General features: G+C 41.5%; 5 protein-coding genes across 8 annotated transcripts in view; 1 reads left to right on the top strand and 4 right to left on the bottom strand.

Annotated features, from left to right (window-relative positions):
• Positions 1–3,613: 3,613 nt before the first annotated feature.
• WBP11 (WW domain binding protein 11) lies at positions 3,614–21,801 on the bottom strand. 2 transcript variants are annotated; one of them, XM_089523811.1, is made up of 12 exons: positions 21,565–21,801; positions 20,010–20,111; positions 18,097–18,128; positions 16,317–16,410; positions 15,145–15,341; positions 13,730–13,863; positions 11,272–11,471; positions 10,977–11,171; positions 8,967–9,068; positions 6,036–6,344; positions 5,388–5,570; positions 3,614–4,615 (listed from the first exon to the last, which is right to left on the bottom strand). In XM_089523811.1, exons 2-12 carry the CDS (start codon positions 20,071–20,073, stop codon positions 4,197–4,199), a joined length of 1,929 nt encoding a protein of 642 aa, XP_089379937.1. In that variant the 5' UTR covers positions 20,074–20,111; positions 21,565–21,801; the 3' UTR covers positions 3,614–4,196. The 2 variants fall into 2 exon arrangements, with proteins under 2 accessions (XP_089379937.1, XP_089379938.1); XM_089523812.1 differs by lacking the exons at positions 18,097–18,128; positions 21,565–21,801 and having other exon boundaries at positions 20,010–20,097.
• Positions 21,802–21,929: 128 nt separating this feature from the next.
• Positions 21,930–37,262, top strand: CUNH12orf60 (chromosome unknown C12orf60 homolog). Of its 3 annotated transcripts, none has more exons than XM_089523814.1 (3): positions 21,930–21,976; positions 27,645–27,695; positions 36,033–37,262. In XM_089523814.1, the coding sequence occupies exon 3, from the start codon at positions 36,170–36,172 to the stop codon at positions 36,956–36,958; it is 789 nt and encodes a 262-aa protein (XP_089379940.1). In that variant the 5' UTR covers positions 21,930–21,976; positions 27,645–27,695; positions 36,033–36,169; the 3' UTR covers positions 36,959–37,262. The 3 variants fall into 3 exon arrangements, with proteins under 3 accessions (XP_089379940.1, XP_089379939.1, XP_089379941.1); XM_089523813.1 differs by lacking the exon at positions 21,930–21,976 and adding an exon at positions 22,378–22,466; XM_089523815.1 differs by lacking the exon at positions 21,930–21,976 and adding an exon at positions 22,378–22,466 and having other exon boundaries at positions 36,293–37,262.
• Positions 29,886–30,569, bottom strand: SMCO3 (single-pass membrane protein with coiled-coil domains 3). Its single transcript, XM_089526776.1, has one exon. The coding sequence runs from the start codon at positions 30,567–30,569 to the stop codon at positions 29,886–29,888; it is 684 nt and encodes a 227-aa protein (XP_089382902.1).
• A 5,064-nt stretch (positions 37,263–42,326) lies between the features above and the next one.
• Positions 42,327–50,746, bottom strand: LOC149312036 (osteocalcin-like). The gene is made up of 4 exons (XM_089523817.1): positions 50,494–50,746; positions 48,281–48,304; positions 45,748–45,820; positions 42,327–44,512 (listed from the first exon to the last, which is right to left on the bottom strand). Exons 1-4 carry the CDS (start codon positions 50,561–50,563, stop codon positions 44,383–44,385), a joined length of 297 nt encoding a protein of 98 aa, XP_089379943.1. The 5' UTR covers positions 50,564–50,746; the 3' UTR covers positions 42,327–44,382.
• Positions 50,747–62,814: 12,068 nt separating this feature from the next.
• Positions 62,815–71,161, bottom strand: part of MGP (matrix Gla protein) — a 12,319-nt gene continuing 3,972 nt past the window's right edge. Inside the window, exons 2-5 of the mRNA XM_089526778.1 lie at positions 69,049–69,183; positions 67,393–67,428; positions 64,240–64,321; positions 62,815–63,188 (exon numbers count right to left, since the gene is read on the bottom strand). Coding sequence (XP_089382904.1) covers positions 63,050–63,188; positions 64,240–64,321; positions 67,393–67,428; positions 69,049–69,109 — 318 coding nt within the window. The 5' untranslated portion in view covers positions 69,110–69,183 and the 3' untranslated portion in view covers positions 62,815–63,049. The remainder of the gene's footprint in view (positions 63,189–64,239; positions 64,322–67,392; positions 67,429–69,048; positions 69,184–71,161) is intronic.

Consider the following 71,161-nt stretch of genomic DNA (forward strand, 5'->3'; position numbering starts at 1 on the left):
GCTGCAACAAACTAACTTGGCTTCCTCTGTGGAAACAAGCCTTTCTGGTCATTCATAAAACACTGTCTTTGTTTCCCACTTTCATTTTGTGGAACAAACAACACTTCCCAGAATTCCATAGCATGGAGCCATGGCAGTTAAAGTGGTGTCAAACTGGATTATTTCTGCAGTGCAGATGCAGCCTGAGCAGGTAGTGTGGTTTGAGCATTGGACTAGGGTCCTAAACAGAAATATTCCTGTTTGAGTCTGCCCTGGCTCAGTGCTAGGGAATCCTGGGAATTGTAGTTTATTGTGGCACATAGGATAAATGTCTCGCCAAACTACAGTTCCCAAACTTCCCTAGCACTGAGCCAGGGCAGTTAAAGCAGTCTCAAACTGGATTATTTCTGCAGTGTATTTTGGACCCAGGACACTAGGGCTGCATCCACACTGTAATAATCAGTTTGACCCGCTTTAACTTCCATGGCTCAGTGCTATGGAGTTCTGGGAACTGGCTTGGTGAGACATTTTGCCTTCTCTGCCAGAGAGCTCTGGTGTCGCAACAAACTACAGTTCCCAGATTTCCACAGCACTCAGTTATGGCAGTTCAAGTAAGGTGAGACTGGCTTATTTCTGCAGTGCAGATGCAGCCTTGGAGACCAGGGTTCAAAGTCACACACTCTGTCAGGGGATGGCAATGGCAAATCTCTTATGAAACTTGCCAAGAAAATCCTATAGTAAGTTTACCTTAGGGTCTCCATGAATTGGAAATGACTTGAAAGCACACAATAGTGTCGGAAACATCCACACTGCCTCTGACTTCATGCCAGGCAGCCTTTGCTGATCCTATAATGGGGCTGTTGTAGTGGTTTGAGTGTTGGACTATGACTCTGGAGACCAGGGTTCGATTCCCACCCTACCATGAAACCCACTGGGTGATCTTGGGCAAGTCACACTCTCTCAGCCTCAGGGAGGCAATGGCAAACCTCTGAACAAATCTTGACAAGAAATCCTCATGACAGTCAGTTGCCATAAGCTGGAAATAATTGAAGGCACACAACAATAATAGTAGCCTCTTCAGTCACACTTAAAGGCCAGGGTAAAAAATGTGTGTTTGACTGCAGCTCTCATCATCTGTCACACTCATGGGAGTTACAATCCAATAACAGCTAGAGTCCAACAACACTAATTACCATCCTACTTTAGAAGCAAACATTTTGCTATGTGTGCCAACAAAACATGACAATTTCATCAGTCCCTTCCCTTGGGCTTATAGGAGTTGCAGTCCAGATTCTTGAGGGCCAAGTTTCTCACTCACTTCACTCAGTTGTCAGATATTGGAGCTGTTTTGCACACATTATCTGATCCCTTGAATATGCGAATGAACCATGACAGAGAAACCAACTTGTCACCTTTTATCTTAAATACAGGTGTCTCTGAAAGAAGAATCACTATACCTAACACAGGGATAATACCACAGCAAAGTAATGAGCTGATAGTACAGTCAGGCCTCCACATTTGCGACTTCGATTTTTGTGGATTTGATATGTTCACTTTAGAAATTGCTAGGTCCTCCAGAGAAATTCTGTGAGAAGTTGACCACAGAGTTGTGCTGGAGGACCTAGAGAGGTGCTATCTCATGTTTAAAAAGTAGTTTTGGGTTTTTTTTCAGGCTATGAGGCCCACAACCCTCCCCCCCAAAAAAACTATGGATGCCAGCCATGAAAGCCTTCGACTTCACATTTAAAAAGTAGTGTTTGCTTATTTGTGGTTTTCCTGCTTTCATGGGGGTCCTTTGCCCCTAATTCCAGCAAATGTGGAAGACCTGTATTTTAACCTTGACTTTGGCATCTAGCTGGATAAAATCTGACCTGTTTCAGCAATTTTCAGCTAATTTACCAATAAAACTGCTAAAGGACCTTCTCTGTGGTACACATTTTCTTGCCAACACTGGGCAGTAAAAGAAATATTGATGCCATTGATGGAGAACTATAGCTGGAGCCATCACTCTTTGCTAAATGTAGTCTGCTCCCTCCTCTTTGCAATGCAAACCCAAGGGACTCTGCCTGTTCCCTGGTTTTGTTCCCAAACCTTTGTGACTCAGAATTATGCAGGGGGCTGCTGATTTTAGTTCCTTACAGGGCAGCTATAGCATTGATCACCAGCTTTCTGTAACCAAGAACTTACTCTCCAGCCCTTTCCACCTGCAGAAATATTTAAAACAGTGGAAATAACATTTCCCTAAATATTTGTGCCAGACCAAGTGCATTACATCACACATCCAGGCAACATTCTTGTACCTTCATTTCCCCCACCATCTTGGGCAGCATTTAGAGTTGCTTCTGAACTGCCAGACTGACCAGAGACCTTCAACATGTGTGACCCTCGCACATAATATATAAAAGGTGTCATGGATTACTAATACTTGGCATGGTGGCTTGAATGTTGGAGATCAGGGTTCAATTCCAAGCTCAGCCATGAAAATTATGTTGAATCTAAATCCTTTAGAACAACAGGAAACTGTAAACACACATTCTGGATAGCAATTAAAATTTTGCAGGCTTTAATTCATCCACCACGTTTGGTTTGAGAATTGGACAACTCTGGAGAGCAGGTTTGAATCCCTGCTTGGCCATGATAACCCTCTGGGTGATCTTGGGCAAGTTGCACTCTCTCAGCCCTAGAGGATGGAAATAGCAAACCTCCTCTGAAGAAACTTGCCAACAGATATTAACACTCCCATTTAAATATATGTGGTCAATTAAATTCCAAATTAGGGGTGGGTTTGTGTGTGCATATTGCCCTCAGAAGACTGACAGCTACTCCTTTTGTGCAAAAATATAGACACAGGAGGACAGAGAAGCAAGGACAAAGTGTTGTGAATGCTTCTATTTAGCACTTTCATTCTGTCATGAAATCTTGCTACAGACAAGACCACCTTCTATGGCCATCATCATCTTCCCCAGCAGCTCACAGGCTATTTCCAAATGTAGTCAAAAACGGATGTTGAATTTGTCTGTATATCTAGTCCATGTCTGTGATATGATGTGCATGGATAGAATTCAGATTCCTTGCAATGCAAATTCATTTTATAAAAATGGTGGTCACAGGGAACGATTAAAAGTTACATGGGCTATATCAGATGTAGAAAAGTGGGACTGAAAAGAATTATCTAAGCAGGTGAATATTTAGATTCAATCAATTCCACAGTTACAATTGTCCCAATAATATTCCTCTGATTGAAATTATGTTTTCCTACAGTAAACAAAGTATCTTTGCATGGCTTGTTCTTCCCACTTGATCTGATAGGCAGCCCATATAAATTAAAACTTCTACCCATCCAGAGAGTAAAAAATGATTTCATTGTCACTAATACAATGCTATTTTGATTTGTTTCTTTCCTTCACAAATGGCAACTCTTTGAAGAATTACAGATTCACAAGCAGAAATTAAAGGAGAGGCATGACCAAATACAAACTTGTACCTGTCTCCCAAATGCAATCAAAGGCAATGCTCTCTTTTATAGATTTCTTCACATTGGGGATCTCAAATCAAAATGAATTGGTTGTTTGTCCCCCTGGCTACCTCTCCCACAACCCAAAATATTGATACAGATATTCAGTCACACAGATGATTGTAATACATCAAATATTTATTCTCATTCATAAGTCAATTATATTTCTCCTGTCAACAAAAAGCCACCAAAGTGACTGCAGGATATATATGTAGGGTGCAAAATGTTTGCATGCCACATATGCAAACACTAGCCTACTCAGCTCTATGACAGTGTGTAAACCAGTTCTCACCCCCAACTAAAAATCAGCATTACAAAATATTTACAGAAAGCCACAAAAACAGAACAGAACAACCGGATGATCAGCCATAAGTTCAGGAAACAGTTTACCAGTGTGTTCAGGTTCCTCAAATTTATTCTTTGCATCAACTAAAAAAGTACTCTAGGAGACAACAGCTTTTCCAGGAAACACAGATGCAACTGAGTCTTTCATAAAAGGGAGGGTAGGTGACTGTGTCTCTTTCCACTCCCTATAATGTTTCCCCTTTCTCCAACTTCCATCTCAAGTTAAATGGGATGGGAGACTACTCCTTGTCATGATATAAGGAGCTCTTCAACCGGATGCCACTATAACATGGAACCCCTAACACAGTATAGTTTGATCTCATCACAGAGGATACAAATGTTAATTGGGAATGGGTTGTCACAGTAACCCCTCCATTTCCTTCATGAAGGCTTCATACACATCATCCTTGGTCTGCACAGAAACAGGGGCAGAAGAGCCAACCTTAGGTGTTGTCTTGGTTATCTGAACAGAAGGTTCATCATCAGGTTTCCTTTGGGTGGAAGCAGCAGTCCCCTTGTTTTCTCGGCGGACCCGCAAAGCCGTGGGCACAAAGCGAGTGATCTCAGCCTTGGGGTTGGTGATCTGGGGCTTGGCACTGATCGTTGCAGTGGCTTTCTTCTCAATGGTAGCTGCGCTGGTGTCATCCGCCTTGGGGCGCTGGATCAAGCTGGGGGGAGCACTCAGTACCCCAGGGTTCGGAATGGGGGCTGGAGGGAATAATCCAGGTGGAGGCACCAGGGGAGGGCGTAACATGCCTGGACGTGGAGGGGGGATACCTGTGTGAAGAGAAAGCAGTTATCCCTCTGATCTTGGCTGAAGAACAATTTTTTGATTTTAAAAACTAAGTGTGATAGGGTCTTAAAGGTGTGTTGATTTGTTGAATTTTTTTTAATACTCTGTCTTTTAATGCAAGATATAAATTAATAAAATAGTAACAACAAGCCAGCCTTTAGTAGTTTGAGTGAAGGACTAGGATGCTGAGGCAATGGAGTTCAAATCCCTGCTTAGCCATGGAAACTGGATGACCTTGGGCAATTCACACTTGGAGGCTAAAAAAAATAAGACAATGGCAAGCCTGCTCTGAACAAATCTTGCACAGAAAATCCTGTGACAGATTTGCCTTAGGATTGTCCTAAAATGGAATAACATGAAAGCACATAACACCAGAAAATGAAGCAAATGATTACAGGTTAAAGGAAGGCAAAATATTATCTAAAATTATCCAAAGACCTTCTTTAGCTCATTTTCTGAGTAAATGCACATACAGACACACAAAATTTGTATGAAATTCCAGCAGATGGACTTAATAGTTCATAAAAAAATACTCCAACTATGTGACCCATTAAGTTTTCAATTTTGAGGTCAGTACTGAAGTCATAAGAAACAATAAAAGTACTGCCTCATGCTCTTGCAATTTAATGCAAAACGCGGTGGAGCATTTATTCTGCCTGACTAGACTAGTTCAAGTCCTCTGCTCTGCATTTTGTCCTCTACCTGGACCATCACTGGAAGGAGAAAAGACACCACACTGTTCAATCATAACATTACCTGGAGGAGCTGGAGGTGGCAGACGAGGTGGTGGGCCCCTTGGAGGAGGGCCAGGTGGGAGACCTGGTGGTGGACCAGGTGGAGGACCAGGTGGGCGTCCAGGGGGAGGTCCGGGTGGCAAGAGTCGTGGTAAAGGCCCACGCAGTCCAGGCAATCCTGGTGGCCTCAGGAATGGAGGAGCTCCTGAAAACATTAACAACACATTAGCTTACTTTTGAAAATAATGCTTTTTTGTGTGCCAGCTGCCAGCTATTATGCTTAGTTTAAAGCTGAAACAATGTTTTAAATATACTTTGCTCTCAGGCAAATGCTCAATGAAAGCAGTGATTAAATCGTACATCAATTTCACTTCTAGCCTCTCAACCAACTTTCACTGAACAAGTGCCTAAAGATAGACAAGACAGCATCCATCAGGTAGCATCCCTTATTTTGATGGCCACCCTAGTAGTGGCTTGATAACGAAATGGAATTTCAACCTTATGAGGAAGATAGCATTAGTTACCTTGCTACCATTCCAGTGAAGCTGGAGGAAAGCAATTACATTAGTCTTATTATTAAACTAATAATAGTTTAGTTTATAAACTATTATAAACCGATTATAAAAGCAAGACAACACTGGTGGTGTTTTAGGCTTGATTATGCACTCACCTGGAGGTGGACCAGGAGGAAGACCAGTAGGTGGCCCTGGAGGCCTCAGTGGTGGTGCAGGTGGTGGTCCAAGAGGAGGTGGCCCAGGCATGGGAGGTGCCTGTATCTGAGTTGGAGGAACAGGCTGAGGTGGAGGCTGCTGCTGTGGCTGGGCTGTCTGAGAGGGTGTCGATGATGAAGTCTCTGCATGGGACTCTTCTGTGCTTTGTTGCTGTGATGTATCTTCAGCATCAGAGTCCTCTTCATCATCATCATCCTCTTCTTCAGAATATTCTTCTATCTCTTTGCCTCCCTCAGGAATTTCCTGACCTGTAGGGAATGAATGCAGGCTCTGCCTTTATGATAGTGAGGGGCTTAAAGGGATACACATTAGACAGCAATCTAAGCAGACTTGAACGAGCTGAAGCTTCAGGGGGGGAAAGGAGGTATCTGCTCAAAGTTTGCAACAATGATTTCTTTGCTGTGCTTGAGATAATTAGATGCATGTAACATTTTTCTCCAAGTATGAGTTTATTAAAAAAAATCAAAGCACATGCTCTTTTAAAGCGGAAGTGGAAACTTTCAGGCCCTTTAGTTGTTGCTGACCTATGACTCCCATCACCCCTGCCCATTCTGCCCATACTGTCTGAGGCTAATGGGAATCAGAATTCAACACCACACAGAAGGCAGCAAGTTCTCCACTACAGCTTTAGACATTTTCTCCCCCTTATAAAAGATTACAATACTGCATTCAAGATCAAACATGGTTGTCGTTATGTAACAGCAACCAGGGAAATCCTAGCAGTATCAAAATTATTGGTGAGACTTGTAGGACAGGAAGGTATCATACTGCCATCCTGGAGATAAATATCCTCATCCCACCCCAAATCACATATTTGCATTTCAAGCCAAAGGCACAAGTGGAGGCTTCCCTGAAAAGCACACAAGTCTGCTCATTTACAGTATCTCTTTACAAACAACAACAACAAACCAAAACCCCATACATGTTAACTGTACTCACCCAACTAATGTGGTCTGTTCTTTGGCTTAGCCTTCCATAGGAATGCTGTCCTATTAACACCAACTTGGACAAATAATTGGTCACATTTTCAAAAAAGTCATCATGTCCTTGAATGGTGACTTAAAAGAAAATTCCAATACCCTATACAGTGTAAATGCTATTGACTAATAAGAGTCAGTGTGGTGTAGTGCAACACTACTCAAAGTGGTAGTCCATGGAATGATCTTGATCCACAAGCCACCAGCTACCAGTCCTTGGTGAGTTTTTGAAAAGAAAGGAATCAACTGTAGCCCTTGGGCACAAATACTGAAACAGTTCCTTGCACACTAGGGAGAAAAGGCAGGAACTACCATTCTGTTCTAAGGGTCAACAAAGCCAAATCAAAATAATTGTTTCATATGATAAATGCAGTGACATTTAGCCATTCCCTTATAAATTCTTTATTTGGGATGCTTATGATGGGATGCATCATGGACATGTGGTGAGCATAGTAACATGGATGGCAGACATGTGCTGTCCTTCTGGAAATGCAATGGGTTGTCTTATTAAAAGGATCTTCTAACCCAGAAAGCTTACTTCCACAAAAGACAAGAGGTCACACTCCCAAACCAAACTGATACTCAGAAAAAATGAAGACTTGCCACAGTTTTTTTTTCCTTCAAGGTCTGGTTTAACCATTCTATAAAGCAGTTCTAATATTTTCAAACTTAATTCCACAATGACAATGTATGTATTTTAAAAGAAAAGCTAGGATGTTCATGAGTCTTATCACATCTACAGTGCCAAAAACAACCTAAGATGTGAAAAAGATTTGTAACTGGTGCTTGAAAAACTAGCTAGAGCTGCCTTATGGACTGAACAGATGGCGTACCTGCGATGCTTGGATTTGTTTAATCATCTACTGCAATGATCCTCAAGATCACTATTCTGTAGGCAGCAACGGCCTATGGGCGTTTGTCAACTCATAGCTCCCACCAGCATCCCCATAACAAGGCAGAGAAAAACATGAGGGCATTCTTTAACCTGAATTGTTTTTTATATTCAAACTAGTAATCTGAGGAACGGCCACTACTACATGAAAACACCAGTTAGAAGTCACTGCTTTAATACAAACATGCAATATACAAACAAACCAATCATGTTCATTTTCTTTTATAAGCACATACTGAATACTCAATGCAAAGGATTATTTAATAATGGCCCAAGACAGACAAGCCAAAAGGACCTCCTGAACTAGGCCTGAGGAGGAGTGGATTCTTCCTGCTCCTTTTTGGCCTGGTTATTTTGGAAAGACATGTACATCAGCAGAGTTTCCCGCCAGGTTCATCAAGCATCATAGAATCATAGAGTTGGAAAAGACCACAAGGGCCAACCAGTCCAACCCCCTGTCATGCAGGAACTCGCAGTCAAAGCATACCCGACAGATGGCCATCCAGCCTCTGCTTAAAGACCTCCAAGGAAGGAGACTCCACTACACACTGAGGGAGTGTGTTCCACTGTCAAACAGCCCTGTCAGGAAGTGCCTCCTAATGTTGAGGTGGAATCTGTTTTCCTGTAGCTTGCATCCATTGTTCCAGGTCCTGTTCTCTAGAACAGCAGAAATTACGCTTGCTCCCTCCTCAATATGACATCCCTTCAAATATTTAAACAGGGCTATCATATCACCTCTTAACCTTCTCTTCTCCGGGCTATACATCCCCATCTCCCTAAGTCGTTCCTCATAAGGCATGGTTTCCAGACATCAAAACACTACGCCCCGAATGCAGTGGGAAACTGTGTCATTTGGCTCATCTGTTTCAGGCCAATGAGAGTTTCTTCCTCCATGCAAGCATACGTTAATAGCATGCATCAAATAAATGAATTTAAATGAAATGTAAAATAAATAAAACAGGGAGTGTGAGAAGACCTAAGAAAAATCAATGTTTCTTTACCAGCCATCCGTAACATCATGGCTTGAAGTGGAGTAAGCTCCTTCATGTTCTTTTTCTTCTTCCGTGATTTTCCAGGAATGTCAGCAAACCGTACACTATGACCTGCAGATATGTGACCAAGGATTAGCATTTGATTAGATTTTAGAATGTTCCAACATTAACTAACATTCCCAGAGACAGGCAGTTAGATTTTTGCATATCCACTGTGAAAGCTAAACACTTTTGCTAGAACAATGTACACCAATTCATAGCAATTAAGACAACCAGTAGAATATAGGTGGGCAACGTGTTGACCATGGACAGGACGAAGTCCAACACAGCTCACAATCACAAGCCTCCCAATCTGGGAGAATTTCACCATGGGGGAGAATATCACTATGTCCCCCCCCCCCTGTGCTTTTTAGGTGAGGTTATGTTTGGGGGGGGGGTTCAAAAAACAAAGTGATTTCTTGTACTTTCAGTTTCAAAAGAAAGCTCCTATTTGGCCTAAAAATATATTATGGAGCAAAAATGTCTTTGACAGTATTTCTAAAAATGAATGTTAAAAACTAGAAAAGCCCCTCACGCCCTTTAGAGGCGTTTTTTCAGTTTTAAAAGAACAGATTTGGTTTTTGTTTGTTTTTTAAATGGGATCTAAGGCATATGCCCCTGCAAGGTCCAGCAGAAGGCATGTATAGCTCCTGACCTTGGGAAGTCGCCCACCTCTGCAGTAGAAAGAGTAGTGTATTTTTCAAAAATTTGAAAGGCATTAGTAAAATCACTAAAGAGTTGGGCTGCCATTAGGCACATGGGCCACCTTTTGTTAATATATAAAGCACTAAACAACCACACAATTATGACAGTCTACCAAAGTAGCAAGATGACGATGACAATGAAAATATTTATTTATATCCTTTTCCCCAAAAATTGGGATACAAAGTGGCTTACAAATAAAAAAACAATATAGTTAAAACATACAAAATGGGCATTAAAATAGAATTAAACTAATTTAGTATTAAAGCACATCACTAATTAAAACTGTTTAAAAACAGTGCATATTAAAACAGTTAAAAATCCTAAAACATTAAAACAATAAAAATGAAACTATATATACAGATTTTTAAAATCTTCAAATCTAGCACCACAGAGGATTAAATGCCCAACCTCAACCATCAGTAAAGACTTGGCAGCACAAAAGTATTTTAACTTGCTGCCAAAAGGATAGCAAGGACAGGGCCATTTTGTCCTTTCTGGGGTTGGCGTTCCAAAGTCAGGGAGCAGCAACCAAGAAGAGGGCCTCCCCAGATGATCTTAAAACACTGATGAGCTCACACAGGAAGAGATGGTTCCTCAAATAGCCTGGACCTAAGCCACTCTGAACTGTGTCTGGAAAAGGACCGACAGCCAGTGGAGCTGTTGCAACAAGCAAGTTGTATGCTCAGTAGCCAGCCCTATTAACAACCTGGTTGCAACTCCTTGGGGCAGCTGATGTTTCTGAGCACTTTTCAAAGGGAGCCCCTTTTAACATATTATTAAAAGATTCCTAAAATATTATAGGAATTACACATGTTCACACACAGTGTAAGGCCTTACCAGAAAGCTTATAATGGCATAAAACAAAAAGGTTATGATAGGAAAAGAGCAGATTCCAATACTATTCTTACTTAAAATTACATAACTGCTCTACTGACCAGGTGCAATGGCCACCAGGGAGAAGAGGAGCCAAATCACTATTGATCCCAGGGAGGCCAGCAAGGTGGACTTCACTGTCCTACCGCTTCTTTTGATGCAACCAGGTGGAATACATACTCCACTTACATGCCATCAGAGAGGTCAAGGGCAACTAAGTACTTTGTTTTTCAAAACAAAATCTTCACTATTATACCTGCAGTACAGGACTGAAAGGCAACCAATGAAGACTTTCATAGCAATTCAGATGTAGAGGGAGCCTGGGCAGTCTCCAACAGAGGGCTTTTAGCTGTAACTTCAGCTGTGGGGGTATAGCAGAGTCCACTCTCCAAAGCAACGTACCTGATTTCTTGTCTTCACCGCCCTCCCTTTCAGCATTGTCATCATGATGCATGAACTCCTCCCCTTCGCTGTCTGCATCACTTCTGTCACTATCGCTATCATCAGTAGTGTCATCATGCTTGTCCTGATCCATGTCTTCAGGGTACCCTTCATCTTCACTGGTACTGGAAGCCTCTTCATCATGCCCTCGTGGCCCTGAGGAGTTCAGATACAAGGCCATCCGGAAAAATCAGTAATATAGTATGTTCAGTTTCCCTTTTCCTGTAGTAACTTTTAGGCAAGGGAAGTCACTTACCTGTTTCTGGACTATAAGATATCTCCTCATCTCTCCTCCGAGGGGCCATCTCTATGGTGAATCCTGCTTTGCGACCATACATCTGCAAGACCTGAGGAGGTGGCGGCCCTGGTGGAGGTCCAGGAGGCTTTCTACCTGGAGGTAAACGAGGAACACCATGCCCAGGGGGTGGGAGGATGGTAACAGGCCGGACAGGAGGTCTAGGAGTAAAGGTTTGGGGGGAAAACACCGAGTTAAGGATTTTTTAACCTTTAAGTCTGTACTGCTCCATGTCTTTCACAAAATCTGATATATCAGAGCTAAATATGAATAAGCCAATTTGCACAGGATTTATGCATCTCAGCTCCTTGCAACACATCCATGAGAAGGACAAAATCATTCACTTGTTTTCAATCAACTATAGATTGTTATTAATTTCAAATCAGAAACTCTGGCTATGTCAACTAAACTCTATTGAATCAAGCCAGTCTGAAACTAAAGGTTACACAACCAGTTTGCCTGAACTGAACTGAAAACAGGAGACATCCCTCTAATCTCCTTAGAGTTACAATAAAAGAGAAGAGGTGGACCATATGACCTTGAACTGGACACAAATGCAATCCCAATCAGTAAGCTGTGATCACTCTGAAAATGGACAACAGATACAGACAACCAGGTATTCTGATCCTGCCCTTAAAATCTACACAATTAAAAATGCATCCAACATACAGTCAGCCCACACTATACGTGGGCTTCCCTTACACAGCTTTCAGCTTATGCAGAAGTCGCGGTACAATTCAATGAATGGTGCATGTGCCACATGCACATGCCCCATTGTTCTCAATGGGACGCTAGCATATGCGGTCCGGAATGGATCCCCCATGTAAGGGAAGGGCTGAATGTATCTAAAAATATTTTATAGCCAACAAATACGAAACTGGGAGGATTGTGTTAATCATACACATTCATATATTAAGATGCTTAGTCTGTTCAAAATGTTTACAGCTAAATTTAAACATAGACAAATATAAAATCAACAATAAGAAAGAAAATTATCTGTAAATGCTTTATAGAAGCAAATGCTCAAATGACACTTTAAAACAGAGGTTTGCAATAGTGGAAAGCTAGGGAGCTGCATTAGCCTTGGATGGCTGCACCATCTTATCACACCCCCTCACATAAACAATTTAAAATTCTTTTTGCCCCAAGTGGCCTTCAAGGGGTGGAAGCATTCTACCATGTTTTCAGCACCCCAGGCCACGGTAGGCACAAGAGGCCTTTTTAAACAGGAAATGAGCAGAAGTAGTCCTACTCATTTCCTGTTTTTAAAAAGGGGTCCTCCTAAACCTAAAATAGCCCAGGGGTAGAACACTGCAAAAATGCCCACCCAGAAGGCTTTCTGGAGCAACATTTTTGGAAGAAAAAATATATATTTATTTTCTACCCCTGGGGTGCCTTGGGAAGGTGACACTTTCCCCACCACTGCTTTCAAGAAGCAGCAAAGATGAACTGGGAACTAAAAAAAAACCCAATAAAACCACACTACAGAGCCACTTCATGCTTTGTACACCTTCCACTAGGAAGCCACACACAAAAATGTTCATGTATAATCATGTCAATAGGGGCAAGGGGAGTATTTGTAAACCCCTTTCTGTGCGTGCTAATCCACATGCACAGAGAGCTTCCTCCATGGACAAAAACCTCAGAAAATAGCAAGTACTGTAGGAGACTACGACCAATTTATTTTATCTCATCTCTTATCCCCACAGCACAGAGTGGGCAAGGCAAGTGGCAATAAGGAAAAGGACCTCCAGGATTTGGGCAGAGAGGTGTTCACTATACTGGGATCATGTTTTATTGCCAGTCAGCTGAAGAGAGCTGGATGCAAAACCAAAACTGGCTGAGCCTCTGCCCCAGTTTTTGGCTGCTTGTTTAATGGCCACTGACAATAATTCCAGCTAGCCTGCAGTTTGCATTTTTCTCCACTGGCAAGAGAACTGTTCACAGCAAGGACAAAAAGCTAAACACAAGTATAATTCAATTTATATTCCTCTAATGTCTCTGCTTCTGCCCTAGATTTGATCTGCAGGCATGAGTTTCCTGCACAAGCAGGCATCCTGAAAGATGCTGCAGTGCATTTCTTGTGCTTTAAACCACAGCAGCCTTCACTAACCTGATACATTCCAGATGTCTTGGACTACAATCTCTACCATCTCCATCCAGCACAGCCACTAACCATGCTGGTTGGAAATGCTGAAGGTTTTATTCCAATACATGTGAAGGGCACTGGGTTGGAGGAATGCTGATCTACATGTTCAGTACCACCATTCCACTACATGGACAAAAATTCAGCTGGCAAATACACAAGTTATATGATTAAAATACCTCTTGAAGCACAAAAGCATATGAGAGCACAACTGCAATGCAGAGTTCTAAACCATTCAGCACTTCTGTCCTCTATTATGTCCTTCCTTCTTACCCATAGGCTGATGTCTTTTTAAGAATAGAGGGAGGCTGGGCTCCTGGTAGAGGGATGTCCTGAATGAGGATATTGGAAGGGGCATGAGGCATATCTGGCAGAGGGATACTCTCCACTTCAACATGCTGAGCATTCTGTAAGAGATTAAAATGCCCCTTTGGTTAACCTTCAGGAGATGGCAGGCAACAGTCTTCTTACTGATATAAGATACTATGAGAGATCTGTAAATCACTTTAAGTCACTTTAAATTTAATGTAAATCACGTTAAATACTATATTTCTATTACTTTTGGGGAAATGAATACAGAAAGTATTAACAGCAGCCATCAAAAGTGAAAAACAACAAGCACCTTCAAAACCTTCTTTTCTATACAGATTTCACCCAGAGGAAAAGAGATGATAGCTGGTCTAAACAAAAACAGTAATAGTTTTGTTTTCCATGAAAAGACCTCATTTCAGTATCAAAACAGAATGGACAACACATTAATCCATCTCACCACCCATAAGAATTGGAACCAATAAAAAAGATGATACAAGTGACTGTAACAAAACTGGGGTAACTAGAAAACGTCAAGTAACAAGTACTATTAAGCACTAAGATACATGCAAACTTAAGAAAGTGTGGCAATCCAAGAGCAAAGGCAGCATGGTTGTTTTGACAGAGGTTTAACTCTCTTCAGTCAGTCACAGGATGGTCTCAACAAGGCTAAAAAGCAAGAATAATAATCCTGGTTTACCTTATCAGATGATAAGAGACATTCTAGTGCTACTTTAAATAAATTATAGCAGTATACATCAGAAAGAGGAAATAGGAAGCAACCATCTATTGGATCAAATAGGACAGACCACTACCAGGATCAAAACCATTTCCTGGTGTGGCTTATCACTACAGATCTTCATTATGCAGCAGCATAAAATTCTTAGTATCTAATTATGCTCTGCTTTCAGTTTATGGAATGCTTTTTTTAAAAAAAAATCTCTCTACACTGTTTATTAAGTTATTGACGTTTTATAAGTGACAACTGCAACAGCCTTCATAATATTAATTTTCTCTACTGAGGCCTAGTTCATACATGCAAACAGCAAGGCAACTGCCTGCAACACAAGTGGATAGAATAAGGAATGAAATGATCTCAGTCTTGCCAATAAATCCTGGGACTGGAAAAGGAGTGAGAACTCTGTTGGAGGCTAGGTTACAATACTATATGGGAAGCTGCTTCAGAACAACATTTATGCAGCTTCACGTAAAAGGCTAATGACATGATCTGTACACTCTGCAAGAAGATAGGTATATATTCTTACCACGCTAGGGCTGAGAAGCACCTAAGGAACTGGTCTTGCCATATGCATACACAATCAGAAAGCAAAAAAGCTAAATTACAACCAGTGCTGTTCGAAACTAATAAGGGTACCTACCTTCACAGCATCAAAGTACTGGCTGAGTTGAGATCTCTTTTGCTCATATTCCACTTCTAGCTTGCGCAATTCCTTATAGATGTCTGGATTCTCCTTTTCATAAAGTCGCAGGATACGCTCGAAGGTCTCACGCAGTTTTTTGCGCTTGTCCTTCAACACCTTCTCATTGAGCTGTGGTTGCTGTACTGGGTTAAACTCTGATCCAGTATTATCAGGATTTGAACAGCCACACAGAGAAAAAGAGAATTTTACAAGTGAAACCTGAGTAAGCAATCATTCTTACTTTCCCTTCTTCTTACTGCACCAACTTCTTAAGAAAAGGGCATATACATAAACTGTGAAATTCTTCCAAGGTTCTGACTAAGAACAAGTAAGTACAAAAGTAAGGATGTTAGTGCCACATGCCTTTACAACAAGAATCTGCAGGTAACCCAGTCCATTTCTTATGCAGTCTTCTATTTCAGAAAACAGTTTAGCAACTTTTTATTTATTAAAAAAATACAGTGAAAAAATACTAACTGGGACCAGTTATTAGGAACACATTGTGCTAATGCTTAAAGAACTTAACTGATTCCCACATCTTTTTTGAGCACAATTTAAAATGCTGGTGATTTCAAAAGCATTACATGACTTGGTATGCAAGCAGTGGAAGGAACCCGTCTCCACATCAGTCAGCTCATAAGAAGATAAATTCTGATAATGCAGGTGTTCCCCACCATATAAGGCTTTAAAAACGTAACTATTGATAAGAGAAAGTATTTTCAGTTGTGGCACCTCATTTGTAGAACACTTTTCCCAGGAAGACTCAGCTAACCCCTACCGTGATGTCAGGCTAAGACCAAGAGGGGAACCTGAATTTGACTACAATTTCCCTTTAAAATGTTTCTAAATTGTTTTAACTACCACTCTACTGGCTATCTTAAGAACTGCTGACGAATTTTACAAAACTATAGAGGCTCTTTTTTATGTAGTTTTTAAAAAAACTTTACAATCTTTGAAGAGTAGCATGTCAGTCCTTTAGGGGAAAATGCTACATTCTTGTTTAAAATAATTAGCCATGTATTATCTGATATCATCTGTGAAATTTGTTATCCTAATTCCTCATTCCTGAAAATCTATCTTCCCATTTTCCTTCTTAACTCAGGTTGCAAAAAGAATAGTATCACACTGACCCATTTCATCAAGTTTTTCCATGTCCCGAATTATTTGTTTGGGATCTTTCATCTTTAGGACTGCTGCTCGCACCATCATGCGTTGCTTCTTGTTCTGAACTCACCAGAATATAAAAAACAGTGAAAAGCATGGCTTAATCTTTATTAATCAATATAATAATTGAAACAGATATGATTTCCTAATTTTGACTCTGATATCTTCTAAACTGGAAAAACAAAAGGACTTAACATTTAGTGAGAATCTCATTTACTTCTTTGTAAGTGCACCACATGTATACATCAAGGGTAGGTTTGATGGCTAAAATTGGAGATTTTTATATGGCCCATGGATAAGTCAAGAGTAAAACTTAGAGGAATGAAACAGAGTAAAAAAGTAAAAAGAGAATGGGGTTAAAATCCAATTTGCCCAACAAAATAAAATCTTAGAGCATGAGTGGAAAGACAGCTCTACTGTTGCCATGGTGTCCCTCCTCACCAGAGGATATCAAAGCTGTCTCCATCATAGGCAATGCAGAGCTGTGTCACAAAAGCAAGAGAAAAGAGTGCACTCGAGGAAGGTGTGAACCCAATACAGATGTGTTTGAGGTGTGGACCAGATGTAAATACACCCCATTTCACAGACGTAGGAACCAACCATGTCCCCAAGGCTCAGGCCTTGAACAGTAGAATGACCACATGGTGCATTCAACATGAGTAGAATGTCCCTTAGTCTCCCCTCCTCAATCTCATCCTAGCCTTCCCTCTCTGTGGTTGCCTTTGCAGTCAGTTGTTGCTGGAGCATGCACAGCACTTCTCTAGAGCCAGACTGGGGTGACAGGGGGAGCAACTACAATAAACTGAGCGTGGAAGGCCCTTTTAGTGTAGGATTAAAATAGGTCTCTTTCCAATCCAGGCTCCCTTTCTCTGCTAGTAACCAGAACCTACCCATATCCACTTCTGCTTTATGAAAGAACAAACAGAAACCCTATAGCCAGGCATGCTCTCCAGAGGCAGAGGAGCACGAAGAACTGGCAGCCAGGGTTTGGCACCACCAAACTTTTAACAAGAGAAAAAAACATGGGGGAGAGGCAGACTGTGGTTGGGATGGGACCCATCCCTGCAGTGCAAAGGGCTCAGTAGCAGCACACTCTGGCTGCCAGTTCTTCATGCTCCCCTGTCTCTGGGGCGCATGCTAGCCACCATGCTGTGGCATTTCTGTTCACTCCTTGGGTACAAGGTCAGTTCCGAGGTCTGTGAGATGTGAGGAGGGGAGAAGGTACTCACCAGGCCATCCCAACCACATTTGATCTCCCCTTTCCCCAGTGTGCTTTTTTCCCATGGATTGACCCATGAATAAATCAACCCAAGGTTTTTTTTTGAGTTGGTATTTTGACTAAAATTTCTTGACTTATAAATGAGTATATGCAGTAATACGCACACATATTTCTGTGCAGTTTACACAATCTCGGTGGTTCTGTAGGTTTTACACTACTGGCTTCCTACTGTTATATATTTCTCTCTTTCTTTAGCTAAACAACACTAAGTTATCAAGACTGAACTACAAGAAGAGAACAATTATCCACTGAAGAAAGATGAATACACAACAACAAAATATTAATGGTCTCACAACACTAACCTTGAATACCATTTCTGAAACATAATTAAATGAATGGACAAACAAGTTTTAGGGAATAAAAGGCTGATCAACTAAGGCATGCAAACATTACTTTAACACTATCACATGGGTACATGGGAGTGCCAGTCTGCGCTTTTTGGTATTATTAAGGGAATGATCTCTCACCTTCTTCAGCTCCCTCTTTCGGGCCTCCTTGCCTGCAAAGATACAAACAATCTGAAAAAGCTGATCAGTTTCAGATCCAGTACTTGCAACCTTTGGGCAACAATCTTCACCCTGTTTACTAGGAAATTACTCTCATACAATTCAGTGGAACTTACTTCAACATAAACCTAAAACCAGACTGATACCCTTCCAGCAGGACCCATAAGAAATATAACTGAGGGGATGAGGTCATGTTTATTCAGATGAAAGAGTAATCTGCAATCCTTTCTTAGACTTTATCATTTATATTTACCCAAATATGTCAATTAAATCATTACAGTTTCTAAATACAGAGACAGTCACCACAGAGGAAAATATATAATTATCATTATCATAATCATCATTTATTTATATAGCACCATGGCACTATATATGTTTTTTAAAACTACCAAAAAAAAAACAACTCCTAGTTTCCTGCCATCAGGCTTACAATCTAATTAAGACACGACATAATATGAAAAGAGAATGGCAGTGTGGGAGGAGATAATATGAAAAGAGAATGGCAGTGTGGGAGGAGATTAAGTCCAGCAGATACTGTCTCTTCTTCTCTCCCTCCGCAGCCAGGGCAGCGGCAGTTGGAATGGAGGGAAGAGCCTTTCATCTGCTTCTGGGACTAGGTACTGTATAATGGAACTGTGCCTGCCTCTTCTCTCCCTTGGGGTCAGAGCAGTGGCAGTTGGAATGGAGGAGACTATATCAACACTATGAACAACTTAATTTACTTGCAGTGGAAAACTCACTCAAGCACAGTTTCAAATATGTGTTCCTGAAAAGTAATAATTTCCCTGCAAGAAGTATCAGCTTTGTTCATATACAGCAAGATATGTCATTCACAGCCTCTGAAAGTATTTTGCTACAATGTTAAAGTGCTCTTGCAAGCTGATTACAGATTTGTCCAATTTTCATGAGGTGGAAGATGTTAAACATTGCCTCACTCACTCTGAACAGTTCATTTATCACAATGGTTCCCAATCTTTCTAATGCCGTGACCCTTTAATACAGTTCCTCATGTTGTGGTGACCCCCAACCATACAATTATTTTAATTGCTACGTGCAAATATGTGTTTTCCGATGGTCTTAGGCGACCCCTGTGAAAAAGCTGTTCGACCCCCAAAGGGGTCCCGACCCACAGGTTGGGAACCACTGATTTATCTTTTCCCCAAACTGTCTTTAAGGGTTAAGTAACTTACCACTGAAGATAATGTCTATTTTGCAGACACAGACAACTTGGATCATGTTCATGGTAGAGCAAAATACATTTGTATTCCACCAAGAAAATACTAACTTTAATGAAATACATCATACAGGTGGTTCTTGTATGATTTCTGTACGTAATACAAACACTTCCAAACAGTCTCTATCACAGGGATAAGAGAAGTGCAGGACACATGCTCCGATGTTCTTTTCTAAACACATTTAAAAAGCTGGGTTAAAAAAGCTCCCAAAATACACAAAACAGCTGAAACACACAGACAATAATAGCAGTGTTCCTCAAGAGACCCCAAACGCCACCACCACAAAAATGTGAAATCAGTGCGATGGACACAAAAGTCATGAGAAGTCACATTGATTTCTAGATGATTTCAGGACAGTGTGGCCCATCCAAGGTGTAAAAATAAGTCCCAGCACCTGCTGTACTTAACATCTGATATATATACAAGATGCTTTCATATTTCAAACTCCCCTTAAAAATCCTTGACATTCATCATCACCCCACTATTATTTCATACCGCTCCCATTTTGTTCTAGTGAAACCATATATGTAACATATTTGCTAAAGTCTTAAAGCAGTATGTGACAACTTTTTAAATGTTTAACACCTCTCAACCACTGCCTGGCTTTAAAAAGGAAAGGGCAGCTTTCTGGATACTTACGAGCTTGGTCCGTGGGATTCATGAACTTCCCACTCTTGGTGGAAGATGTGGATCTTCGGCCCATTTTGACAGCTTGTTTCTCTTACACTTCCGATGACTGATCTAGACCAAAAGGGGGAAACAAATGCTTTACAGTCTTACCAATATTATCAGATCCCTTCTATTCCTACTTCTTCCTTGAACCATACCTCCTCTGCCCAAGGACCACTTTAAAGCGTGTTGCTCTGTGCCTTCAAGTCGTTTCCAACTTATGGTGACCCAAATCAGGGTTTTCTTGGCAAGATTTGTTCAGAGGAGGTTTGCCACTGCCTTCCTCTAAGGCTGAGACAGCATGACTTTGGCTAAGCTCACCCAGTGGGTTTCAATGGCTATGTTCGGAAATGAACCCTCGTCTCCAAAGTCATAGTCCAAAACCCAAACCACCATGTCATGCTGGCTCTCATATATTTTGGCCAATGGTCATACAAGACCAGCTGCCATAACAAGCAATGGCCATCACAAATAACTGATAACTCATTTATCTGAATGCCATGTTATTTCTTTTTATCCTACTAATAGTTATTTTATATGTCTGCTGAGTTGAAGACGAATTTGTTTTAGGGAGGCATTCCACAGTACTGGCTGTTAATCTGCCACAATGCTTATGTGTTCGTTGTATACTTGCTGTGTTATTTTAGAGGCGTTTTCATTTTGTACGCTGACGTTTTAGACTGTACGCCATGTGGCGGGTTTTTCATTATCTGTTGTTGCTATTTTATTGTATTTTGATTTTGATTCCTACTATGTAAAGCGCTGTGCAAATTTCACAGCACCCTATAAATAAATGTTAATAAAGATGATGATGATGATAATAATGTTGCTCCTTATTATCCTCCTATCAGCTGAAGTTGCTTGGTTTTGTCAAATAGTAAGATCTGATCTGAAGAGGAGTAACACCACATTTTCAGGACGCGGGGCCCAAACAGACAGGCCAAAATAAAGCTGCTTCGGATCACTTTGGAGGTATGCTGTTTAAATGCTAAGAGGCAAGAAGCTGCACCAAAGACACACTCCAGTCCTAAGGAACCTATCTGCGCATGTCTGAATGAATAAGAGCAACTACTAAAGACCACCAGAACGTTACTCCACTGGGGCTGCATTTGGCACTGCTTTAACTGCCCTGGCTCAATGCTAGGGAATTCTGGGAACTGCAGTTTTGTTGGACATTTAGCCTCCTCTGTCAGAAAGAGCTCTGGCGCCACAACAAACTACAACCACCAAGGCTGCATCCACACTGGAGAATTAACCCGGTTTGGCAGCGCTTTGACTCTCTGTCTGGCTCAAAGGCTATGGAATTCTGGGAGTTGGAGTATGTTCTCGGGCTCTGGGCCCACAACAAACTCCAACTCCCAGAATTCCATAGCCTTGAGCCAGAAAAGAGTCAAAGCGCTGCCAACACGGGTTATTTCCCCAGTGTGGATGCAGCCCGGGATTCTCTAGCACTGAGCCAGGGCAGTTAAAGCGGTCTCAAACCGGGTTATTTCTCCAATGCGGATGCAGCCATAGAGGATCCTACCTTCACTACAATGGGAATCCCACAAGAAAGGCCCTTCAAAGCCGGGACCCTTAAGCGAGGCTGGCGACGAGCAAAGCCCCCGCCGAAGCGCCTCTCGAAGGGATGCTCTTAGCCCCGCCGCCGCCGCCGCATTCCTTCCAGGGACTAAAAGGCGGCCCTACCAACGCCGCTCCTCCTCTAAAGCCCGCGCCTAAAAGCCGCCATCTTGAAAAGCCGCTGGACCTCGCAGCAGCGACAGGAACGAGAAATAGAGAGAGAAGGATAGAGCGCCTCACTTCCGGCACAAAGACTTTCCTCAAAGATTGACACTCGGCTCCCAACTTCCGGGTTGATTTCCTCGCCTCTGCAGAAAAAGAGACCAAAGTCTTATATCTTAAATGCATAAAATCTTACACGGCGCCGATAACAAAAGGTAGCTGTGGTTTTAGTGCCGGGCTACGACTGCGAAGACCAGGGTTCGAGTGGCTCAGGCCTAGAAACCCACTGGGGGAACATTGGGCAGGGCACACTCTCTCAGCCTCAGAGGAAGACAATGGAAAACCTCCTCTGAACAAAACTGGCCAAGAAAACCCCATGATAGGTTCTCTATAGTTAGTCTGAGAGGTGTTAGATCCCTTTGCATACTTGTCTTACCTTTTACTATCTCTATGCACAGTCTCGCGTTCCTATTGGCGGAGAGTGCTGTCACTTTTCCGTACCGTCCTATGGAAAGTTAAAAGGCGGGACCACGGCGGACCGGAAGTGGGCTCTGTGCCTTGTTGTTATTTTTTTCACATTCTATCGCGACCATACGCTTCCACTGCTCCCTCTAGAGTTAGGGAGACGTTTTGCAGATCCAGTTTCTCTCAGCTCAAGCGGCCGTTGTCTTTCTCCCTCTCTTGTCTAGGCGCTGCATCTCTATGGTGGGGATAAAGACAGGTCTTGAGAAGCAGAGGGCGCCCTCTAGAATTGAGGAGGCCTCTAGCTGTGGAAAGGAGAATTCTTTAAATTGGAGAGAACCCTTTTCAGATATTAATGGCTTCCCCTTTTTCTTAGTATCCAGGGCCAGCGTGGTTTAATGGTTTGGGGGTTAAACTGGGAATCCTAGGAGACCAGGGTTCAAATCCCTGCTCAGCCATAGAATCCCACTGGTCAAGTCACACTCTCTCAGCCTCAGAGGAACGCCAATGGCAAACCCTCTCTGAAGAAATAGAACCTATCATTCTTCCAAGTCATGCTATCATGCTTCCAAGTCTTTCCCTACTTATGGTCACCCTTAGGGTCACACTCTCTCGGCCTCAGAGGAATGCCATTGACAAACACTCTTCGAAGGCACTTGCCAAGAAAACCCTATGATAGATCCTATCATGCTTCCAAGTTCTTTCCTACTTATGGAGACCCTAGGGATGCAGTCACACTCTCTCAGCCTCAGAGGAATACTAATGGCTAATCCTCTTTGAAAAAACTTGCCAAGGAACCCATATGATAGAACCTATCACGCTTTCAAGTCAGAAACTATTTGAAGGCACACAGTGACAACTGTCTCATTAAACTTGTCATTGGGGTTGTTCTCACTAGGTGAAACCCCGCGTTCTGAATCGAATCCAAGGAGTGGCGTTCCTATTAGAATCCGATTTAAACCTAGAACGGTTCTAGAGCAACCCGCAATCGTCCCCACTACAAATCGAATTGTAGAGCGGAATAAAATTTTGAATCGAGTTTTCCTCATTTAACGCGTGTTAAAAAAACACTAGGGTCCGACCTACGTTTTTCCATTGATTCGATTTAGGAACCGGAGCATTTAAATAGGAACGACAGCCTTTGAAATCACGTTAGATGAATGGGAGGAGCGGAGTGCGATGGGGCTGTCCTTGGGGGAGTTGCCCTTTCTGTCCCCATCCGTCTGGCTGTCGCCATTTTTGCTTCCCTCACCCCTTTGTCCGCTGTGGTCTTTCAATAAGAGATAAGGATTATTTTTATTTTTTATTTTAATGGTTTACAGGCGCTTAATCTCTTCAGCGCTTTAAACACCTGAAGTCCCGGCTGCTCAAGGCTTCCCCCGGTGGATTGCAACCTCCCCTCTGTGTGGGGAGAGCCCATTTCTAACGGAGGAGAGGCAGGGAAGGGATGGCTCCTCGCGAGGAGACATTCCCTGCCCGCTTGGGCACTGATCTCGCCCAGACAGGGAAGGGAAGGCTCCTCGCGAGGAGGCATCTGATCTCGCCCAGGCAGGGAAGGGAAGGCTCCTCGCGAGGAGGCATCTGATCTCGCCCAGGCAGGGAAGGGAAGGCTCCTCGCGAGGAGGCATCTGATCTCGCCCAGACAGGGAAGGGAAGGCTCCTCGCGAGGAGGCATCTGATCTCGCCCAGACAGGGAAGGGAAGGCTCCTCGCGAGGAGGCATCTGATCTCGCCCAGGCAGGGAAGGGAAGGCTCCTCGCGAGGAGGCATCTGATCTCGTCCAGGCAGGGAAGGGAAGGCTCCTTGCGAGGAGGCATCTGATCTCGCCCAGGCAGGGAAGGGAAGGCTCCTCGCGAGGAGGCATCTGATCTCGCCCAGGCAGGGAAGGGAAGGCTCCTCGCGAGGAGGTATCTGATCTCACCTAGGCAGGGAAGGGAAGGCTCCTCGCGAGGAGGCATCTGATCTCGCCCAGGCAGGGAAGGGAAGGCTCCTCGCGAGGAGGCATCTGATCTCGCCCAGGCAGGGAAGGGAAGGCTCCTCGCGAGGAGGCATCTGATCTCGCCCAGGCAGGGAAGGGAAGGCTCCTCGCGAGGAGGCATCTGATCTCGTCCAGGCAGGGAAGGGAAGGCTCCTCGCGAGGAGGCATCTGATCTCGCCCAGACAGGGAAGGGAAGGCTCCTCGCGAGGAGGCATCTGATCTCGCCCAGGCAGGGAAGGGAAGGCTCCTCGCGAGGAGGCATCTGATCTCGCCCAGGCAGGGAAGGGAAGGCTCCTCGCGAGGAGGCATCTGATCTCGCCCAGGCAGGGAAGGGAAGGCTCCTCGCGAGGAGGCATCTGATCTCGCCCAGGCAGGGAAGGGAAGGCTCCTCGCGAGGAGGCATCTGATCTCGCCCAGGCAGGGAAGGGAAGGCTCCTCGCGAGGAGGTATCTGATCTCACCTAGGCAGGGAAGGGAAGGCTCCTCGCGAGGAGGCATCTGATCTCGCCCAGGCAGGGAAGGGAAGGCTCCTCGCGAGGAGGCATCTGATCTCGCCCAGGCAGGGAAGGGAAGGCTCCTCGCGAGGAGGCATCTGATCTCGCCCAGGCAGGGAAGGGAAGGCTCCTCGCGAGGAGGCATCTGATCTCGTCCAGGCAGGGAAGGGAAGGCTCCTCGCGAGGAGGCATCTGATCTCGCCCAGACAGGGAAGGGAAGGCTCCTCGCGAGGAGGCATCTGATCTCGCCCAGGCAGGGAAGGGAAGGCTCCTCGCGAGGAGGCATCTGATCTCGCCCAGGCAGGGAAGGGAAGGCTCCTCGCGAGGAGGCATCTGATCTCGCCCAGGCAGGGAAGGGAAGGCTCCTCGCGAGGAGGCATCTGATCTCGCCCAGGCAGGGAAGGGAAGGCTCCTCGCGAGGAGGCATCTGATCTCGCCCAGACAGGGAAGGGAAGGCTCCTCGCGAGGAGGCATCTGATCTCGCCCAGGCAGGGAAGGGAAGGCTCCTCGCGAGGAGGCATCTGATCTCGTCCAGGCAGGGAAGGGAAGGCTCCTCGTGAGGAGGCATCTGATCTCGCCCAGGCAGGGAAGGGAAGGCTCCTCGCGAGGAGGCATCTGATCTCGCCCAGGCAGGGAAGGGAAGGCTCCTCGTGAGGAGGTATCTGATCTCACCCAGGCAGGGAAGGGAAGGCTCCTCGCGAGGAGGCATCTGATCTCGCCCAGGCAGGGAAGGGAAGGCTCCTCGCGAGGAGGCATCTGATCTCGCCCAGGCAGGGAAGGGAAGGCTCCTCGCGAGGAGGCATCTGATCTCGCCCAGGCAGGGAAGGGAAGGCTCCTCGCGAGGAGGCATCTGATCTCGCCCAGGCAGGGAATGGAAGGCTCCTCGCGAGGAGGCATCTGATCTCGCCCAGGCAGGGAAGGGAAGGCTCCTCGCGAGGAGGCATCTGATCTCGCCCAGGCAGGGAAGGGAAGGCTCCTCGCGAGGAGGCATCTGATCTCGCCCAGGCAGGGAAGGGAAGGCTCCTCGCGAGGAGGCATCTGATCTCGCCCAGGCAGGGAAGGGAAGGCTCCTCGCGAGGAGGCATCTGATCTCGCCCAGGCAGGGAAGGGCTCTAATCAATGGGGGGGGGGGATAGAGCCTTTCTCTCTCCCTTTCTCAAATGGAATCTGCCTTCTCCTCCAACCCTGGAAAGAGAATCTTTGGGAAGAGTGCTCCCTCCCTGCTTTTCCAGCAGCCTCCTTCATTGATCTCTGTGCTCTCTGAAGGGATTCTCCCTGGCTGTCTTTTGGGAGACATGAAGAGGGGATGCTGTCATGCAAAACCTATCCCATAGTTCCTCTGGAAAGAGCTTGGGTTTCCTAAATTCGCTTTCATAAATTCGCTAAATTCACAAACAGTCAATGAAATGGAAACGATGCCAAAAGATAAATCGCTTCCAAATATTCCGGATTAACGTTACGTCATTCTGACGTACTATTGATTGACAGCTCCAAATAAGGTATGGAGGAGAAGAATCGCTTTATTTAAACACCGATTTCATGCCAAGTAGGAACGCTTGCAGGTAAAAGCTTCGATTTAAATAACCAGATGGGAACGATGAACAAAGCGATTCGGATAGCGGGATAAGAACAGTGTTATTTTGAATCGATTTTATTAAAAACGTTGTATTTTAAATCGTTTCAAATCTTAAGTGAGAACAACCCCATTGTGACATGTATTGGCTCTCTCTTTAGACATTCCGTCTAAATGGGGGGGGGGGGGAGAATAGTCTCCTGTTTTGCAATGAGTGTCACAGCCTTTGTTTGTGAGTGTCAAGCAAAAACTGTTGGAGCAGAATATGTACAACCTAGAAAACAGGACAAAAAGGTTCACAACTGATTGGGTTCATTTTAATTTAATCTGTTTTCTAGGTCCAATCCACACTGCAGAAATAATCCGGTCTGAAACCGCTTTAGTGCTAGAAAATTCCAGGAGTTGTAGTTTTGTGATACATTTAGCCTTCTTTGTCAGAGCGCTCTGGTGCCACAATAAGCTACAATTCCCAGGATTTCCTGGGACTGAGCCAGGGCAGTTAAAGTGGTGTCAAACTGGATTGTTTCTGCAATGTGGATTGGACCCTAGCCTGGCTCCTCTGGTTGTGGCTGTGAGGTCATTGCCATGTTTTTGTATCATGCCAACTAACCCACCTCACAGGCCTCTATGAGGTCACCATCTGTACAACCACTGAAAACATCACACCAACTCTCACTTCTTTACTACATTTTTTCTTCCTTTGCATCTCCTCTTTCCAAGGAAACATAATAAGCTGAATTGCAGGTTTGGGTGGGACTTTCTTTGCCTGTTCATCCTTGCTAGAGAGCTGTGCTTCATTGTGGTTTAAACCAACGCAGAAGTATGTTACACTGATGTGTTTCTATATTCTCTCTGCTTCTGACCAATATTGTTAAATCAGCTAGTATTTAAATGTCCCAGCCAGACAGTGAAAAATACATTTGTCAGTAGTTGTTTCACAAAGAAAGGAAGGAAGTGAAAGGATAAGAAAAAGACCAAGGAAGGTGAAGGAAGTAGAACAGCTAGGTGTAATTACCTTCACAGCTTGAAGTATTAAAGTCTGCGTTGTCCCTCTCTAAATTGTCAGTTTACATGCATGAAATGTTTTTGTGTAACAGAAAATATACAATAGATGACCCTTACATTGATCTGAGAAAGCTCCAGCCTGTATGTGAGGTTCAAATATACACCAGAACTTTTCTGGTTGTTAACAGTTTATGGACTGATGTTAACCACTGATAACTGAAAGAAGAGAGTCAAAATATGCTTGTAATATCAAAGCAGCCTCTTAGTTTATATGTTTATGCCATAAACCAATAATTTTTAAAATGTTGTTGATGTGTGCTAAATGGAGTAACAATATATTGCTGAAATAACTATGTTTAATATTTGTTTCTAGTCGTGATTTGGAATGGAATATGCACCGATGGAATAAATAAGAATGCACTGGGTAAGAGCATTTTATTGATACATTTGGTTGGTTGATTTATATCCTTCTTCTATTTAGTTGTAAAGCTGTAAAGTGTATTTAGTTGTAAAGTTGTAAAGTACATTTAGTTTTATGTTGTATAAACTCTATCAAGGTCTTGCCATTTAAGCAAATTTGTTTCATGACATGCACATCTTATGATCACAGTGAATAACCTATGTTTTGATTTCTAATACGCATTTATTGTACATCATCATTCTTTCTTATTCCAACCCCTAGCTCTGTGGCAGAACATTATGTATTCTTTTCTTAAACTGTTAGTTGCACTAACTCACAACAAGTTCTCAGGATAAACTAATAATGATGATGATGATGATGATGATGATGAAAATGGAAACACATGGATTCTATACATTTAATTCTTTCTTGATTGGTTTCAGATAGGATTTAATTCAGTATAACTGTATCCTTAAGTGGAGATATAGACATTAAGACTGCTTAAGAAGTACACAATATTATTGCAGTTATGTTCTTCCAAGAGGGGGTGGTTTTTTGAGTGGAAGCCACACTGTGCTGGTTGTTTGAAAGATGCACTGGCTACTGACCTGTCATCAGCAAAGGAACCATTTGAACAACAGTGAAAGGATGAAATGTGAGAAGCATAAACATACCACATCCTCTCCTCCTGTAAACCATGGCTACACACCCGTCAACAGCATTATTTATTCCAATATGGGATCTGGTGCCAGACATAACCTTCCTAGTAGCAGCTGGTAGTTTTCATGTCATTGAAGCAGTGAATCCATCCCTGGCTTCAATCTAAACTTTAAAGAAGCTTTCCACAGTGCCGAAACCCATGTTCAAAATAGTTTCAGTACCTCTGATGTTTCCTTTAACCATCACACTAAAAATGAAGCCACCACTGGGCTTTCCCACTCACCTCCTCAGCTTGTACCCTGGATTTGAACCTGAGGACCTCTGCATGTAAAACACGAGCTTGGCCTTCCTGACATTTGCAACTGGGTCTTGTGTATATAGGAAAACAAATATCTCATGATGTATCTGTTTTTTCTTTGCTGCTATAGCTGAATGCTTAAAGAGCTACTCTGTGGAACTTGAATTATAGCTGCTAATACTAAGAACTCCCTTTCATTTGCCTCTTTTGATGCTCTTTTTAGATGCATTTGCCAACTCCTGCTTTTTGCCAGGAATGCAGTAGGCTGCCTTGTGAGCTGCCTCGGGACTCTTTTTTGCAAGAAAGACAGCACAAAAATGAAATAAATAATAAATAAATAGGCGAATGAGAGTATCATCCTTATCTTCCCCCTGGAGAGGCCTAGCTTTCAGTTTCTTGCTAGCCTGTGATTCTTATTGCCATCTCTGCAGCTGCTTGTCAAAAGTGATTTTTTTCCCCTCTGAGAAGGATTTTAACTCTTTAAGAGAAGAAGTACTTGTGTGTTTCCTTTGTCTATATTGTCCAGGAAGTTCTGTGGGTGCTATGTCAGTCGGCTCTCCTTCCCACATTTTGTATGTTGAGTTCCAAAATGGTAGCTGGGATGATGATTCCCTGTAAGGATGCGGATGTTAGGAGTAGCAGGATCATTTCTGGCTGAGCCTACAAAGATGGTAGTGTGAGATCTCTAGTTTCTTTATATGAAACAGCCAGGCATGTGCATTTGCCAACTCCCTTTTTGAATGGATGGCAGATAAGTATTGTTCTCTTGACACAGTCCCTAACTGATGAAGATTACCAACCAATTTTATATCACTAATTGCAGAAAGGAACTAGACATTTTAACAAGAAAAGGAAACTTGTGTCAATTGTTTTATGATTGATAGTCATGTATTGTGGCAAGTAGTCACTGATGGGTACGAATCAGTAGTATCGCTGGGGGATTGTGAGGGGTGCAGACTACACCGGGTGGGTGACACCACAGAAGAGTGATGATACCCAACAATGGGGTGTGACACCTGGTTGTTTCCATGCCCCCCACGGGAGCTGCTCTGCCATGCTGGCACTCTTCTGGCTGCATGGGCACTCTTTGGGCCCATGCAGGTGCCGCTCATGGCCACGGCGGCATGGCTGTGGCTCTCACAGATGTCCTTTCAGCCCCACACTTCTGGAAACCCCACCGAAGTCCAGGGCTGGGAGTTCCACCCACCCCAAGGATGCCACAATGCATGGACACCACTGATACAAACATCCCCATATCACATTAATTTAGTGCTATCCTTCACCAGTGCACTTATTTCACTGATGGCACATTGATATATCTCAGAAGCTTCTCTAAATTCAACTAGATGTTTCTCATAACTTTGAATCGATGCTAGAAGGTGATCCCTTTCTACAGCTCCCAGGATGGCATGAAGAATCACATCTATACCCAGACCAAAGACAGTAATGGCAATGCCTCCAAGAACAGATATCCCAATTTGAGCAAGCAGAGCAACCAGCTTGTTAACAGTAAATGTTACAATATTTGAACATATTATTTTTATAGCTACTGTACCTGCAGAAGCAGTAGCCTCTCCAAGTATAATGGAGACCATTCGATCAGCTATTGCAATTTTCTCCAGCTCAGGCTGTTTGATATCATAAAGCTTTTGGTACATCCCTGGGTCTAGCCTATTCCTTATTTCTTTATCAAGCTTTTGCACCTCTTGTTGAATAGAATTCATGGCTTGGATGATAATGTCACAGTTGTCTTTGATAGTCCCACTATCTTTCATTGTAATGTTTGGAATCTTGGCTCCAAGATGTTCATTCATTGTTCCAATCAGTTCGCTGGTAACTTTAAAATTAAGTTTCATGTAATCAAGCAGTTCCTGGTGCAGGTCAATCACATCCTGGCGTCTTTGTTGGTTACTTGGGTAGAGTAGATCACTTAGATTCATCCTGTGAAGATGAGCTGATAATTAAACAGCAAAGTAGATAATATATATAAGAATTTAGGAATGATGATGTCTCTCATTCATTTGTCTTCACATCATATGGAATATAACAAATAAAATCAAGAAATAAGGAAGATTTTTAAAAGATATCCACGTTAGAGGTTTAAACTGGCTGAACATTCAGTTTTTCTTTCCTAATTGTAGTTATACAATGAAGCCAGCAATCTAACAACTCCACAATTTATTGCTGCTTTTACTGCATTGCATTTCTTTTGCATGACTGGAGGCTGCTGCCCCCATTGCGCTCCCTTTCACCCTCCCTCATGACATGTTTTTGTTTTGTTTGTTTGTTTTCATCTTTTCTCATGCAATTTTGGAGCTCTGCAACTCTAATTTAATGTTTTACTCTTTTCTTTTAAAAAAAATTGATGCTGCAGATCTCCGAAATAGTGCAAAAACTTGAGGAAAAAAATAAAAAAATAACAAGGGGAGGAGGAAAAGTGGAGAGGAGGGAACAGTGACATGATTTGACTGCCAATTGCGTGAATGCCCTGGGGATGGCTTTTCACACCTGGGCATCCTGGGTATGAGAAAGGAGCTCATTCCGAGGTTTCCCCCGTGAATGAGAAAGGATGTCTGGGGAACAGGGCAGCTATGGGAGGAAAGTGGCACCATGCAATCAGCGTTTCCAGTGCCGCTTCCCTCCCAATTAAATCACAGTTTAATAGCCATGTGTGATAAAGCCCTCAGTCAGGATGGGCAGCACCAGCAGTTGGCTAGCAGCTGGAGAGGAATAAAGCCTCCTCACTACCATTTCCTGGTGCACTTCAACAGTACAGTACTTAAGGTCCCATGAGTTCTGCAGAAATTCATAAGTTATATATTTGTGCTTCCAAAATGGAAGCAATACTGGAATCCTTGCAAATAGAGTCAAATAAGGTGGCCCAACAGGTGAATCACCATTCATGCAAGCATGGAGGATACCATTTGTTTTATTATAAAAGGACCCTTGTCTTCTTAGCTCCCTGCTTACCCACCATTTATTCAATAGTATTCCTTCACTGATCAGAAAATATTCAAATCTAAATGATCATTTCCCGCATTATCCCCATCCACTCTATTCCTTGCCACTTAAAACAAATTAGTAATGAAAGCAGTCTTACATTACAGTTCGATACAATTATTTTGACGGCTCCTCCAAACGTTCCCTTTTTGGTCTTCTGTCTGTTGATTGTTGGAGTTATTGGCATGGCATCAGGCCGATGCATGCTTGTACTGATGCTTGCTTGGGCTTGCTTAGCTTAGCATTACAGATCACAAGGCCACTGTCATTGTGCCTTATACTAAGCTCTCTTTTCGGTGACAGAAGCTCATAGAATCAGTCTGTGAGTACATGCAACATTTTTTTTCAACTGCTGACCTTATGTTCATATCTGTTTGTGAATACACCAGAACAAAAATGCTGAGGATTAAGCACAAGTATTCATGGCCAGGTGTATACCCATTAAAATATTATGAATTAGGCATGGTGTTCTGACTAATAATTGTTGAGAAGCTGGAGCATGTCCAGACCAGAGGAGGGTGACCAAAATGGTGAAGTGTCTGGAAACCATGCCCTATGATGAGAGACTTGGGGAGCTGGGTATTTTTAGCCTAGAAAAGAGAAGGGGTGATATGATAGCCCTGATTAAGTATTTGAAGGGGTGTCATTATTGAGGATGAAGCAGGCTTGTTTGCTGCAGCTCCAGAGAATAGGATTTGGAGCAATAGATTCAAATTATAGGGGGAAAGATTCCACCTCAAGATTAGGAAGAACTTCCTGACAGTAAGACAGAGAAATACATTGCTTGAGTGTGGTGGAGTCTCCTTCTTTGGAGGTTTTTAAACAGAGGCTGGGTGGCCATCTGTTGAGGGTGCTTTGATTGTGTGTTCCTTTATGGCAGGGGATTGGAATGGATAGCTCTTGAGGTCTCTTTCAACTCTATAATTCTTTCATTCTATAATTCATTTCTAATGGGATCTTCCTTTAAGGTAGAGGTGGGCAAAGTGTGGACCACAGATTTCATGTAGCCTCATACCCTTTTTGTATCACTGCCATCCATGACTACCAATTGTCAATAGAACCCCACTGAAGCCTCCAGGGGCAGAACTGGGATTTGAGAGGGTGGGCCTATTTTAACCTTTTGGGGGCCTTTTCCCTCCCAGAACTAGAAGTGACTGACCTGAAACAGGCCTAGGCAGCATGAAAATAGCCAAAAATGAACAACTCCACCCTCACACGCTGGAGGTTTCAAGGGAAGATATTAGACATTTTTGCTCAAAGGGTGTTAGTTGTGAGTAGGCATTATGGAAGGATTTTGTCCACAAAGTTGTATATCACCTGTTCCTATGGCACTTCAGTAAATGTCATGTAGAATCTCTGTTTTAATTCTACTACCAGATTGTGGAAAGGTATCAATATCATAAAAGGACTGTAGTGTAGCTAGCTAGAGGAATACTGATATGCATGCATCCATTTGGATTTTAGCTAAAGAGCTGTGCAGGCTTGTATAGTTTGACATAATTGTACAGATGTGTGGACCAGTACCAGGCTGGGAAGAATGAGCTACTGCCTTCATCTATTACTGTCTGGATTCTTCTGTTGATCACTACCTTCTGTATGCCCTGGATTTACTTGCCATTTGATCTAGCATTTATTTATTGTTTTATTTATTAAAAACAAATATATCTCCCCCTCTCCCATGTCATGGGATCTCAGAGCAACAGGCAAGTAAAGCTAACTTAACAGTTAAAACAATTTAAAATTTAAAGTGATAAAAATAACTTAATCAGGATAAAAGCATATTAAACAACTTAACAAGTTAAAGCAGCTTTAAAAGTTAAAAGGTTCAAAATGATGTGAAGGCATATCTCAGTTAACAAAGCGTCAGACAAAGAAGCTCCCTTTTACAAAACCTGCCAAGCCCCCACTCCTTTTCTTCCTTGTCCTCTAATTTGCTGGATGCTTTTCAGTGGCATCAACACTGGAAAGATAGACAAGAATGGTTAGAGAAACACAGACTTTCAGTGTTGGATTGTAGCAGTATGTCTGACACGTACAATGCAATAATCCTGGAACTTGGAAAGAATGGGTTTCTACTCCAGCTGATCGTATTGTAGCTGTGTGTGCCTGCCTATAACAGGCAAGGTAAACAGCAGATGCCTCCAGAATCCCTTACTGATCATGCACAGACTACAACACAGAGAAAAGGGGACAGCAGATTGATCTGCCTCACCAGCTCCCCCCAGTATTTTTAAAAAGCATAGCTCTAAAGATCAGAATAGAAATCTTAAGAAAAGTGAAGAGTGGTGGAAGGGGGGGAAATCATTCCTGGATGCATTTTAGAAAAAGCTTTCCAGTGGTCTCTAGAAGGTTCAACATGTTTTTGTTTAGTTATGCAAGGTTTACCTGACCTGTTGGTTTCATTTTGTATGTATCTGTTGTGAGCTTTGAATAAAAAGTTTGCTGCGTAGGAACCAATCCCTTTTTCTACCCCTGGTACCAAATGTTCTGTTAAAGAGATAAAGTTGAAGAACACATCTGCTCTGTTAACTGACGTCCACCTGTACATGATTACTCTGAAATAAATTAATGAAATTAAAAACATTTAAATAAAACACCATGTTTTAACTTTGTGCTGGAATGGAAGTAATCCCGGTGCCAGTCAGCATCCAGTAGTAGGATATTCCACAGACAGGGTATTACAACAGAGGAGGCCCTTTCCCATGTCACTTTACAGTGTATTGTTTCTGCTTATCTGAGAGAAGAGGGCCATTCCAGTAGATCTTAATCTTTGAGGAGGTGTATATAGGTAGAGATGCTCCTCCACATATTAGACTCCCAAGCCCCTGAGAAATGTGAATGTCATCACCATCACCTTAGAATCATAGAGCTGTAATATACCACAGGGCCCATCCATTTCAACCTCTTGCAATGCAGGAATACACAGTCAAAGCACTCCTGACAGATGGTCATTCAGCCTCTATTTGAAAACCTCTAAAGAAAGACACTCCACCACACTCCAAGGCTGTCCATTGCTGAACAGCTGCTACCATCAGGAAGTTCTTCCTACTGTTCAGGCGGATTTTCTTTTCCTGTAGCTTGAATCCTTTGCTCCGTATCCTAGTTTCTGGAGCAGCAGAAAACAAGCTTGCTCCATCTTCATTATGACATCCCTTCAAATATTTAACATGGCTGTCATGTCACCCCTTAACCAGGTTCTCCTCTTGTTCTCCAGGTTAAACATATCCAGCTCCATAAGTTGCTCTTCATAGGGCATGGTATCCAGACCTTTCACTATTTTGGTCACTGTCCAAGCCTGGTCAATGTTCCAGCTTGTCAATATCTTTCTTAAATTGTGGTGCCCAGAACTGGACATAGTATTCTAGGGAAAGTCTGACTAAGACAAAATAGAGTGGCACTGTTACTTTCTTCACTCAATACACACTATATCCCCATTAATATAGAATCACAATTTTAACACACTATGGACTCATGTTCAGCTTGTGCAATATTAAGACTCCCAGATCCCTTTCACATGTACTCTTGCCAAGACAGGTGTCACCTGGCCTATATCTGTGCACTTCATTTTTCTACCTAAGTGTAGTACCTTACATTTCTCCTTGATGAAATTTATTTTGTTAATGTTGACTCAGCTCTCTAATCTGTTATAGTCATTTTGAATTTTGATCCTGTCCTCTAGGGTATTAACTACCCTTCCTAACTTGGTGTCATCTGCAAATTTGCTAAGTATGCTCTTGATTCCATCACCCAAGTCATTTATAAAGATGTTGAACAGCTCTAATCCCATAACAGAAATATGTGGCACCCCACTAGTCACTTCTCTTCAGGATGAAGAGAAGCCCTTGGTGAGCACTCTTTGGGTTTGATTGGTCAATCAGTTATAAATCCACCTAACAGTAGCATTGTCTAGTCCACATTGTACTAGCTTCTGTGCAAGAATATCATGGGGAACTTTCTTGAAGGCCTTATGAATTCAAGATATGATACAACCAAGTGTATTGGTAGCCAAAGGCCTAGAACTTGCAAAACCACCTCTGAAAATTCCTTGCCTACGAAAAGCTTATGAAATTAATATGGGTCATCATAAATTGACAGGTGCCTTGAAGGCACATAAACACACACTGGTAGCCAAGGCAATTCCTTTAAGACTGGTGTTAATGTCATTCCTATATGGTAGTCTGGTCAGGTATTTCACTGCTGTAGTTCTCAAGTCATCTTCAAGAGCAGCCCCATGTAGAGTGCATTATAGTAGTCTAATCATGATGTTACCAAAGTATTTGGGCTGGGTTATTCCTATTCCTCTTCTCTATTCAATGAAATATATTTTCAATAAGTGTAGGAAAGTGCAGAAATAGATATATATAAATATATAGAAATATTTATGTATGTTTTATTCATCATAGAATATGTTTACCTCGCTCTGGTTTTATAATAAGTGCTACTGATGGGATTTCAGAAGATGTATGGCTGAGACAACCATTTGATTGATTTTCTTCCATTGAGCATTCTCCAGTTTATATTTCATCCCCCTTTTTTGGAAATGCTGTCCTTCTTTGGTGGAGACAAGGAGAAGGCAAGACTGCTCGATGCCAGCCGCAATCTGTATGACTGTGTCTACATGTTTGTCTCTTCTTCTAACACCATATTCCGAATGTTCAACCAGTTTCTTAAAACAGAATTGCCCATCATTACAGTGAGGGAAAACCTTAGCATCAAGGAAAACTTTCAGCTCCTGACAAGCACTTTGAGAGAGATGCAGGAGATCGTAGAATCAAAGGATAAAGAAGTCCAACAGAAAATCAGCCTTCCTTTGTATTCCAAGATTGCCACACCTGGTCTCTCTGTGAATGACAAAATTAGACTTCTAAAGGACATTTATGTTCAATATAAGGGAGTTTTTGACAATATCTGTGGTCCCATTTCTGTAGTCATAATGAAACATGGCAATCTCCCAGAGATTCTTGAAACTGCTGTTCGGGACTTATCATCCTCTCCAGTGCTGTCTCTTCGAGTGGGTGATCTTCTCATGACGCATGAAGAAATTGCTAAAGCACTTCCAGACTTCAGTCCTACTTCATCCAGTGCCACGGCACCACCAGAACCAAGGCCTCGCAGTCGCAGTATGTCTATAGGTGGTACAACTTTCTCATTTACCAACTTCATCCGGATAAGTTTGCGGGGACAGTCTTCTAAGAAAAATGCCTTTGAAGCAGCTGCAGATTGCCTGGAAGAGGCTGTTAAAATACTGAAGCCATATTGTGAAAGTTTTCAAAGAACAGTTAAAACGGTGGAAGAATATGTCACGTTGATCATTGACAAGCTGCAGTGAGCCAGAAGTTAACTGCTCAACTCTTAGATACCTACTTCTCTTTATGCAGCAGAGAAGTTGTGCAAATAAAAAAGAGAAAACTTCTTATTGCAGCATTTCCTTCATCTGCCATTTTAATGTCAAGGTTTGAACACTGCACTGAGAAGTCCACACAAGGTACACTTGATTTTATTAATAAAATTTTATTAATAAGATGCAGATAGATAAATATCTATAGATAGTGGGAGCTACAAAAAAAACCCACCCTTACCTGTACAAATAACATTTCAATGAAGTCTGTTTATACTTTTATAGCCTTTTCACATTCTATTTATTATTATTATTATTATTTTCACATTCTATTATTAGCAGCCAGGGGAGAATGTAGGGGTATAAAAAACAGTCCAAAAATGAATCAGGACTCATAGGGAAACATCTCATTGGATAGTGAAATCAATGAAGGAACAACTTAATGCTTAATGAGGTCCTGAACCCCTCCCTACTAATTCCTCTCTTTCACCTTCCAGACCAAATCTTTCTCTTGCCCATACACTCATTCTCTCCTTCCTCACCTGCCCTCTTCTTCCTCCTTCTTTAGTCTATGACAAGGAAGGTCCTAGGGCTCAGAGAGGGGAGGGACTACCCACCTAACCCCCAATAGCCTTCCCAACTAGCAGGAGAATACAAAGAGAATGCTTGGTTTAATGACTCTGGTGACCTCTGCCTCACCAGTCCCTATGCTCATTGTCTTCATCCCATTGTTCTTCATCTCCCTCCTTCTCCTCTTCTTTTACTTGTACAGACTATCCCTGTATCCTTCTCCATGCCCATTATATCACTATTGGACTAAATCTTTCCATGCTGGCAGTACTATGCCCCTCATTCCCTGTTTCTATACTTACTTTTAAAAGCAAATGCTGATGTACTCAGCATCTTGATGAATGATATCTGCTCCTTCCATGGAATAACCATCAGCCTCATGCATTGGAATTTGCTGCAAGGGATGGTAGAGATTCTTGTTAATCCTTCTGCCACAATCCCAGGTAGATGTGGACATCAAACCACAGCTGCCAGGTACTGACTGCATCTATTCATGCTTTCAAAAGCAAGTGCAGGAGAAGATATGGGGAAAGTACACAGTTCTTTTTCATTCAGGTTTCTGATGTCTGACTACCTTGCTGTCTGGAAACTGTTTAGTCTTATATCAACAGTATCATAGTCAGAAGCCCACTCACATGAGCTGGGTTTCTTATCCTTATCTGGATCACAGAAATGGAACTGAGGTATTCAATTTGGCATCCACCCCAACTTAATTTCTTGTGACAACCCTAGAAAAATAGAACATATATGGAGAATGCACCCAAAAGGTTGGAAAAAAAATACAAGGAAAAATGTATTGTTTATCCAACACATTTCAGATTCCAATGAGCTTTCACAAGAAAATTCAGGGAAATGGTTTTTCAATTTAGGTTCGGTCAGTCTTCAGCCATCTAAGGTGCATGTTCTGGAGGACAATAAATCCTTTCCCCTCCTCCCATCTCCCACCTCCTCAACTGTTTTTCAAGTTGTTGCTGATACTTTTAAATCTTTTGCATACTACTGTGTCACTGGGCAACTCAAATGTTTGAGTATGGTGTTGCAACTGAGCAGTAGTGTCAGTTGAGGGAGGGTGCAGATCACATAGTGTGACACCTCAGAAGAGGGGTAACACTTGGTTGGGGCCTCCTCTAGTATGTGTCCAGTACCTGCCCCTTCTTTTCTGCTGCCTTGGCACAAGAAGAAGCCAAGGCAGCAGAGGAGGAAGGAGTGTGTGCATGCCTTTGGTCCCTTCCCACTGTCTCACTTGTCAAGCCACCCTCCAGAAGCTCTGGGTAGGTAGGTAGGGAGGCAGGCAGGTGAGAGAGTATGCAGGATGAGAGCAGCAAATGGGCAGCCCTCATGGATGCTCCACTGCCTGGCTCCCTCCCCCCCCCCCAGGAGGAAGCAGAGCAGTGGAAGAAATAGAGGGGCAAGTGCATGTACCCCTACCATCCTCTCCTGCCCTACTTGCCTGGCCGCTCTGAGCAGGTGGCCAGGTAAGGCAGTGGCTGGAAAGAGGAGGCAATGGAGTCCACTGCTGTTGCCTGTGGCTTTGCAGGGTCTGGCCACGCAGTGTGTGACTAGGCAGATGCAAAGGAGGGCAGGATGGGGCAGGCTGCCACCATCACTGTCCCCTCCAGCAACCCTCCGCACAGGTGACACCAAAGCTAGTGAAACTGCTGCAACTCAGCCCCAGAGCATCTTGGATTAAATGAGTCATCTGAACCTAATTTACATTCTTTGATTGCCCCCAGTAGACAACCAATGCTAAGTACTCTTGCCCTGTTGGTTTTGCTGGACATCTTAACAGTCCTCAGTACTAGTGACTATGGTCTCCTTCTGAAGCATCTGACTGGGATAAGCTTTAGAGACTCTAATTTATGGTGATTTTAATCTGTCTTGTTGGATTGTTTCCAGAAGGTAGAGCTGGGAAATTCCCATTTAATACTTTGGACTGCAACTCCCAGAAACCATAGGCAGCACAGTCAGTAATGAGGAATGCTGAGAGTTGCCTTTCAACAACCTCTAGAAGGCCACACTATTTCTGCTCAGATCTACATGAAGCTTCTTGGAAAGGTTATTGAGAAATTCAAGTGAAAGGTCCTTATGTTTCTCCTTTCTATCTTATTTCATGCAAGGTCTGAGTCAGTGTATGGAAATGATAATGCGCTGAGGACTAGCAATGTGTGCTTTAATCCAGATGAGAAGAAAATCACACTGGTAATACATTTTATTGTGGACAATGTAGCCTATTCTAGCCCCTTTGAAAAACTAGTTAGGAATCTGAAAATAGTTCTGGATCCAGCTTTGGGTTATGTTTTTTTACTGGCTGCACTGCCTTTATTTAGTACAAAAACATAGAAAGCCACCTCATTAGATCATTAGTATATCTAGCCTAGTATTATTAACTCTGGAAGGAATCTTTCCTAACCCTACCTAGAGATCACTGGTACTGTCTGGTAGTATCCCAATCACGTATTAACCAGGACTGACCCTACTTAACTTCAAAATCAAAAAAGGTCAGAATGTTCACAATCAAAATGCCATAGTGATATAGTAGATTACTGTATTTTCCCCCTCATATATGTTTAATTTCTTATAAGATGCCTCCTGAATATTGCTATTGCAAAAAGATCAAAATATAAATTAGATTTTAAAATAAAGTAAAATACTTTGTGATTCATTTTTTCTATGTGTAATGTTAATGTAAAGCTTCTGTTTTAAAGTGGTCTGTGCTGGCCTATTACTTTCACATGATACTAAAGATGAAATGAGCCCTAAAGCACTACATTAATATGTTTTAGGACCGTGTCATAGTCGGGGCGAGTGTGAACTCCATGGAAATAAATCTGTTCCACACCAGTTTATTTCCATAGTGTGAATGGGACCTTATAAGCCAAGGTGAAGCATGAAATTGAAACCTACTGCAGTACTGCAGAATAGGTCACACATACATATATGAAACCCGATTTCCCCCCCAGCTTACTCACATACAGGTATGCTTGGTGAATTTGAACTCTGCAAAATCTGATACAAGCCAACCCAATCCACTCAGAGAAGTTGGCTGCAATGTGCGTTGGAAAATGGCTTTCCATTTGATTGTGCACTTCTCCAAATGAAACGCAGTTGTTGGTTCAAACATTATCAAAATATATTTTGAAAATGTATGTTTTGAAAGAGAAACACCATAAGTAGATGCAGGTAATGGAAAGTAAGTCGTCAACTGCAAATTTGAGGTAATTTATATATAAATATATATAATATATATATAATGCTTACCTTCCTTAGGATTTAAAGGATTTTAGAGCAATTGATCTGTTTGTTTTTAAAGAAATGGACATGGGACACTGGGCAACCCAGTTGTTAAAAAAAGTCCCAGTTCTAGGAAAAGAGTTGGATACAAATTATTATTATTATTATTATTATTATTATTATTAAAGAACTAAGAGATACGAACTCCTGGGACATTTGCTCCTAAACCCCTACAGAAAGCTCTCTGTGATGTTATTACATGGATATAGTAGAAGAGTTTTCTAAATCTAAAAATCTATCTTCATGTTGTGCTGCTACATAAAATTACCATGTGATGGCAGCAGAATTACAGAAATGTGTGAAGTGTCCCTTTCACTGGGTACTGGTGTTCTTCACTATAGGCATGAATGGTTAGGCAAGGATAGCTACTGACTGTGGTGGCAAAATAAGGTCATTGCATGCATTTCCAAATAAGAATTCTGTCTGTCTCTACATGATTTTTTTCATTTGAAATGTGGCTCTGGAGGAGAGCTGTACTGATACCATGGACTGTTAAAAAGACAAATTAATGGATCTGAGGGCAAATCAGGTCTGAACTCTCTTTAGAATTCAAAATGACTAAACTAAGGTTACCATGGTTTCAACATATCATCAGACAAAATGACTCATTAGAAAATTCAATAGAAATGTTGATAATACTTGGCAAAATGAGAAGCAGTAGAAAAGAAGAAAGACCATATTAAAAGTGGATAGAGTCAGTCAAAGAAGGCACAGTCCTGAGTCTGCAGGACCGGAACAGGGCTGTTAATAACATGTTAATAACATGCTCACCATAAGTCAAAGCTGACTTGCCAGCAGTTAACAATGAAGTTTTCCTTCAGTCCCCAGATTCATGTCTGGAACTCTTATGTTTACTGCATTTGCATTTCTTTGGTTAGTTTGCCTGCCCCTTTTCTTTGGCTGCTTGCACTATATTTCTAAATGATCAACTGAAATTTTTAAGTTGTTGCAATGCTAAAAACATTGGGGACTAAAGGAAAATTTCATCTGGAGGACCAGGTTCTTACTGGGGAAATGCCCCCCCCCCACACACACACACACACACTTCAACCATTGGCTTCAGTCCTTAATCTGATTGAGCAAACAGTTTCTCCCTGCTGACATATAAAATACATTGGACTGTTCTGTCTTTTCTTTCCTTAATGAGTTCTTTTATGGTAAGAAAAAAATGTGGAAAGAGCAGTGGGAAATCACGGGAGAGTTACAAATGAAAGTTGATGTTGTCTGGACCTCCAATAAAATTCTGTGAACGAGGGAGAAGGGTTGCACAGGTTCCTCATTTTGAAGCACAAGATGGCAAACATTGTTGATTCTAAAGTTTTCTCTCCACAGGTAAGGACTATGCTCTCAGTGCCACTGAAGAGCGTGGCTCCCCAAAATCTTTGCAGCCAGACTGGGTTTCACATGCACAAAAGCTATAGAGTATCCCTGTAGGACTGTAACATTCAAAACATCAGTATGTATTTGTCTAATAAAAATCGATACAGGAATCAGATCAGCTGGTTTGCAAATTCAATAGAATATATAACAAAAAGGAAAAAATATATAAACAATGTGGTTAGAGTTGCCCATTCTTTGCACCAGTTTTCATCCAATGCCATGTATAATATAGGGTAGAATGCAATTTCCTCAAAATAATATACATGTTTGTTTTTTAAAAGAAAAATTATCTCTATTCCCTGTAGCTAAATGCATGCATGTGTCCATCGGAGATCCAGAAAGGGGAGGGATGAAATCTGAGGATGAAACAGCACTTTTGGTCATCTAGAAGATAAGCTCAGTGTCAGCATGACTAGTTCCTGATTTTCCCAATCTTCCAACCATAAAAAATGCTACCATTCTTCCTGTTAAACTATCCAAAATGCATGTAAGCAAAGACATGGGAATGAAATAGCAGAGCTTGGAAAAGTTATTTTTGGACTCCATTACTTGTTACGCTGTTTAAAAAAAGAGTCCATTGCCATTACTTAGCACAATAATGAAATCAAGTAATTCCCTACATAACTGGTTGCCCTCATTGTTATTTTTCCATTACAGATGGTTACTTTTTTTTTTTTTTTTTTTTTGAGGGAGATGAGCTATTAGCATTGGTGAGAATGGAGTAAAACTTGAAAAATACGATACCTATTTAGATACTCTTTAAAAAGTAGCTTTGGAACATAACTGAAAACTGTTTTTACACCAGTAACTTTCTAGTTACTTTTGAAATACAGCTTTATTACACTCTTGTTATCCCAAAAGTAACTAGTTACAGGTAACTGTTACTTGTAACTTGTTACTTCCAAACTCTGCTAGCCTGGTTGCAGACCACCTAGGGGCTGTGTCAATCACATTTTATTTCATTGGCCTTCTTTCAGAAAATACTGTAGTAGTCAGCTAGCCAGATAATTTCTGTAAGTGACATCATCACTACAGGCAAACAAAGCTTTCAGACAAACTGTCATCTTAATCAATGAGGAATGATGGGAGCTGAAGGCCAACAACACCTGAAAGGTCACACACACACACACACACACACACACACACACACACCCCATTCTAGAAAAGGGCTGGTGTGTTTTTGAATCTTACTAAATTCCACCAAAGCATCTATCAAATTTTCACAAACAGCAGCTGCTGTCACAAAAAGATAGTGTTTGGAGCACAGCTTGGGAAAGTTTGTACTTTATTTGTACTATGCACTCTACAGAATACCCTAATGCGTGATCATGCTGGATGCAAGAGTCTAGGAAGATTCATCCATAAAAATAACTTTTCCATGCTCTGGTTTGGAATGCTTTCAGAAAATGTTTGGTCCTTTTCGCAATTCTGTTTTTTATTCTAAGGTATAATAAAATGCAGCCTTCGGTAGTCCTCTAAGGTGCATACTGACAAAGTCAGCTCCAGAAGTGATCATCAGCTTCCATTCTTCTTGATCAGTTTTTGAACAAGTCCAGGAAAAAACAGCCGGTACCCTCCAAATTTTGGGGCCTACAACTCCCATGATGCCTTATATTTGACCATGAGAATAAGCTGATGAAAGTTGTAGTTCAGAACACTTAAAGGGACACCAGGTTGGCCTTCTTCTATCTGATCCACCCCTACCTGCTCCCCTTCTCACGTAATGGCAATGGCCCTCCAGCAAATGTTGGGGCTTATGTGTTGGCAGCTGGGCATCTTCCATGTTAGCGAGGTGATGAATCAACTCTGGGGTTTAGTTCAGACTTCAACAGAGTGATCTAAGGTGCTGACCCCCATCTCCAAAACAAATACTGCAGCTTATGTGGCTCCTTTGAAGTTTGTACTAAAACCTAGAGTGGACTCATTTCCCCAACAACATGGCAACGACCACCTGATTATTGGCAGAAATGCAACTTAGGAAAAGGAGTGAAGTAGGTGCTTCTTTGCAAATGGAGAGAAATGGTTGTACAAACATTGGACGCATGCTGGGGACATGGAACCAGTCTTCTTTGCTTCTCTTCCCCTGCCCTCCCCAGTACCTGCTCCCCCACAACATTTTGATTTGTCCTTTGCAGATGTCCCAGCCAGGTAAGAAATGAAGGAAATGTCCAGTCTCAGACACTTCCAAAGAAATGGCGATAGGCTGTATGAAATCCCACTACTTCCGCATAGTAGTCACACGGTGCATAGTTTTCACATTGCTCCTGCTTCATCTCCATGGGGGACTTGAACATTTCATAGTACCTGGAGGTCAGAAAGAATGGGAAGATGCAGTGGTGTTATTAGGTGATTTAGACTTTTGACTTAATTATCTTGCTTGCCCCCCACCCCTCTGTAGATGAGAATGTGTGTGACTTCATGACTCCATTCAAAGTGTGATGAACTAGCTGGGCCCTGCTGAGTTCATGGGCTGTATTGTTTTAGCGGAGGTATGGCTTTTGGCCAGAGAGAGTCCTGACTTGATGGCACCAGTGGCAAAAAGCCACACCAGGCATTTCCCATGCCAAGCATTTGGTTCAGTTAACAGTGATAGAGTTTCCTGGTTAGCACCATCTCATTCCTTCTTATTTCAAAGCTCAGACCTAAAAACCATTGGTCCTGGTGATGTAACTGGGGTGAAGTAGGCAAGGGCTGAGTGGGGAACAGAACAGAAATAGCCTTCATGTTAATATGTCTCTTACAGCATATGTCAGCCCAGACATCACCACGCTATTACATACAATCCCTGCCATCTGCTTCTCCTTGTGTGGAGCCATAGTACACATCTGAGTCATATGTTCTGAAATGTTACATCAACTGCATAGAATGTCAGAGCATATCAGCATTTCCCAAGAACTTTGCTATGAAAGCTGCAGTGTTTAAATTAGCCCTCAGCTGGAGGTGTTATATGTTAGTATCTGTGTTATCTGTGGGTTCTTGAAGGAGGGAAAGACTTCTTGATTCTCATACTCCTCCAGTCTCTTGTTTCTTTTCTTATCACTGAAGTTATGGAAATACACATACTGACATCTCAAAGCTTTCTATCAACTACCCATTCCTGTTTTCCAAACTAGTCGTAATGTGGTGGTTCTCAAACTGTGGGGCGGGTTCACAAGATGGGGCACAAGAGTTGCTCAAGAGAGGCACAAAACTTAGAGGCCCTGATCCCTTCTGCTCTTCCACTTCCCAAACTTTTTTATGCATCAGATTTACAGATACATTGAGTTAAATGCTGAATTTATGTAAAACTGTTCTAATTTGAACAATGCTATTTCCTTATAAAATGTTAAAATATTAATACAGTATACATGAATGTGCAAATAAAAATACGTATACTAAATAAACAAATATTTTTTATTTATATACTGTGTTGAGGGAGACGTCCACATGAGGATGTAAAGGGGGGTCCCAAGGATAAAATGTTTCAGTACCACTGTCATAATGGATATCAGTATTCAACATGATTCACTACATCATGGTGACTCTCATTAAAACCTTACCTTTCATAATATGGATAAGACCTCTTCTGCCTTCTCACAAAGGTACTGGCTGTTTCACGCTTTATCTTAACCCCTGTTGTACACACAAAATGCTATAATATGAGAATATGGAAGATCCTATGGACTTGACACCAATCAGTGAAAAAGCTAAAATCTCTGTCATGCCCCAAATGCTATGAGTAGATATATGAGATGCCAATTGAGGGGATATTCAACCTAACTCTGGAGTTCCGTTTAATGTGAAGGCTTTTGTTCCCCAAGTACCCATTCAGGCACAGTATTACAATACCTTCCCCACTATTTTAAGTAAGAGCTGATAAATGGAGAATGTCCCCATCAGCTCTGCAAATAAAGTAAGTTGATACCTGTGCAAACTCTGCCTCTACAGCATACTGGCACTTTTTGTTATCTTATTGCTGTAGATCAGAGCTCGGGACAGTTAACTCCTTTTGGACTACAGTTCCCAGAACTGTATCCAGCAGCTTCATGAGATGTGGGTTAACTGGTGGTTGTCATCCAAGAAGATAACTCTTCCAAGCTCTGTTATAGACTAGGGAGCCACCAGGCACAACTGGCTGTAAAATTATAGTGATTCTAAACCAGGCATCACACAATCTTGAATTTTGTTTCTTATTCATTGATCAAGTGTCTACTTTTTGTTTTTAAACTATGAATCAGTTCTCAATAATGTCAAATGCTAAATATCATTGTGTCTACTCTATTAAATATCGGAAATTGTACCCTGTCAAGAATTAAATGTTGAGATCAAGTATCACTGGATACCAAATATAGACATCCAACATTCAGAGAAGTCAGGGTGCTAATGGAGAATTTTCTGTATCAAAATTCACAGAGCAAAATTTGGAAGGAAAAGCCCCATTTCAGTTCTAATAGAATGGCAGAATTCTACTTGTCACAGCCCTTCCTGCCAAACTCCTTTAAAAAGCAGAGATATCGTGTCTTGAACAATCTTGCCTTCAGACATCCCTTTATCAAATAGGATCTGACACAGTTGGGCTCTGTTCCATGAAAGCTTATGCCACAAATAAACCTGTTAGCCCTTAAGATGCCACACTGTTGTTCTTGCTATAGCGCATAAAACTTGGCTATCCCTCTGAGAAGGTAGAGGGGAGTCCTCTGGGAGGTTTTACCAGAATAACTGGGAAGAAAGGATCCAGGTGTCTAGCTAACAGGGGGCTCATTCATTGAGGAACTAATTGGCAAATTATGGCCATGCGAGGCCTCTTATAACACCTAAATGTGTTTGCTTTTTTAAAAAAAATCACTTTAAATAGTGCCAGAAATCACAGGCTTTCTTATAAAGTTTCTCCATGTTATTTGGCTCTCTGGGAAATTCCAAATTGAACCTGAATAGCAATATTATTCATCGTAATTGCTCTCCACATGTGAGGCCAAGGGGATTCAAGAGAGCCAGAAGAAATTTTCTCCTTTTAATGGATTTCTAACAAACTTGGGAGTTTGGATGGGAAAAGCTGGGCCATAATTTATGTCTCCCCCATCCCAAAAAGACTACACTTTTTAAACACATAAAATCAATATGATTGTGTGTAAACTTGAATGACTACCTTAAATATAGTTAGGATTGTCACTTTCCCCCCTGCCTTAATAGGATTGCAAAAGCGCAGATCACAGGTTGCATGTGTCCCCCAGCCCCATTTGTGAAGCACCTGAAGCCTGTAGGATTGGCACAGAGCAACCATTTTGGAGCCTTGGCCATGCTCCTGTCATTAAACACAGTTTATCACAGGAAATAGGTGGCACCAACACCATACTGCAAATATTCCTGCTTTCTCTTTCCTAGTCTTGTCTGTGTCCTGTCTAATTGTCTTTCTACTCCCATTCTTGCTTCTTTTTTCTACAGCTTTCTGTCCCTCCTGCTCATATTTTACATACCCGCCAATGTTTTGTAGATGGATAATTGGGATATGTCTGGCCAAGCAACACCAGCATTGCAGTCATGATGGCAAAAAATTATTAATGAAGAAGAACACACAAGCTATCAGAGGCTACAGAAATTGCTTTTGCCTGAATGAATTGAGAAGGGCAAGATCCCATCCCACCTGTTCTCTTCTCCTGCCAAATTAATTGATGGCAAACTACTTTGCTTTTTTTACTTTTGAACTCAGTTTGCAACAATTGGGCAGGTGAAGGAAAAAGCAAGATAGTGGGAGGAGGAGAGAGAAACTAGGACGTTTTAAAAGTAGCTAAAAGAATGAGACGACAGAGGTTTAATCAGGACAGTTCCTGCCAAATCAGGACAGTTGGGGGGTACATGTTTAATGTGACCCCCCCCCCCCAAAAAAAAATGATGAATCCACAAGAGTGGCTAGCTGCTGTTACAAATGGTGATGGAAAGCCAAGGAGAAAAATTATATAGTATAAGAAATCAATTTAAAAAAAACCTACAGTAAGTTATTAATTGCGAGCTTCAGAAAATAAACTTAAAAAGATATCCCAGACAATAAATAATACTTTGGAAGTTTGGGGGAAACCCCTCTTACCAGTCACTCACCTTCATCCATGGCCCTGTTTGTATCTGAAAAACACAGACAAGATAGCATGAGCTACCTGGTGCCCCATAAAAGATCCTTCCCCTCTCCTGAGCATAGGCTTAAGTAGACTCTTCAGCAATCTCGTGAACATGCTCAACAAAACATTTTTAATGGTACAGTAAACCCAGGTGTGCAAAACTATTGCTGATAATGGATTGCTGGGCCATATTTTAAGGCTGGAGACAGTATGGAAAAGAAAGGGAATCAGAAAACATTTGCCTTTCCTATGGCGTTTCTTGAAACACACAGGTTTCTTTGTGAATCTGTTCAGTCAACCACAAACACCAGACTGTACTGGGTTGTTGTTTTTCAATATTCTCCCCATTTGGAAAAAAAACCCAAAACAACTCAAAGAACATGGATGTAGACTCAAGAGTATATTGATGCTTTTAAAATAGGTAAATAATCTATCACAAATGTCAAATTTAATTATTCTCATTCATCAGGTAAAGTGGACTAGCTAAACTTTGCTGGCATTTCTGTTCAGTCAACATTTTTTATTCTTACTTATTGTACAACTTGAAATGAGTGAAAATTCAGACTTGCTTCTTTGTCACCTAAAGATTGAAGAAAAGGACTTAGACCCCTACATACTTTGTCGGTGTACAAATAAAGTGGTTCCAGTTCAGGAACATATCTGAACAACTCATGAGTTCCATCCTTTATTAAAAAAGAACTTGCTTCAAATCCAGATGTTGACCACACATCTAGTTAGGAAATGTCACCACAGGACCTAATCACATAACCCACAATATTAGAGACCCTTTCACTGGCTCATTATCTAATGTGATACATGCCGTCCTCTGTCAACAATGCTCTTGAGCACTTTAAATTGGGCCAACACTATTCATGTGGTCATCTACTTACTCTGGCCTTAGGCACTATCTTTCCCCCTGCCTTTGTCTCTCAATGACCATTGTTAAAGCTGAACTCACCACCTCCTCCTCATACTGGCAGGTTTTGCATTTCTATGGCTAGTCATGCAATCTGATTATAAAGATCATCCTTGGGCACCAAATCACTCCATGCATTTGAAGAAGTAGACCAAGTGTATGAAAGTAAATGCTACAACTTCTTTTGTTCAATTAATCTCAAAGGTACTACAAGATCCCTTTGATGCCTGCTTAGGTAATCTTGGGTATAGCCATGCTAACCAGATTTTAAACTGATTTAGTAGTCTCCTACACAGGACCTTGGAATGAGTATCTTTCAACAAACCTTCAACAAAGTACCTTCAACAAGCTAAGGCTCCCAGAATACTTTGAGGGCAACAATGTAAGGGGGAAATTTATGCAATGAATTCTTTGTTGAGACCCTCTTCAAATGTTATCCTAGCAGCACAACTGACACCAAAAATAAAAGTGTATTTCTTTGTTGTGCTTTAAAAGAATCTGAATTGCCATTTTATAACATCAAGATATCCATGCAGTCACATGACATCCAACATTTCACAGATGAAAACCAGGGCATGTGTGGCCAAGCAACATCAGAGTCTGATCAAGATGGTAAAAGTTATCAATGAAGAAGAACACACAAACTAGGAAAGGCTGTAGCACTTTGCTTTTGCCTGAGCCTATTGGGAAGGGCAAGACTTTTATTTCCTCCCCTCTCCCCGCCACTGAGTTAACTGTACACTAAATGTTTGCTCATTTAACTCAGTTTGCACCACTAGAGAAACTGGGACATTTTAAAAGCGGCTGAAAAAGTAGGATGACAGAAGATTAATCAGGACTGTCCCTACCGAATTGGAACAGTTGGAGGGTATTTGCCAATTTCCTGGCAGCAATAATACTGTCTGGTTTAAACCAGAACTTGGAAAAATGTTTTTGTTGTTGTTGTTAACTTTATATATATCCTTTTTTGATCTGCTACAGAATATCCTGTGCTGGCTGAGCGATCCTGGAAGCTGCAGTCTCAAAAAGTAACTGACGAGTTCTGATTAAAATGAGTTGAGTAAAATGATTGTGACTCTGTTCATGAAAGTAAAAATGCCTCTACAGATGTCTTTAAAGCATAAGTTTAAAAAGTCCCTACTCGTTATGTTACTTTTTACATATAACTTTTCTGCAACTTTGTTATCAAAAAAGTAATTCACTGCAGCTAACTACATTTTACTGGTAAGTCATTACTTCCAAGCTCTGGCATAGGTTGCTCACATATGAAAAACCCTTACCTGCTTCACAACAGCAGGGGGCTGTCAGGAGGACCACAGCAAACAACAGCACTATCAGAAGGTTCTCCATCTTCTGTTCTTAGAAAATTATTTTGGTGTCTTCCTCCTGAAGAATCCAGAAACTTCTTAGGAGTGTTTGCCTTTCAACAGCAGCTTATATGGTGTCACTAAGTAGAGCAGGCCCCAGGCCAGGCAGTCTCTGACATTCTGCCATTCTTCTGCCCTGGTTCCAGTTCAAAACTTTCCATTTGGGTCAAAAGACATCTGGTTCTGGCAGCCATGTACATAGTGCTAGAGGAGCTTCTGGCATTCCCAAAGGACCACAAGGACTCTTTCAGACTCCTTGCAAAAAAGGAAAAAAAATCATTGACAAACATCCTGAACGGAGGGAGCAAAGCCCCAGTTCCAGCTGTGTTGGGAAAAAACAGTGATAAGATCCAAAGAGTTTTTGGAGTGGCAGATATTAAAAGGATATATAAAAACAGATGGCTTCAATATTTTCAGCTTCACTCTTGGGATCCATCATGTAGTTAGCTTCAGTGCAAGAGATGCTACAGATATTGCAGCATAGATGACCACTGTGATGATTTGAAACACAGCGTCTTCATATATCAAACAACTATTGATGTAAAACAACTTTGTCTTTCACCATCCAAGTACAAAATTGAGCAGTTGTATCAGCACTGGGTTGCTGATTTTTTTATTTATAAAAACTGTGGTAACCATCAGAATTATACTCACATGGAATATGTTGGGAACGAAGAAAGCAACAATCACATTTGAATGAACAATTCCAAACCTTTCCAGGAGGTATTTATTGTCAGTAGACTAACCCTAGAAATGAAGGTGATCAAGCACTGTAATGTGCATATATTGGTCAACATATGTTAGAAAATCCCCCTAGGAACTCCAGTACAAAATTATGAAAACATTCCCATAAAATAATTCTGTTTCCAGTGCACATTGAAAACAGTACTCTTTTCCTGAAGAGCTAAAAGTGTGAACAGAAGTTTTAACACAACGTGACTGAATCTGCAAAAGACTGCAAGAGAACAGATTAATGTGTTTTGGGGAGCTTTAGCCTGCAGCTGCTAGTTGCTGGCCATCCCTGTCTCGAAATAGTGCATTAGATGTTAGATGGTTTCTGTTGTCCAGACAAATGAGCTGGCAAAGGCATGGAGATGCAACTTGTTAGAAGATCAAAGGAAACTTGTTTCTAGAATTATATTTGTTGGCGCACTGTAGAGAACACTATCATTTCCAAACTGTTACTAATGGTTAGAAGGTGGGAATCTTATACATATTGCAAAACAGCAATCTTTTATTTATCCAGCTTCATCAATTGCTAAAATTCATTAGATTTCATTATGAAGAAATGTGTAAATAGTAATGTAAAGTAGAACTTTTTATTATTTTTCAAGAAAAGCTAACAGTGACAACAGTGCACATGAAACAATGGGCATCTTGATCATTTAATATGTTAAAAAAGGAACATGGTTTGATTTGACTTGAGCACAGATTTCAAAGATAGTACAGGACAGTTTCTGAATGTTCTGTGGAGAATTCAAAGGGTTTTTTTTTGACATGATGATGCAAATCATCTCACACTATTGAACTGCATCAATGCATATCTCTGCAAATTCCATTGCTCACATGTGCAATCATTTGAATAAAGATTAAGTCGACGATGCGAATGCATTTGACACATGTTCAAAGCATGCAGTTTTATCCCAGGTCTATTTGGGTTTATTCTCATCAGTTGTTTACACTACCAATGATGCAAATCTTTTTTAAAAACTCAGGGGAAACCCCAATATCAATTATCCCTAATTAAGTCAGTTTTTGGCTCCCCCCCCCCCCCTCAATTTAGTTAGGTGCCTTCAGGATGCATGTGAACAAAGGACATTCAACACAGGTTCATCCTGGATTATTTTCACCATCTGAATAACCCCTAAAATGAACCAACAGAAATAACAAAAATATAATCCAAAAGGTGTAACAAAGGTATTTGATTTTTGTAGCAAAGTATCTGATTGGATTCAGAGAATTAGTGTGTTGAAGTGGTTAGAATGTTGGGTTGGGATTTGGGAGATCAAGCATCAAGTCCCATGGAGCCATGAAACTCATTGGGAGATGTGGTCTAGTCACGCACTCTTATCCTGATCTAACACACAGGACTGCTGTGAAGATAACATGGGAAATAAAAACATCTCCAAAACTAAAGTTCACAGAAATATATCTGCTTATTTGGGGAGTTCCTCCCGAGTCCTGCACTACAGCACACCACATTCAGCAGGGACCTCCAAACTCCTATGTAGCTTACATAGAAAGCTAGAGAGCAGAAAAAGGAATATTTTTCAAGTATGGTTTGAACATATGGATGCAGTCCAGTGAGTTGGCCGGGGTTACGTAGTCCTTCTTTTCTGTTATCCAGCTTTTGTTCTCTTATCACCCATTGTTCCTGCAACATATGAGTTTCACAAATTAAAATAAATGGTGAGGAATGGAATATGCCAGAAAATGTAAAAGTACAATGAAGAATGACTTCTTTGAGCCAGGTTTCTAAAGACCAGTTCACATGACTGTGTTATTTAAGAAGTCCATTTTTTCCAGTGGTTTCAGCATTTTGAACTTCTGCCCAGCTCACAGTTGAATATCCCAAAAAATCTTTGAGAATTGGACTGAACAATTGTGGAGATGTCTCAAGCCAGAGAGGACACTTCCAAAACCCTTAAATCATTTGAAAAAAATCAGCTTGATTTGGTTATAAAATTAGTCATGGGGATCAATATTAAGCCATCATTACATATGTCAAATACATGTATATTTGTAACTATAAATGCAAGAAACTTGTATGTTATTGGTAAAATAAGAACTAGATTGTTAAGGGGTCTAAAACGAATTTATGGGTCAATATTTGACTGTATAGTGTATGGCTGCCTCTTATACCTACCTGCAACCTAGTTGCAGAATCTTCATTCTCTGAAGATGACAGCCACAGATGCTGGCAAAACGTCAGGAAGAAACTCTTCTAGAACATGGTCACATAGCCTGAAAAACCCACAAAAAACTATTTTCTTTCCCTCCTCCAAAATCCAGTTTTTCTCAAAACAATTCCTGTAACTAGGTCAAATTTCTGGCTTTATACACACACACACAGTTTTGCCAACTGGCCCTCTTGTTGTTAAACTCCATTTCCCATCAGCTTTAGCTATGGATGCCAGCCATGAAAGCCTTCGACTTCACAGTAAAAAAAATGTTAGGAAAGGTGGAGGGAAGTAGAAATGGAGGAAGGCCACATGCTAGATGGATGGACTTTATTAAAGAGACCACAAATCTGAGTTTGTAGAAGCTGAGCAAAGCAGTAGAGTACCGCTCTCTTTTGCTGCAGGTTTTTTGCTCTTGCAGCGTTTGACAGGCAGCTGCCTTCCCATGCAGTCCCTGTTCATCACCTGGCACTGCTCCTGAAGTCAGAACAAGATATCCAGCCATACTATTGATGCTGGGTACCTCATTCTAACCTCAGAGCAACTCACATCCAGAGTGGTGGTGGCAGTAGCCACCTCTCAGGGACCTCGAATGAAGGCAGCCCCTTTATCACTGCAAAGATAGCCAAAAACCTGCAGCAAAAGTTGAGTTATTTAAATGCAGGTTAAGGGAAGGAAGCCCCTAAAGAAGTATGGGCATCATTAAAACAATCCACTCCTGATTCAGTATTTTGGCTCTACATCATGTAAATAGGGTGGAGGAAGCCAGGGGGCATTCGGGGGGAATTTGCCCATATAGAAAAACCTTTAGTAAACCACAAGCTGAACATGAATCAGCAGTGTGATGTGGCAGCAAGAAAAGCCAATATAATTCTAGGTTGCATCAACAGGAGTATAGTGTCTGCTACAAAGGAAGTAATAGTACCACTTTGTTTTGCTTTGTTCAGAGCTGATTGAATATTTTGTCCAGTTCTGGGCACCACAACTCAAGAAGGATGTTGACAAGCTGAAACATGCCCAGAGGAGGGCAAGCAAAATGGCGAAAGGTCTAGAAACCATGTCCTGTGAAGGGCAGCTTAGGGAGCTGGGTATGTTTAGCCTGAGGAAGAGAAGGTTAAGAGGTGACATGATAGCCATGTTTAAATATTTGAATGGATGCCATATTGAGGATGGAGCAAGCTTGTTTTCTGCTGTTCCAGAGACTAGAATATGTTGCAGTCAATTCAAACTACAGGAAAAGAGCTTCCACCTAAACATTAGGAAGACCTTCCTGACACTAAGAGCTGTTCAACTCTGCATTGGAGTGTAGTGGAGTCTCCTTCTTTGGAGGTTTTGAACAGAAGTTGGTTAGCCATCTGTTGGGAGTGCTTTGACTGTTTATTCCTGTAAGGCAGGGGGTTGGATTTCAAGGCCCTTGTTGTCTCTTCCAACTCTGATTCTATTATTCTTATCAGTCAAAGGAATGATGCTCCATAGCCTTATACTACTTACGCATTATCCAAATAAAAGGACAAAGGCTATAGGGATTTGCCTAACATTTCCATATTTAGAAGTGCTATGCTAGAAATAATTACTATCCGTTAAATAAAAACAAATCTTACCACCACAGTGGCAAAGACTGTGACCATGTAACATGTGTGCTTGCTGCCCCAGTCCTAAATGTGGAGGCCTACTTTTGGTTCTTTCTCATTAAAGCAGACTGAACAGCACTTATCCACAGATACATAGTCTCTCCTCTGTTAGACTTTTAATCTGTAACACAAGTAGAACACACAACCATTTTTATATTCAGCAGCATGTAATGTGCTAGCTGTACCTAGAAACACATGCTCCATCACTATAAAGCTGGAGACAGGTGTCTGCCTCCTGGTACCATCATTATCCATGCACGAGGAGGGTTCATTTATGAAAAAATAGACTGGAGGACAGAGTGACTCACCATAATGTAGAATCTGGCCATCCTTTTTCTATGACTAGTGGGTTATTATTTGTGTCATTGTTTTCGTTTCCATCCTCCCAAGGTTATTTGTTTAACAAGCTGGCTCTAGTCCCTTTACTGTCCTGTCTCCCTAAGCCTCCAGGAGTGACTTTTCTCACTCACATACACACGTTCTCTCTCTCTCTCTCTCTCTGTCTGTCTTGTAATAATGTACATCTCATACAATGGCAAAGTGTTTTTCCTCTTCTGCTGTTTGGCTTTTGAAATGCATAGCCGAGGAGACGATGTTTCTAATAACTTGACAGCCCCCCTCCTCCCATTTTCTAGGAAATGTCCTGATGTTTGCATTGGATTGTGATGCCTTAACAATAACATGACATAGAAGGCTGCATTTGTTTTTGGCCCCTGTAATCTTTAGTTAGTTTGGAGGGGTTTGCTTAGCTAATCCTTCAGTGATAAATGATGCAGTGTAATAGTACACATGTTCCCAAGTGATGGTGGATGGATTACCTATGCCCTTAGTAACAGAGAAATCTGCCCACCCCCATACTATATAATAAATAATAATAATAATAATAATAATAATAATAATAATAATAATAATATGTTTTATTTATAGACCGCTATTCCGCGATGATCATAGCGGTGTACAGTAAAATCGTAATACAATACAAAATACAGTTAAAGGAGGGAGAAGTCTCGTCCTTCAGGCAGTCCAAGATGTTGCTAGTCTGCCTGATGGCTCCCTCTGAGGCCGAGATGACAGTTGAGGAGGGAGGGGCCTCTTCCTTCAGGCAGTCCCTGATGTTGCTGGGTCTGCCTGATGACTCCACAAGGAATATATATATATATATATATATATATATACACACACACACACACACACACACACACACACACACACACAGTATATACACAATATATATACACAAGGGAAAGTTCCCTATTGACTTGCTTAGTTCACTCTTTTCCAGTGAGTTATCCTCTGTAATCATGTTGGCTGAGGGTGATGGGACTTGTAGTCCATCATACCTGGAGTTAAGTCAACTTCTGTAGGTGGTGAGGAGAAAGGGCACCATCTTGTCCTTTGCTGGAAGCAGCAAATATCTAGGGCAGGTTGTGTATCTAGGCAAGAAGATTGGATTGGATCTCTCTACAAATGAATTGACTTTCATATAGCACTGGAATATTTACAGAATATGATACATGTTGAACTCTTGCAATTAGTTCAGCTGTGAGAGTGGTTTTATATGACCTGGCACTCGACCCTGATGGAAAAATACAGAGCCCTTCATATACATGGACTTTTTATCCACAGATTCAAGCATCCACAGATTGAAAATATTCCAAAAATATAAAAATTCCAAAAAGCAAACACTGATCTTGCCATTTTATATATGGGACACCATTTTACTATGACACTGTATTTAATGGGCCTTGAACATCCATGGATTTTGATATCCACAGATAGTCCTGGAGCCAAACCCTTCAGATAACAAGGGCTCACTGTATATGGCTTTTGTGCACTAGCATGCTGGGAAGAAGCATCAATCAAGCTTTAAGAAACTTTTGAGGTCATTAATTCCTGATAGAAAAGAAATGGGCACTAGTCAAGAGCTTGATGTATTGCCATAATGCTGCACTTTCAAATGTATCCTTATATTATGCCAGCATTTCCATTATATATGGCTTTCTGTGCTTAATATGCTTCACAGTACATTAATATGGTGTATTAACAATTCCATAGTACACATCCTTGGGTGGTTGGTCTCTGTTCGTGTCACCACTCTGTTTTCTGTTATTTGCAAAGGGACCTACATAAGCTGAAATTGACATTGCACATATTTCACAAATGTAAAAGGCTTCTCTGTGTGTTTAATGTCACCACATTTAAATGAAGGAATCCAAATTGCTGTGGGCAGTCATGGGCTGAAAATATATTGACATAATCACTTAAGAGTGGCACCAGGTTTGTGGCTGTACTCATTTCTTTGGTGTTGATAAACATGCCACATGGGTATGCTACATTCATGAGAACGGGTGAATCCATGGGTGGCCTGTTCACAGTTTGGGAGGTTAATGTTACTTGATTTGGAATGAGATGGAAGCAAAGTTAAACCTCTTAGACCAGGTTCATCTGGATATTTCCACGTATGTGTGGCCTTGGTAGCAGGACCATAACTTTTCACAGTACAGCTCTATATCTTGAGAGCCTTTAGTCTCTGAAACATCTTAGAGTGGTCTAGCAGTCACAAGACTACAGAGATGCTTTCATAGATTAGTAGTAGGCACTTGAAAAATCGTTTTCAGCTTAAAAGGCACCTTGGAATGTCTGATCTTGTAAGCTAAGCAGGACCAGCTCTGATTAGGAGACGGTATGGGAGACTGCCAATGAATACCAGATGTTGTAGGCTGTACTTCAGAGAAAGGAACTGGCAAAACCACCACTGAGTATCCCTTGCCTAAAAAAACTCTATGAAATTCATGGGGTCACCATAAGTCAACAGGCAACTTGAAGGCATGTACACACACCCACATATATGTACAAGTAAGTACATGTACACATACATTAGGTATTCCAAGATATTTATTGCTTCACATCTGTAAATTAATTCAGCATACTGACTTTGGGGCATAAAAGATCCATCTCTATCCCCTTTTCTCTTTCATCATCCCTCAATAGCCATTTCATTATTTCACATTGGCCCTGTAGAGATGGGACAAAAAGCACGTACTCAGTATGTGCTAGGGTTGCCTGGGAGCATCCTTTTCAGACGCTCCCTAACCCCAGTACGTACTGAGTACGTCAAAATGGCAGCGCCCTGTCTACATGGGTGCTGCCATTTTGACATAACGGCTGCATAGCATCCAAATGGCGTGGGGCAGCCATTACGTACTGGTGCTGCTGAAGGGTGCTTGTAGCGCCCTTTCAGTGACACCGAAAGGATCTCCAAAATGGAGCTCCTTTCGCGCTGCGTATTGCTGGCGCAGCCTTTACATGGCCACACCAATGATACTGAAGAGAAAGGGCCCGAGCAGCCCCTTTCTCTGTCTCCCTGCTGCTGTCAGAGTGTCCTTGGGGCATGAAGCCCCAAAGACACCCCTTTCCAGGCCGTGGGGAAGCGGCGTTTTTCCGCTTCCCCAAGGCCTGGAAAAGTGGCGGATCGGGGCCTCCAGGGATGCCGCTGTGGCAGCTCAGGCCCCGATCCGTCAGGGAAAGGGGCGGGTGCAAGCTGCCCCAAAGGGCTGGTCTGTATCCCACCTTAGCCAGCTGATTCTCTAGTCTAAGGAGTTTATCAGACAAGGGAAATTGGAAGTATAATCCAATGGCAAGCTGAACGCAATCACTACACACAAATTCGGGCAATGGGAAATCAGTCTGAATGCAATCATGGGTTTTCACGTTATTGTGTGATAAACTGCCACACGCAAATTCGGGCAATGGCATGTTATTTTTGGGCAATGGGGAGCCAGTTCAAATGCAATGAGCATTCATACAATTTCGCTAAACTAGCGAATTCACGTGAATGCGTTCTGACCCCACTTTCTTTTCATTCCAAATTAAGAGAAATTCCTCTGGTGTGATAACCTCCTATCTCTCCTTCTCTTCCTATGCATATTCATCTCACTCTTCCTCAAATGCATGTGGTATTATATCAGATATATCCACTGTCTATGAAAGAACTATGTATGTTATGGCTCTATATTCAGAATGAGGAAATTCAGTTATACTGAATATACCACAAGCTGCAGTTTGCAACATCTTGAACAGCATGCTGGCTGGCTGATTTGTGGAGTTATAGTTCCAAAACATATATTTTCCAAGTTCTGACCCTAACCTTGGTAGATTTAGTCAATCCATTACATACCCTTCCTCTTATTTGTGATTTTATCTTGTCACAGGGCTAGGTGGCCTATCTTGACTTTTCCTGCTTTATTTGCAGGATCCCAAAATGTTTTGCTTTTTCTTATCTATCAGTTGTGCCATTGGACTTTCCAACTCCTTTCCAGTTCTCTGGTCCCAGCCTGAAAATGACTGTGAATCTCATGATTCATTTGAAATCTTGACCATTGTTTCAGAGATTAGCTTTCAGTGGATGTACAGAGGGTCCTTGGTATCCACTGGGGTTTGGTTCCAGGACACCCCATGAATAACAAAATCCATGGATATTCAAGTCTCGTTAAACAGACCCAAGGCCTGGAAAAGTGGCGGATCAGGGCCTCCAGGGCTCCTGATGTGGCAGCTCAGGCCCCAATCTGTCAGGGCCCCTTATATAAAATAGTAAAATAGTGGCCCTTATATAAAATGGTAAAAATGAAGGCTTGGTATTTGAAATGTATACATTTTAAAAATATTTTCAAACAGTAGATGCTTGAATCCATGGACTGTAGTTACTGGTGTGTTCATAGCCTAATTGTAAATCTTGTTTTTATAAGGACTAGATGAAGTGTGCCCGATGCTACCCAGGTCCATACTTAATATTCCAAAAGGGAACTATGGGGCCTTCTCTCTTTTTCTCACCCACTCTTCCTTTCTTTGTTTTTATTTTTCACCTCAGTGGTAAAAATTAATCAAGAATACATTGGAGAGCTCTCTCCAGTTTTCCAAACACCTTTTAAACTTCATGAACCTTAGTACCAGTGCCTTTGACATCTGTAATAAATGAGCCTTCCCCCCAGATAACAAGGTGTTAAATGTGGGAGGAGGAACAGTTACATTTAATGAGGATCTACATCACTTGTGAGCACTGTCCAATGAGATGAGCAATTGGGGAGAAGCCCAAACATTTGAGATGGTTCTGAGAAGAATTTTTTTTTTTAACTCCTGGGAGCAACACAAGGCTTTTGTCTGTCTGGCAGCCTTTGTTTTTGATTCTTGCTAGGCAGACCCTAAGGAGCTTCTAACCAGCAGCTCTGCAACTGGGGGTGCTGGTGGAGTCGGATAATGGAGTTCAGGCTCCCAGCTATCCAGAACCATCAAGGACTACAAATCCCATTGAATCTGTAAGATTAGGAAATGTACCAGTCAGTAGCATCAGGATTTTGATTTATTTTCCTGGTTTGACTGAATTGACTTGATTCTGTAAAATTACACTTTCTGTCTGTGCCTGGAGGAAAGGTTGATCCTTCATGTAGCGCTATCCTGTTGCTATAGAATTCCCTTACGTAGAATAAATCTTTTCTTTAAGGTACTCTGCCTCTCTTGCACTCCTTTTTTCTTGTGCCTTAGCTTGGCCAGTTCTTCCCTAGTCCTGATGCATTGCTAAGGTGTGAGAAATTAGTCATCAGGTGGTGGCAGTGACTGAGTTTAGATAAAAGGTGGTCTCAAGAGGTCCCATCCAGTTCAGCAGGAGAGGAAGGGGACCTGCAGAGAACCCCTCACACCATCTCTTCTTTTCTTACCCCTTTTCCTTGCCTAAGGAATTTTAATAGGTTCCTCAGACAGCATTCTCTTGTTCTCTAGCATTAAAAATCTTAATGAGTTGCTGCAGTCCCCTTTTTATTTCTTAGAAGGCTCCATTTGCAATTTTTACTTCTTGACTTGAAACTGGGCACTGCAAATTTTATTGTTGTTGTATGCCTTCGAGTCATTCTCAGCTGATGGCAACCCTATCATGGGGGTCTCCTAGCAAGTTTCTTCAGAGGGGGTTTGCCATTGCCATATTCTGAGGCTGAGAGAGTATGACTCTTGGGTTTCCATGACTGAGCCAGTATTCAAACCCTAGCCTCCCAGTATCCTGGTCCCGTGCTCAAACCACTATTTCACACTAGCTCTCTGCAACTTAGACAATAATAATATTTTTTTAAAAAAAGCACTATCAAATCTGATGATTTATAACCTACCACATTTTTGCTTCTAACAAGCCCCTTCATCTGGAATTTTGACTTGACATTCAGCACTGCCACTTGGACAAAGCAAAACCACCCTGTCAAATTTTGAGGCATCAGGCATAATGTCCTGAGAATTTATGGCTGCCACAGAGAAGTAGAGAATTTTTATTATTATATATTTGGTATTTAGTGAAGTTCTGCATCACCCTTAATGATCTGAGCCAGTTTGTGTACAAATATGTGGTTTAAAGGGGCCTTTCCCATATATACTGGTGACTGGAATATCCATCTGAGGGAAAAGAATTTCCACTTGAGTCAAGAATGAACAATGAATGTCCCTCAGTCACATTGAATACCAAATTGCAGGAGTTTTTTTGAGAATCTGTGTTCTGTGGTAGTTAACAAGGTTACTAGATGACTTTAGCTTAATACACTGTCTCTTAGCCTAGCTCTTCTCACAGAGTCTTTGCAAGGATAACAGGGGATAAGCATGCTTTGAGCTCCTTTGAAAGTGTTATTGTTGTTGATGATGATATTATCCCTCTAAAGTAGTATTGGTAATACTACTTTACTAATATACTAATATAGCTTATTAATACAAGAATCAGGCATGGTGTAGTGGTTTGAGTGTTGCCTTAAGACTCTGGAGACCAGGGTTTGATTCCCAGCTCAGCCATGAAATGACCTCGGGCAAGTCACATGCTCTCAGCTTCAGGGGAAGACAATGGCAAACTTCCTCTGAACAAATCATGCCAAGAAGACCCCATGATAGGTTTGCCTTAGGGTCACCATAAGTCAGAAATGACTTGAAGGCACACAGCAGCAAAAGTATTAGTAGTATTGGTATCAGCAGTATTATTATTAACCAAATGAAAAACTATATACATTTGAGACCTTGAAAACTTGACAAAATTATCCTTCAGTATTTTTCATCTAAAATGGGAGATGGACTTGAAAGACCAATAGAAATCAGAAATTATGGCTAAAATAAAATACAAGTGAAAAATGATCTTATGTTCTCAGGACTACATACAATGAATGTGTTGTGCTCCATACCCATCCATCACCACTTGTACAACTTTTTCTAAATGAAGGGCTGTGTGTGAGTACCTGGATATTTATCAAATTTACCCTTTTATAGCATACATGCATTGATAAGTAATGTGCAGTGCCATTGTTCCACCGTTTGTTCCCTTGACACACTCCAGTCCAATAGCTTAATAGCTATTTGCCCACTGTTATTTTAACACATTGCCAAACCAGCTGTATAAACCAGACAACTGACCTGTGAAAGAACCTGGAGATTGCAGTCTCTAGAGTTCACAGAGCTGGATCCTGATATGATCATATTTAGAGCAGACCCACTGAAATCAATAGTCCTTAATTTATCCTTGATTAACTTACCTCATTGATTTTGAAAGATCTGTTGTAAAAATATCCAAGCCTAGGTTGAACCAAAGTACTTGATTAGATCCCCCCTCCAATCCTGAACAAGTATGTACAAGTATAGTTACAAATTTCCAACATGGGAGTGACCCAAAGAAAACTCTGGAGCTATGAACAAACAGTATCAAACCAGCCATTTATTTTGTAATAAAAACCCACATCCTTCTCCGCTCAGCCACCACTACATCAGCATTGTGCGAACTGAAACAGAATCTAGGACTCATTGGCTACAGAAGAATGAAGAAGCAGGTGGAATAACATACAGTTAACAAGCAACAATACATTTCAGAGATGTCACTCTCTCTGTAAAGATCCAGGCACCAGGCACTGGGAATGTAGATTCCTGATCTTTTTACTTCCCCCTTCTTTGCCCAAAGTAACGCTTGTAGGCAGCGGCATAGCCATGGCGCAGAGCATAAGTGTCACAGGGATAGTAATCATCACAGATCTCCCTCTGACGTTCCTGGGTACTCTTGCTGCGTCCTCTGATCCTGTCCATGAAAGCAGAAGAGAAGTGGGGAGGGAAGAGAGGCAATTATTGTGGTGACTGTTTCTTATTGAACATTGCTGTCCATATCTGAGAAAATTCTTAAATGAATAATTTTGGGTTCTGGTTATCTCGCAAATGCACAAAGTATTTTCTATCATTGGGATTGTTGTTTGTATGTTTTTAAATCTCCCAGTTGTTTCACACAAATGTCTCTTATGAGGAATACTAGATTATCATCCTCATCATCTTGACTTTCCCCCAAAAATGCAGACTCAAGGTAGTTCAGGAATAAGGTGCTAACTATGCATAGAATCTCTTTTGTAGAAACAAAGATGTGACCAGAACTAAAAAGGAATATGAAACAAAGAGAGGACATAATGATAAGATATAATGAGTATTCAGCAGCTTCTCTATGCAAAGTCTTGATACCATTATTCTTATCACTGACTATACCACTTTCACCTCTAAAGTAAATTTTTGGCATTGTGCGTTATTTCATAACAGATGCTCTGGGATGATTGTAAAATGTATGGACTACCAATTAGCTTTGCCCCCCTCCCATTCTCCATGTTCAGTTCTATTGTTTCAGTAGACTTCTCCTCTACTAGTTCTTTTGAGTTTAATTAGGCTCAGAAGGGTATTAGAGAAGTGCTTTCAGGTAATATTCATGCCTGAATGTTACTTCCAAACAGAGCTTTAATGGGTGATTTATTTTTATCCCAGCTTCCACAACCTATAATAAACAATGGTTGGTGGCCATGCTCACTAGAAGGATGCTGAAAGCTGTAATCCCAAAACATAAAATTTCCAGCTTCTGTTTTTCACATCCTGGTTGCTGTTTCAAGCAAAGGTCACCACTGATAATATGCCTTCTGGCATCCTCAATAAGTGAGGATGGCTGGGAGTGATGGGATTTGTAGTAAAACACTCCTGGAAGAGACCAGTATGAGGCAGTCTGTTTAAGCTCCTCTGTTGTCTAAGGAAGACCATCTCACCCACAGTCACAGATTCCTTGTATATAGCATAACGTTTACAATGCAAAAAAGAAATACCTTTCATACAGATAAGGATTCCTCCTGTTCTCAGGTGAAGGTCTCATGAAAACATTGGCATGCCTTCTGTTAATGAAAGGACCTGGAGAGAAATGGCTTCAGTTACTACTAAGTTAAGCTGATAGCCAATAGCTTTATGCAAAAATAAAATACTACTACATTAGTTTCAGTCACTTAATCACTCTTCACAGTCATGCTAGCCATAGCCAACACCATTAGCCCCCTTTGTACATCATTGCCCTTTTGCTATTAATGGAGCAAGGCTCACACACCCTTCCTTCCCTGGTTTTCTATATGTACTTTCAGATGACAATAAAAACAGCAATTGTAGTATAAAACTTGTTACATAAGAGTATAAGTCTCCTGCATTGACCAGAACTTATAAATGTTGCTTTTTTAACTATAAATCCTAGAATCCCCCCATCTACTTGCCCACAGCATAGTTCCACATTACATCAAGCCCTATTAGTATAGTTAAAGCATAATAGGTATTATTATAGGTGTGACACTGACAATTCTCTAAAAAGTCTGGAAATGCTGACTGAGGGATGATGGAAGTTGTAGTACAAAAAGGTAACTCGTCCCATGGTGATTGTGGCACTGACACAGACTTCTTCAGGAAAGAAGTCTATGTATGTATAGAGGCTGCCAGTCCGGAACCATATGCACCAACACTCTGGTATCATTTATTTAATTATGCTGTCCTAGAATCTTGTAGTCTTTAGATTCAAAAGCCATTTTCTGTATTACTTTCTGTGGTCTAAATGTTTTTTTCCCCTGTCTCCCCCTTTCCTTTCATGTAATTTATATTTGCTGTGACTTACTGCGTGGTTAATATATTTGTATCAGCTTTCATTTCGGCAAAAACACAGAAGTTTTATGTTTTGCTTTTTCAAGAACTCAGTGTTTCCAGTATGTGCTTTTTTTTATTCTTGTTTTTTCTCTGAGTTTCATGACTTTCTGAAATATTTCTGGTATTTAGGACACACAAGAATCAAAATCCAGCATCCAGGACTCTCTCTAGTACCATAGAAAGAAAAAGAGTCACCTACCTGTTGCCTTCAGATGTTTATTGCTAGCTTTGGGAGAGGCTATTCTGGTGGTCATGTCCTACCCTATTTGAACTGGTGGTGAGTGAAGAACCCCCAAATAAATCACACACCAATTAATAGTGGCATGATAGCATTTTGCTTTGTTTGCTTTACTTTTTTGTTGTTGTTGTTTTGTTTGGGGCTTCTTTACTTGAAAGAAACAGAACTATGGGAGAAACTAGACACAAAGGAAGTCCTGGTAGTTATATAGAAAAGGGTATTGTGCACAAATGATTATGCAAGAAGAGTCAGAAAAGAAGTGCCTGCTATTATTTTGTTATGTGCCTTCAAGTCATCTCTGATATTAGAGATCCTATCATAGGATTTTCTTGACAATGTTTATTTAGAGGTCTGGCATTGCCTTTTTTTTTTTAATGAACCCTATAGCATTTGATATTCTGCAGTGGTCTCTTTTCTAATCCTGTTTAATTTGGAAAGTTAAGATCAGAAAAGATTTGGTGCCTTCAGGGTATGTTGAAATCCTGCTGATAATACCTGTTCTTTAATAGCCCTGCTGTCCTCCTACACACCACTCCCTTGACTTCATACCTTCCAGAATAAGGATTTAGGCAAGTTTTCTGGGAACTCTAGTCCAACATATCTGGAGGTGCCAAATATTGACCCTACATGCCCAAGGAAAGATGGGTGTATTGGATCAAACATTTTTAATGGAATTCATGTTAGAGACTGATGTTGAAGGAAGGTCCTGGATCTGAAAGAAAGGAGTGAAAACTATTTTGCTATCTTGGATGATAAGATTGTGTTTTGTTTTCAGCCCAGAGCTCTTTTAGGTGTTGTTTAACAATGCCACTTTTAAAGTAACACAATTTTTGAATAAGATTTGTCAAACAGTTCAGCTTCTACCTTTACAGCTTTCCTTCATATCCTCCTGAGTTGCTTTACAATCTTTACAGTGAAGAAACCTTCTTTGTAATGAACTAGCCCTCCTTTCTCTTCTAAATCTAACTAATTTAATGGCCCAATCCTATTTTGGAAGTAAATGCCAACAGAGGTTGGGAAAGTTTCTTTTTAGACAACAACTGCCAGTATCTCCAGTCTGCATGGCCACTGATGGCTGAGGGACTTATGAGAGTTGTAGTCAACAAGTGACTTTTCCAAACTGCACCCATACCGGTCTTTAACTGCCATTTATCCATGCTTAAGTAATCACTCCCCCCTGTGAACTGAGGTAAGGAGTTATTGACAGGACTGGAACCAAATTGCAGCCATTGACAAAAAAGGGTGAAGCATATTCAAGGAAGGCCTAATGTTTGCCAAAGTACAAACATATTCTTTTAAAAAGCAAAGAGAGACAACTTTCCACACTTTAAAATAAAAGCCCAGTTAAGGCTGAGGATGTTTAGTACTAGTAGAACGTTGAGTATCCATTGGAAAAGAAAAGGAGAATCTGGGGGATGAACTTTGAATGAGGCAATATGCAGAACCCACTTGGTCTCTTTCCAGACAAGCTCAGAGGTCAAAAATTTTCTTTGTTGTTATTGTTAACTGCCCTGAGTTGACCTCGATTCATGGCAGCTCTGTGGATGAGACATCACCAAGGCCCCCTGTCTTCCACTGCTCTGCTCAAGTCTTGTAGATTCATGCCCATGACTTCCCTAGTTGAGTCTAGCTATCTGGTGTGTGGTCTTCCTCTTTTTCTACTACCCTCTACCTTTCCTAGCATTACTGCCTTTTTTAATGGTGCCTTCTCATGATGTGGCCAAAGTACAGAAAGATTTGTGTTACCTGAAGACAGGTAGGTCATAGTGACAGTTTTTATCAGATGTTGGAAAACGTACTTCTTTGGACTAGAGCTCCCAGAATCCCTCAGCCTGCACAGCTGCAGACCTTCCTGGTCATTGGATTCTGGGAGGTATATTCCAATAAAGTCACTTTCCCAGGGTCTGCTTTTTATTCCCTCAGTTAGTTGAGGATCCATGTTCACAAGGGAACTGGGCCTTTTGAAGTGGCATGGTAAAACAATTCGGGGTCCCCTTGGCAAGTGAAAATGTCAACCTTAAGCATCTTAGTAAATCAGATAGCACATTGTATTGCTTCTTACTTGTAATTTCGTGTGATTCAATACTCTCATGAGACTCTGTGAGGAAAAAAGAAAAGAAAATTTGTAAGCTCCTAATAAATACAACAAAAAAGAATAAGAATGTAAGTAGTGTGAGAATTGTCTTACTCTGTCAGGCATTTTTAAAAAGGGGCGAAAAATCTACATCCACAACTCAGCATTCAAAGGTGGCCAATCAGATGCAAAGCTTTAGAAATGTCAGTTTTTGTGAGTTATAAGGGGGAAAAAAGTAACATTTTCTACCCTCTTTTCCAGATGTCCCTGATGAATTCGCTTCTTAGCTATGGAGGTCCCATTCTCATTTATGACTGATAGAACCCTTCCATGAATGGCTTCATTCCTTTTAAAAGCCATTTATGCTAGTGATTCTTAAAATAGATAAATGCATGCATCATTCAAAAGAGAAAATGGAGGAAGGCTATTACACTCTTGTGATTATGACATGATATTGGATGGAGAAGAACATTTGAGCTTTTTCTATAATTATGTCACTAAAACTTCAGGAATAAATTCTTCTAGAACATGGCCACATAGCCCAAAAAACCCACAAGGCTGAACCTAGTCAAATAATAAGTAGTTTGTAAGCCCCACTGTTTTCAGAAGGATGAACACATGATTTTGTTTCCCTGTTGAAGCCAGTGGGACCTAGCAGTGTATGTCAGTATAGCTGGTCCTTGTTCTGTAGCTCCTGAATGTATGCAAGTAAATTTAATTTCTCCCCTTGCATTTTGAAAGAGGTCTAATGAAAGAGCAGGATAGTTTTTTGTGGGGTTTTTTGGGCTATGTGGCCATGATCTAGAAGAGTTTATTCCTGACGTTTTGCCAACATCTGAAGATGCCAGCCACAGATGCTGGCAAAACATCAGGCATAAACTCTTCTAGAACATGGCCACATAGCCCGAAAACCCCATAAAAAATTATGAATGCCGGCCATGAAAGCCTTTGACTTCATAAAGAGCAGGATTTCCCTAAGAAATGGCTGGTGAGAGAACCAACAACTGGAAGCTGAATGTCAGAGAAGTTAATTCCGAATTCCGAATATTCACTTTCCCTACATTTCCACATTGCTCCAGTAAACTCCCAGTTGACTGTCCCAAAGTCTTCAAAAAGAAAAGTTAGGATTTCTAGGCAGGGGAAAAAAACCTTCTTTTCTCCAATAGTCATGGAGATCAGGAGATGAAAACTCCTCAGAAAAGAACTTCTCCTCAACCTATTCAGCAGCTTAGCAAGGAGAACCCAGTAGGCAACTCCCATAAATAAAATAGTGCAAGTAAAATTATTCCTGAAATTTTCCAAGGCAACAGTGTATTTGTGTCTTACACTATCTGCTGGTAAAACACCTGACCTACATTCCTCCATCCCTTGTGTTTTGAATTAAGGTAAAAGAGGATTGTGAATGAATAAAAACAGAAATGCTTACGTTAGACATAAAATATCAAGAAGTCTAGACAGAGAGTTCGATCTGAGCAAAGGGAAGGGACTAGAATATTGGCAAAAGATGGTATAAATGAAGTACATGGTAGAGAGAGAGGTAAGCTGGCAAAGAGGCAAACATCAGACACAAGGGTATGGCCACATTCTGTGAGATGAGTAGATTATAACCACAGATGAGCACCAATAAAAGATAGCATCACCTACCATAGCAGAAAGCTGCCATCATCAGGACAGCCAGGAGTGCAAGGATGATGAGGGTCCGCATTGTGTTTCTTTCTCTTTCCCTCTGTGTCTATCCTGGTCTCTGTTTCCACCAAGGGCAGCCAAAGACTCAGCAAGCTGCAAAGTTTAGCAGTTGAGTGTTTATTAAGAAAGCTGCCTGCAGCTGGGAGGTGAAGGAATTAGATGAAGGGGGTCTGAGGAAGGTAGGGGCAACTTGGCACTTGCCCTCTAGGAGACTGCAATAGAACACCCTTGATGGGTGGGTTTACTCAGCTTCTGGTAGGAGTGGGCATCCTTCCCTCCCCTCCCCTTCTGCAGAGGGAGGACTTCACAGTTCAGAAGGAGGTGAGATGTTAACTCTCCCTGCTCAGAAATGTTAAACTCTGGGGGTGGAATTCTAGACATTAACCAAGGCCTAGGACAAGGGATTAAGCTTTCTCCTAAACCGAAGTGTTCCGTTTTCTCATTTATCCTCCAGTTTTATACCTCTTTCCCCCACACTCACAGATCTAGTGTTTTGGCTCCTCAACATTCTCTCAAGATAAATTAACTATGAATACAATTTCTCCTGTATTTCAGTATTTTGACTTCTCTTCATATGCTGCCTGTGGGCCAAGCACAGTTGTCCATCCTGTTGTAAATGCACACACAAGCATATACCTATTCTAGAATCTGCAAGCCAAAAAGATTCAAGTGATATTGTCCATTGATCATTTTTAACAATACAGAGTGGTTCTAGACCTATGAGTTAACAAAGATCAGGTGTGCAAACTGGAAAGGCAAAGGTTGCAATAAAAAAAATTATACAAATATACAGTAGTGCCATTAAGAACTATTTACAAAATTTAGATTAATACAGACGTTAATGCTTTAGACAGGAAATTAAAGAAGCTCATACAGTATTAAGAGAGAAATTATGGGCAGAGGATGACTAGGAAATATGTGGCAATGTTATTGAATTCTGGATTCTATTTTCAGCGTTCCCCAATCTTGTGCTCTCCAGATATGTTGATCTACATCTCCCATTGCCCACAACCAGCATGACTGCTAGATGGGTGATAGGAACTGTATTTCAGCACATCTGGAGAGCAGCATGTTAGGTGCTTTACATATATTCGCTGCAGGTTGTCAGCCATTACTAGAAACACACTGCCAATGAATTTTCATCACGTTTTTACCCATATCCAGGAGAACGTGAAAACAACTCTTTTTTATATATTCAAGTTGTGTGTTTGGTTTGGGTTTTGTTTTGTTTTGTGATACTAGTTCTAAATCTGAACATCTAGATTTCACAGCATCTTCTGTTAATATTGACCACAAAGGGCACCAATTTGGGGAAGGCAGTTTGAGAAACTGTATACACAACCAAAGCATGGGGAAGTTAGGGTGTTGCTGTTGTTTTTTATTACAACTGCCAGAATCTTCACTCAGCATGGTCTGGAATGCCCTCTTATGACAATAGGACAACATTTTCCAGTGCTGAAAATTGCCTTTCAGTAGCAATCTTAACACAATGCCATGAGGGGGAATAATCATGGTTTTTCATCCCCTTGCCTTTCCCACAGCTTGACAGTTTTCCAAAAGATGACATGCCACAATCATAGCATATCCAAAAACTCAATGGAATAGCTCCCGTTTAACAAAAGAAAAGAAAAGGGGGAAAACTTGGCATTATCAAGTCTCTATCACATAAATAATTAATTTATAAATCAGGTCTCTGCTTAGTTTTTGCATTAGCAGTATAATCCTCTGCATGCTTCCTGAGAAGCCCTACTGAGTCAATGAATGTACTCCCTCTGAAATGAATTGGATCTAGATTAAGTCAGGCATGTTTAAGTGCATCTACACTATAGAAATAATGCAGTTTGGTACCACTTTAAATGACGTGGCTCCATCCTACAGAATCCTGGGATTTGTAGGTTTGTGAGATAACAGCACTCTTTGGCAGAGAAGGCTAAAGACATTGTAAAACTACAAATCCCAGAATTCTATAGGATGGAACTACAACACTGTCAACACTGCATTATTTCTACAGTCCAGATGCACCATTATTCTGAGGGAAGGAATCTTGCAACCCTCCAGATATGTTGGACTG

Source organism: Sceloporus occidentalis, unplaced genomic scaffold (genome assembly GCF_023333645.1).
Source record: "Sceloporus occidentalis isolate IW3139 unplaced genomic scaffold, rSceOcc1.0.p SCAF_5, whole genome shotgun sequence".
NCBI lineage: Eukaryota > Metazoa > Chordata > Lepidosauria > Squamata > Phrynosomatidae > Sceloporus > Sceloporus occidentalis.

Bases quoted from the DNA above. Each gene is read 5' to 3' on its own strand.
- SMCO3 (XM_089526776.1), bottom strand. From the start codon at position 30,569: ATGAATCTAAGTGATCTACTCTACCCAAGTAACCAACAAAGACGCCAG.
- WBP11 (XM_089523811.1), bottom strand. From the start codon at position 20,073: ATGGGCCGAAGATCCACATCTTCCACCAAGAGTGGGAAGTTCATGAAT. The intron at 15,342-16,316 runs GTCAGTGTGATA...ATACTGGATCAG, and splicing joins GGAAAAACTTGATGAAATGG to AGTTTAACCCAGTACAGCAA. The intron at 5,571-6,035 runs GTGAGTGCATAA...TAATGTTTTCAG, and splicing joins TCCTCCTGGTCCACCTCCAG to GAGCTCCTCCATTCCTGAGG.
- CUNH12orf60 (XM_089523814.1), top strand. From the start codon at position 36,170: ATGCTGTCCTTCTTTGGTGGAGACAAGGAGAAGGCAAGACTGCTCGAT.
- LOC149312036 (XM_089523817.1), bottom strand. From the start codon at position 50,563: ATGGAGAACCTTCTGATAGTGCTGTTGTTTGCTGTGGTCCTCCTGACA. The intron at 48,305-50,493 runs GTAAGGGTTTTT...TGTGTTTTTCAG, and splicing joins CCCCTGCTGTTGTGAAGCAG to ATACAAACAGGGCCATGGAT. The intron at 44,513-45,747 runs GTAAGGTTTTAA...TCTGACCTCCAG, and splicing joins TCTTATCCATATTATGAAAG to GTACTATGAAATGTTCAAGT.